At 46.2% G+C, this 60,948-nt stretch overlaps 6 long non-coding RNA genes across 7 annotated transcripts; all 6 read right to left on the bottom strand.

Annotated features, from left to right (window-relative positions):
- Nucleotides 1–927: 927 nt before the first annotated feature.
- On the bottom strand, nucleotides 928–14,560 carry LOC135825966 (uncharacterized). 2 transcript variants are annotated; one of them, XR_010555178.1, is made up of 21 exons: nucleotides 14,519–14,560; nucleotides 14,151–14,208; nucleotides 13,784–13,841; nucleotides 13,051–13,108; nucleotides 12,683–12,740; nucleotides 12,316–12,373; nucleotides 11,949–12,006; nucleotides 11,582–11,639; nucleotides 9,382–9,439; nucleotides 9,015–9,072; nucleotides 8,648–8,705; nucleotides 6,447–6,504; nucleotides 6,080–6,137; nucleotides 5,713–5,770; nucleotides 5,346–5,403; nucleotides 4,979–5,036; nucleotides 4,612–4,669; nucleotides 4,245–4,302; nucleotides 3,879–3,936; nucleotides 3,090–3,544; nucleotides 928–2,388 (listed from the first exon to the last, which is right to left on the bottom strand). It is a non-coding gene; the product is annotated as an uncharacterized LOC135825966 (long non-coding RNA). The 2 variants fall into 2 exon arrangements; XR_010555179.1 differs by lacking the exons at nucleotides 8,648–8,705; nucleotides 9,015–9,072; nucleotides 9,382–9,439; ... (6 more) ...; nucleotides 14,151–14,208; nucleotides 14,519–14,560 and adding exons at nucleotides 6,814–6,871; nucleotides 7,181–7,238; nucleotides 7,548–7,607 and having other exon boundaries at nucleotides 3,090–3,222.
- A 324-nt stretch (nucleotides 14,561–14,884) lies between these two features.
- On the bottom strand, nucleotides 14,885–16,025 carry LOC135825713 (uncharacterized). The gene is made up of 4 exons (XR_010555117.1): nucleotides 15,986–16,025; nucleotides 15,619–15,676; nucleotides 15,252–15,309; nucleotides 14,885–14,942 (listed from the first exon to the last, which is right to left on the bottom strand). It is a non-coding gene; the product is annotated as an uncharacterized LOC135825713 (long non-coding RNA).
- A 6,005-nt stretch (nucleotides 16,026–22,030) lies between these two features.
- On the bottom strand, nucleotides 22,031–25,393 carry LOC135825968 (uncharacterized). The gene is made up of 10 exons (XR_010555180.1): nucleotides 25,334–25,393; nucleotides 24,967–25,024; nucleotides 24,601–24,658; nucleotides 24,234–24,291; nucleotides 23,867–23,924; nucleotides 23,500–23,557; nucleotides 23,133–23,190; nucleotides 22,765–22,822; nucleotides 22,398–22,455; nucleotides 22,031–22,088 (listed from the first exon to the last, which is right to left on the bottom strand). It is a non-coding gene; the product is annotated as an uncharacterized LOC135825968 (long non-coding RNA).
- Nucleotides 25,394–26,801: 1,408 nt separating this feature from the next.
- Nucleotides 26,802–28,076, bottom strand: LOC135826092 (uncharacterized). Its single transcript, XR_010555210.1, has 4 exons — nucleotides 28,017–28,076; nucleotides 27,536–27,593; nucleotides 27,169–27,226; nucleotides 26,802–26,859 (listed from the first exon to the last, which is right to left on the bottom strand). It is a non-coding gene; the product is annotated as an uncharacterized LOC135826092 (long non-coding RNA).
- Nucleotides 28,077–35,861: 7,785 nt separating this feature from the next.
- LOC135825969 (uncharacterized) lies at nucleotides 35,862–37,021 on the bottom strand. The gene is made up of 4 exons (XR_010555181.1): nucleotides 36,962–37,021; nucleotides 36,596–36,653; nucleotides 36,229–36,286; nucleotides 35,862–35,938 (listed from the first exon to the last, which is right to left on the bottom strand). It is a non-coding gene; the product is annotated as an uncharacterized LOC135825969 (long non-coding RNA).
- Nucleotides 37,022–41,375: 4,354 nt separating this feature from the next.
- On the bottom strand, nucleotides 41,376–42,163 carry LOC135826285 (uncharacterized). Its single transcript, XR_010555240.1, has 3 exons — nucleotides 42,106–42,163; nucleotides 41,739–41,784; nucleotides 41,376–41,429 (listed from the first exon to the last, which is right to left on the bottom strand). It is a non-coding gene; the product is annotated as an uncharacterized LOC135826285 (long non-coding RNA).
- Nucleotides 42,164–60,948: the final 18,785 nt, after the last annotated feature.

The raw sequence follows: 60,948 nt of genomic DNA, 5'->3' as shown, positions 1-60,948 counted from the left end.
TCTAACCACTGAGCTATGGTGTAGTCGTCATGCCAGCAAAGATCGTTCAACATTTTCTTCAGACTTCGTAACTCACACTTCCTGTGAATCCACACAGGCGGGTGGGACGCAGCCCTCACTGTAACCCACACACTTCACGTACAAACTAGCACGCGGAGAGCCCAAGTCATAAAATATTAACTGATTTGAGGGAAAAAACACAAACGGGAAAAGTCTGAAGAAAAAATAATTATTATCATTATGTATACACACCATGTAGTCTACCATGTACCATGTATACGCACGTCGCAAGAGAAGCACGCAAATCTGCAAATGCACTGGATGTGCACCCACAGGTTTTCTCTTATAGCAACGATAGCGGACAAGATCTGAATGAGACAGATCAAGACTAGCACCAGATAACTGATCAATCCACACAACCTGCAAAGCCATGTGAATCGACCACCAATGCACACCTGGTCTCTACCCCACGGAGTACATTGACATACAACAGCCAAGACAGTTACCTATGCACACCCTACACTTGCTGGGGTAACCAATAGACATCAAGCTGCTTTGATAGAAGCAGACACTAGATGCACTGGTACCTTGAAGTGAAATTGGAGTTACTTTACCAGCCAGCCTCGGCTACTGAGTACTAGGAACCAAGAGCCAACGGACATACCAACAACCTCAGCCACACGCAGACAGACAGTACAATGAATTATGTAGTTTTGACGTGACTGGCCGTCTTGAGCCGAGCTGGACCCTGGTATTGCACTACTGCCTGTACTGTAAATGTTTGCCCGGGTTTTGTGCAAACCAGTGCTCACACAAGGGACTGGCTGCAGTGACTGCCTGCAGCGCATCACCTGGCGGCTCACGGCTTTCCTAAAGCACGACACAATTATTACAAACGCAATTCTCCGAACTTCCAGGCTCCATACGTACAATTACAACACACTGAATAAATATACCCGCATCCCAAAGCTTTCAAAGGATCCGTTACAAAGCATAAAAAATAACGCTCGCAAAATCAAATTTTATAATATAAAGAGTTTGCGAGCATAGTGCCAGCATCCATGGGAGCATGATTCCACAATTTTGCGATCATAATTCGCCGTAGTCTACAGGTTGAACGAAGTGTCAAAATGCTGAGAAGGAAAAACCACCCAAACATGTATGAATCCATATGAAAACTGGACGCAAAAAGTCAGCGCTGTCATTATTATGGGCTAGCTGCAACGTAGCACTCTTGAGTCCAATAATATGGAAATAATTTAAGGTAAAGAAAAGGACCAAGGAACTACAAGTTACGTTATAGTGTGCACTACCACCAGTTACCTGACAATCAGCTCATGCGATAACATTGCACGACGGTACTGACGTTCTACAAATAACTGGCTATCAGCTATAGCCCGTCTTGGATGTGCACTCCAACAGACGGAATCTAGGTCTGAGAGTGGAAACTAAAATTAAGCTTTCGCCAAAGTATGACAGAAAGGCAGAGATGTCAAAAGGTTTTCAGTGATTTAATGGATAGCATGGGCTCACATCCTTCGACCAGTCCATTGGCATATGCAAACAGTGATTTAACACTTCCACTGCTGCTCGGTGCGTGGAAAAAAGGAAGAAAAACAACATCTTTCTTGCTAAGGTGCTCACTTTGTGAAGTGTACTGCATGCCATTTACTGCTGCTTACTGCTGCTTACTGCTGCTGAAGACTGAGCCGTTCTGACTGATGCTTGGCATTGCTGCTGTGAGCCGTCTGCCCACTAGTTTTCAAACGAATACAGTCACTGTCTGGTGCAGCAGATGCTGTGTTTGTTGCCACTATGGCCACTGTTGTTGCTGCTGTGTCTGTTGTAGTGGTTGTTGCCATGGCAACTGCTCTTGCCGCTGTATTCTGCTGCAGTGTTAGCTGCAATGGCAACTGCTCCTACTGCTGGGTCTGTTGCAGTGGTAGCTATGGCTGGCTCAGCTGCTGCATCTGCTAGTTCTGATACATCTGCTGGGCTAGCTACTAGGCGGCCATCACCATGATCACGGGCAATATTGCAGGAGCAGAATCCATATCCATGATACCCTCAAAGGTCTATAGTCACAATGCAGGATAGCTGCTGCATCCATCAACACAGGTCTAACGGCTGCACGGACTGGTTTACGTGACATATGGCAGGTAAGTAAAGCTGTTCTCTGCAATGGACAATTCCAACAGCAACCTTTGCTCACATACGCCAGCAGAATGCTGGCTGCTCTCTGGCTTGAGCTGCAACTGGATGTGTACAACTGTAGCATTCTTTCACACCACAGTAAGTGCAATCGTGACTTGCAAAGACGGTGGAAAACACGCTATGAAGCCATGTTCATCGCTTGGAATGGTAGACGAGACGATTTGCACAGGCAAGCTGTACAGGAACGAGCAGAATTAATCACGCACACACATATACAAGAAACACACACACACACACACACACACACACACACATGCACGCATGCACACACACGCATGTACACACACACACACACACACACACACACACATGCACACATACATACACACATACACACGTACACAGGCATGCACACATACACACGCACACACATAAACACACGCACAGCAACCATGTGACATTACGCACACACCTAAAGGAGGCCTATCGGTATTTGTTGGCCTTGGAAATCATCCCACTTATGGGCTCACCACATATCAGTAAGTGGATGAGGGCAAGGTGCAAAAAAAGGATTGATGGCATCAGAGTATATGTCCCGGGATCCAACTGCAATTACCCCTGCCCTCAGTGAAGGTAAAATGTGCTACTAGTGTGCATGGGTGGCTAAATCAGAGTGGTTCTGGTATAAGCTTCACTAGCACGATTCACTACACGAGAGTTAATCTAGCCAGAAGCAGTCCGTGCTCACTAGCGCGCAGACACACACACACACACACACGCATGCGCGCGCGCACACACACCCGGCGCCAAATGCGCACTCTGGGTCGGATTTCACCGAGCTCAACTTTGTATATGCATGCATGCATATGCACGCACGCATACACACACACACACACACATGCACCTGCAGACACAAACTTTGCATTGTGGCTCACCTCTGGTCCAGGAGGACTCTAGCTGCGAGAGGAGATGTTCTCTTTTAAATCATTGATTGAAACATGTCTGCTAGACTATGAGATGAGCGAACTGCACACCAAGTCTAAAGAACACAAGCATATACATACCACACTAATACACACACACACACACACACACACACACACACACACACACACACACACACACACACACACACATATGCACATGTATGCGCGCACACATACACACACACACACACACCTGTCCTGTCCTGTACTGTAGAGTCACTGCCACAGGGATCACGTGGGCCCAGGAGGGGCATCAGAGAGAAAGATGGAGCACGCAGCCTGATGTCGCCGGAGATGGTGGAGCAAACGGAACCGGCGAGAACACAGGCATACATGACTGAACGAAATACGCTTCTGGGCAGTCGGGCGGAGGCCAGCCCTCAAGCATCGGTGACGGCCGCCGACTTGCGCAGTTTGAAAGCAGCGGGCACAGAGAGCACAGTGCGCACCAAGTATTAATGCCACATATCAATAAACACCTCGCCCAAGGCTACTGAAAGCTGAAAAGAACCTATCTCCCAGTTTTGGGCCTTTTTGCCCGTGATTCTTCACTTTGGGACTAAATTATTCACTGTAGTGCCGACATTTTGGCGTCACTGAATACGGGTGCCAGCGGTCTACAAGCAAACCAAAAATCAAATCAATGCGACCACTCACGTCACAGTTGGGTCATTTTATAGAGAGGTACGTTGAAAGTGACACGTGGGCACAAATGGTCAAAAAGCGACAATTTCTCACCTTTCTGCCCGTTCCAAGCTCAAGCACTGACCATCGCCACCCTGATCTTGTTGTTTAGCTGGACAAAGGGAAGTGCACGTAGAAAAAATGCCACATTTCAATACACAACTTGCCCAGGGCTGCTCAAAGCTGAAATCAAGCTATCTCGAAGTTGTGGGCCTTTTCCCCGTGATTCTTCACTTTGCGGCTAAACTATTCACAGCAGTGCCAAAATATTGGTGTCACTGAATACGGGTGCCAGCGGCCTACAAGCGAACCAAAAATCAAATCAATTCGACTACTCACGTCACAGCTGGGTCATATTATAGAGAGGTACGTTGAAAGTGACACGTGGGCACAAATGGTCAAAAAGCGACAATTTCTCACCTTTCTGCCCGTTTGAAGCTCAAGAACTGACCATCGCCACCCTGATCTTGTTGTTTAGCTGGACATAGGGAAGTGCACGAAGAAAAAATGCCACATTTCAATAAACAACTTGCCCAGGGCTGCTCAAAGCTGAAATCAAGCTATCTCGAAGTTTTGGGCCTTTTTGCCCGTGATTCTTCACTTTGCGGCTAAACTATTCACAGCAGTGCCAAAATTTTGGCGTCACTGAATACGGGTGCCAGCGGCCTACAAGCAAACCAAAAATCAAATTAATGCGACCACTCGCGTCACAGTTGGGTCATTTTATAGAGAGGTACGTTGAAAGTGACACGTGGGCACAAATGGTCAAAAAGCGACAATTTCTCACCTTTCTGCCCGTTCCAAGCTCAAGAACTGACCATCGCCACCCTGATCTTGTTGTTTAGCTGTACATAGGGAAGTGCACGAAGAAAAAGTGCCACATTTCAATAAACAACTTGCCCAGGGCTGCTCAAAGCTCAAATCAAGCTATCTCGAAGTTTTGGGCCTTTTTGCCCGTGATTCTTAACTTTACGACTAAACGATTCACAGCAGTGCCAACATTTTGGCGTCACTGAATACGGGTGCCAGCGGCCTACAAGCAAACCAAAAATGAAATTAATGCGATCACTTACATCACAGCTGGGTCATGTTATAGAGAGGTACGTTGAAAGTGACACGTGGGCACAAATGGTCAAAAAGCGACAATTTTTCACCTTTCTGCCCGTTCGAAGCTCAAGCACTGACCATCGCCACCCTGATCTTGTTGTTTAGCTTGACATAGGGAAGTGCACGTAGAAAAAATGCCACATTTCAATAAACAACTTGCCCAGGGCTGCTCAAAGCTGAAATCAAACTATCTCGAAGTTTCGGGCCTTTTTGCCCGTGATTCATCACTTTGCGACTAAACGATTCACAGCAGTGCCAAAATTTTGGCGTCACTGAATACGGGTGCCAGCGGCCTACAAGCAAACCAAAAATGAAATCAATGCGACCACTCACGTCACAGCTGGGTCATGTTATAGAGAGGTACGTTGAAAGTGACACGTGGGCACAAATGGTCAAAAAGAGACAATTTCTCACCTTTCTGCCCGTTTGAAGCTCAAGAACTGACCATCGCCAGCCTGATCTTGTTGTTTAGCTGGACATAGGGAAGTGCACGAAGAAAAAATGCCACATTTCAATAAACAACTTGCCCAGGGCTGCTCAAAGCTGAAATCAAGCTATCTCGAAGTTTTGGGCCTTTTTGCCCGTGATTCTTCACTTTGCGGCTAAACTATTCCCAGCAGTGCCAAAATTTTGACGTCACTGAATACGGGTGCCAATGGCCTACAAGCAAACCAAAAATCAAATCAATGCGACCACTCACGTTACAACTGGGTCATGTTATAGAGAGGTACGTTGAAAGTGACACGTGGGCACAAATGGTCAAAAAGCGACAATTTCTCACCTTTCTGCCCGTTCGAAGCTCAAGAACTGACCATCGCCGCCCTGATCTTGTTGTTTAGCTGGATATAGGGAAGTGCACGAAGAAAAAATGCCACATTTCAATAAACAACTTGCCCAGGGCTGCTCAAAGCTCAAATCAAGCTATCTCGAAGTGTTAGGCCTTTTTGCCCGTGATTCTTCACTTTGCGACGAAACTATTCACAGCAGTGCCAACATTTTGACGTCACTGAATACGGGTGCCAATGGCCTACAAGCAAACCAAAAATGAAATCAATGCGACCACTCACGTCACAACTGGGTCATGTTATAGAGAGGTACGTAGAAAGTGACACGTGGGCACAAATGGTCAAAAAGCGACAATTTCTCACCTTTCTGCCCGTTCCAAGCTCAAGAACTGACCATCGCCACCCTGATCTTGTTGTTTAGCTGTACATAGGGAAGTGCACGAAGAAAAAGTGCCACATTTCAATAAACAACTTGCCCAGGGCTGCTCAAAGCTCAAATCAAGCTACCTCGAAGTTTTGGGCCTTTTTGCCCGTGATTCTTAACTTTACGACTAAACGATTCACAGCAGTGCCAACATTTTGGCGTCACTGAATACGGGTGCCAGCGGCCTACAAGCAAACCAAAAATGAAATTAATGCGATCACTTACATCACAGCTGGGTCATGTTATAGAGAGGTACGTTGAAAGTGACACGTGGGCACAAATGGTCAAAAAGCGACAATTTTTCACCTTTCTGCCCGTTCGAAGCTCAAGCACTGACCATCGCCACCCTGATCTTGTTGTTTAGCTTGACATAGGGAAGTGCACGTAGAAAAAATGCCACATTTCAATAAACAACTTGCCCAGGGCTGCTCAAAGCTGAAATCAAACTATCTCGAAGTTTCGGGCCTTTTTGCCCGTGATTCATCACTTTGCGACTAAACGATTCACAGCAGTGCCAAAATTTTGGCGTCACTGAATACGGGTGCCAGCGGCCTACAAGCAAACCAAAAATGAAATCAATGCGACCACTCACGTCACAGCTGGGTCATGTTATAGAGAGGTACGTTGAAAGTGACACGTGGGCACAAATGGTCAAAAAGAGACAATTTCTCACCTTTCTGCCCGTTTGAAGCTCAAGAACTGACCATCGCCAGCCTGATCTTGTTGTTTAGCTGGACATAGGGAAGTGCACGAAGAAAAAATGCCACATTTCAATAAACAACTTGCCCAGGGCTGCTCAAAGCTCAAATCAAGCTATCTCGAAGTTTTGGGCCTTTTTGCCCGTGATTCTTCACTTTGCGGCTAAACTATTCACAGCAGTGCCAAAATTTTGGCGTCACTGAATACGGGTGCCAGCGGCCTACAAGCAAACCAAAGATCAAATCAATGCGACCACTCACGTCACAGCTGGGTCATGTTATAGAGAGGTACATTGAATGTGACACGTGGGCACAAATGGTCAAAAAGCGACAATTTCTCACCCTTCTGCCCGTTCGAAGCTCAAGAACTGAGCATCGCTGCCCTGATCTTGTTGTTTAGCTGGACATAGGGAAGTGCACGAAGAAAAAATGCCACATTTCAATAAACAACTTGCCCAGGGCTGCTCAAAGCTCAAATCAAGCTATCTCGAAGTTTTGGGCCTTTTTGCCCGTGATTCTTCACTTTGCGGCTAAACTATTCACAGCAGTGCCAAAATTTTGGCGTCACTGAATACGGGTGGCAGCGGCCTACAAGCAAACCAAAAATGAAATCAATGCGACCACTCACGTCACAGCTGGGTCATGTTATTGAGAGGTACGTTGAAAGTGACACGTGGGCACAAATGGCTAAAAAGCGACAATTTCTCACCTTTCTGCCCGTTCGAAGCTCAAGAACTGACCATCGCCACCCTAATCTTGTTGTTTAGCTGGACATAGGGAAGTGCACGAAGAAAAAATGCCACATTTCAATAAACAACTTGCCCAGGGCTGCTCAAAGCTCAAATCAAGCTATCTCGAAGTTTTGGGCCTTTTGCCCGTGATTTTTAACTTTGCGACTAAACGATTCACAGCAGTGCCAACATTTTGACGTCACTGAATACGGGTGCCAATGGCCTACAAGCATACCAAAAATCAAATCAATGCGACCACTCACGTCACAACTGGGTCATGTTATAGAGAGGTACGTTGAAAGTGACACGTGGGCACAAATGGTCAAAAAGAGACAATTTCTCACCTTTCTGCCCGTTCGAAGCTCAAGAACTGACCATCGCCACCCTGATCTTGTTGTTTAGCTGGACATAGGGAAGTGCACGAAGAAAAAATGCCACATTTCAATAAACAACTTGCCCAGGGCTGCTCAAAGCTCAAATCAAGCTATCTCGAAGTTTTGGGCCTTTTTGCCCGTGATTCTTCACTTTACGACTAAACGATTCACAGCAGTGCCAAAATTTTGGCGTCACTGAATACGGGTGCCAGCGGCCTACAAGCAAACCAAAAATCAAATCAATGCGACCACTCACGTCACAGCTGGGTCATGTTATAGAGAGGTACGTTGAAAGTGACACGTGGGCACAAATGGTCAAAAAGCGACAATTTCTCACCTTTCTGCCCGTTCGAAGCTCAATAACTGACCATCGCCACCCTGATCTTGTTGTTCAGCTGGACATAGGGAAGTGCACGAAGAAAAAATGCCACATTTCAATAAACAACTTGCCCAGGGCTGCTCAAAGCTCAAATCAAGCTATCTCGAAGTGATGGGCCTTTTTGCCCGTGATTCTTCACTTTGCGACGAAACTATTCACAGCAGTGCCAAAATTTTGACGTCACTGAATACGGGTGCCAATGGCCTACAAGCAAACCAAAAATCAAATCAATGCGACCACTCACGTCACAACTCGGTCATGTTATAGAGAGGTACGTGGAAAGTGACACGTGGGCACAAATGGTCAAAAAGAGACAATTTCTCACCTTTCTGCCCGTTCGAAGCTCAAGAACTGACCATCGCCGCCCTGATCTTGTTGTTTAGCTGGACATAGGGAAGTGCACGAAGAAAAAATGCCACATTTCAATAAACAACTTGCCTAGGGCTGCTCAAAGCTCAAATTAAGATATCTCGACGTGTTGGGCCTTTTTGCCGGTGATTCTTCACTTTGCGACGAAACTATTCACAGCAGTGCCAACATTTTGACGTCACTGAAGACGGGTGCCAATGGCCTACAAGCAAACCAAGAATCAAATCAATGCGACCACTCACGTCACAACTCGGTCATGTTATAGAGAGGTACGTGGAAAGTGACACGTGGGCACAAATGGTCAAAAAGAGACAATCTCTCACCTTTCTGCCCGCTCGAAGCTCAAGAACTGACCATCGCCACCCTGATATTGTTGTTTAGCTGGACATAGGGAAGTGCACGAAGAAAAAATGCCACATTTCAATAAACAACTTGCCCAGGGCTGCTCAAAGCTCAAATCAAGCTATCTCGAAGTTTTGGGCCTTTTTGCCCGTGATTCTTCACTTTGCGACTAAACGATTCACAGCAGTGCCAACATTTTGGCGTCACTGAATACGGGTGCCAGCGGCCTACAAGCAAACCAAAAATCAAATCAATGCGACCACTCACGTCACAACTGGGTGATGTTATAGAGAGGTACGTGGAAAGTGACACGTGGGCACAAATGGTCAAAAAGCGACAATTTCTCACCTTTCTGCCCGTTCGAAGCTCAAGAACTGACCATCGCCGCCCTGATCTTGTTGTTTAGCTGGACATAGGGAAGTGCACGAAGAAAAAATGCCACATTTCAATAAACAACTTGCCCAGGGCTGCTCAAAGCTCAAATCAAGCTAACTCGAAGTGTTGGGCCTTTTTGCCCGTGATTCTTCACTTTGCGACGAAACTATTCACAGAAGTGCCAAAATTTTGACGTCACTGAATACGGGTGCCAATGGCCTACAAGCAAACCAAAAATCAAATCAATGCGACCACTCACGTCACAACTGCGTTATGTTATAGAGAGGTACGTTGAATTTGACGCGTGGGCACAAATGGTCAAAAAGAGACAATTTCTCACCTTTCTGCCCGTTCGAAGCTGAAAAACTGACCATCGCCACCCTGATCTTGTTGTTTAGCTGGACATAGGGAAGTGCACGAAGAAAAAATGCCACATTTCAATAAACAACCCGCCCAGGGCTGCTCAAAGCTCAAATCAAGCTATCTCGAAGTTTTGGGCCTTTTTGCCCGTGATTCTTCACTTTACGACTAAACGATTCAAAGCAGGGCCAAAATTTTGGCGCCACTGTATATGGGTGCCAGCGGCCTACAAGCAAACCAAAAATCAAATCAATGCGACCACTCACGTCACAGCTGGGTCATGTTATAGAGAGGTACGTTGAAAGTGACACGTGGGCACAAATGGCCACAAAGCGACAATTTCTCACCTTTCTGCCCGTTCCAAGCTCAAGAACTGACCATCGCCACACTGATCTTGTTTTTTAGCTGGACATAGGGAAGTGCACGAAGAAAAAATGCCACATTTCAATAAACAACTTGCCCAGGGCTGCTCAAAGCTGAAATCAAGCTATCTCGAAGTTTTGGGCCTTTTGCCCGTGATTCTTCACTTTGCGGCTAAACTATTCACAGCAGTGCCAAATTTTTAGCGTCACTGAATACTGGTGCCAGCGGTCTACAAGCAAACCAAAAATCAAATCAATGCGACCACTCACGTCACAACTGGGTTATGTTATAGAGAGGTACGTTGAAAGTGACACGTGGGCACAAATGGTCAAAAAGAGACAATTTCTCACCTTTCTGCCCGTTCAAAGCTCAAGAACTGACCATCGCCACCCTGATCTTGTTGTTTAGCTGGACATAGGGAAATGCACGAAGAAAAAATGCCACATTTCAATAAACAACTTGCCCAGGGCTGCTCAAAGCTCAAATCAACCTATCTCGAAGTGATGGGCCTTTTTGCCCGTGATTCTTCACTTTGCGACGAAACTATTCACAGCAGTGCCAAATTTTGACGTCACTGAATACGGGTGCCAATGGCCTACAAGAAAACCAAAAATCAAATCAATGCGACCACTCACGTCACAACTCGGTCATGTTATAGAGAGGTACGTGGAAAGTGACACGTGGGCACAAATGGTCAAAAAGAGACAATTTCTCACCTTTCTGCCCGTTCGAAGCTCAAGAACTGACCATCGCCACCCTGATATTGTTGTTTAGCTGGACATAGGGAAGTGCACGAAGAAAAAATGCCACATTTCAATAAACAACTTGCCCAGGGCTGCTCAAAGCTCAAATCAAGCTATCTCGAAGTTTTGGGCCTTTTTGCCCGTGATTCTTCACTTTGCGACTAAACGATTCACAGCAGTGCCAACATTTTGGCGTCACTGAATACGGGTGCCAGCGGCCTACAAGCAAACCAAAAATCAAATCAATGCGACCACTCACATCACAGCTGGGTCATGTTATAGAGAGGTACGTTGAAAGTGACACGTGGGCACAAATGGTCAAAAAGCGACAATTTCTCACCTCTCTGCCCGTTCGAAGCTGAAAAACTGACCATCGCCACCCTGATCTTGTTGTTTAGCTGGACATGGGGAAGTGCACGAAGAAAAAATGCCACATTTCAATAAACAACTCGCCCAGGGCTGCTCAAAGCTCAAATCAAGCTATCTCGAAGTTTTGGGCCTTTTTGCCCGTGATTCTTCACTTTACGACTAAACGATTCAAAGCAGTGCCAAAATTTTGGCGCCACTGAATATGGGTGCCAGCGGCCTACAAGCAAACCAAAAATCAAATCAATGCGACCACTCACGTCACAGCTGGGTCATGTTATAGAGAGGTACGTTGAAAGTGACACGTGGGCACAAATGGTCAAAAAGCGACAATTTCTCACCTTTCTGCCCGTTCGAAGCTCAAGAACTGACCATCGCCACGCTGATCTTGTTGTTTAGCTGAACATAGGGAAGTGCACGAAGAAAAAATGCCACATTTCAATAAACAACTTGCCCAGGGCTGCTCAAAGCTGAAATCAAGCTATCTCGAAGTTTTGGGCCTTTTTGCCCGTGATTCTTCACTTTGCGGCTAAACTATTCACAGCAGTGCCAAAATTTTAGCGTCACTGAATACGGGTGCCAGCGGCCTACAAGCAAACCAAAAATCAAATCAATGCGACCACTCACATCACAGCTGGGTCATGTTATAGAGAGGTACGTTGAAAGTGACACGTGGGCACAAATGGTCAAAAAGCGACAATTTCTCACCTCTCTGCCCGTTCGAAGCTGAAAAACTGACCATCGCCACCCTGATCTTGTTGTTTAGCTGGACATAGGGAAGTGCACGAAGAAAAAATGCCACATTTCAATAAACACATTGCCCAGGGCTGCTCAAAGCTCAAATCAAGCTATCTCGAAGTTTTGGGCCTTTTTGCCCGTGATTCTTCACTTTGCGACGAAACTATTCACAGAAGTGCCAAAATTTTGACGTCACTGAATACGGGTGCCAATGGCCTACAAGCAAACCAAAAATCAAATCAATGCGACCACTCACATCACAGCTGGGTCATGTTATAGAGAGGTACGTTGAAAGTGACACGTGGGCACAAATGGTCAAAAAGCGACAATTTCTCACCTCTCTGCCAGTTCGAAGCTGAAAAACTGACCATCGCGACCCTGATCTTGTTGTTTAGCTGGACATAGGGAAGTGCACGAAGAAAAAATGCCACATTTCAATAAACAACTCGCCCAGGGCTGCTCAAAGCTCAAATCAAGCTATCTCGAAGTTTTGGGCCTTTTTGCCCGTGATTCTTCACTTTACGACTAAACGATTCAAAGCAGTGCCAAAATTTTGGCGCCACTGAATATGGGTGCCAGCGGCCTACAAGCAAACCAAAAATCAAATCAATGCGACCACTCACATCACAGCTGGGTCATGTTATAGAGAGGTACGTTGAAAGTGACACGTGGGCACAAATGGTCAAAAAGCGACAATTTCTCACCTCTCTGCCCGTTCGAAGCTGAAAAACTGACCATCGCCACCCTGATCTTGTTGTTTAGCTGGACATGGGGAAGTGCACGAAGAAAAAATGCCACATTTCAATAAACAACTCGCCCAGGGCTGCTCAAAGCTCAAATCAAGCTATCTCGAAGTTTTGGGCCTTTTTGCCCGTGATTCTTCACTTTACGACTAAACGATTCAAAGCAGTGCCAAAATTTTGGCGCCACTGAATATGGGTGCCAGCGGCCTACAAGCAAACCAAAAATCAAATCAATGCGACCACTCACGTCACAGCTGGGTCATGTTATAGAGAGGTACGTTGAAAGTGACACGTGGGCACAAATGGTCAAAAAGCGACAATTTCTCAACCTTTCTGCCCGTTCGAAGATCGAGAACTGACCATCGCCACACTAATCTTGTTTTTTAGCTGGACATAGGGAAGTGCACGAAAAAAAATGCCACATTTCAATAAACAACTTGCCCAGGGCTGCTCAAAGCTGAAATCAAGCTATCTCGAAGTTTTGGGCCTTTTTGCCCGTGATTCTTCACTTTGCGGCTAAACTATTCACAGCAGTGCCAAAATTTTAGCGTCACTGAATACGGGTGCCAGCGGCCTACAAGGAAACCAAAAATCAAATCAATGCGACCACTCACGTCACAGCTGGGTCATGTTATAGAGAGGTACGTTGAAAGTGACACGTGGGCACAAATGGTCAAAAAGCGACAATTTCTCACCTCTCTGCCCGTTCGAAGCTGAAAAACTGACCATCGCCACCCTGATCTTGTTGTTTAGCTGGACATAGGGAAGTGCACGAAGAAAAAATGCCACATTTCAATAAACAACTTGCCCAGGGCTGCTCAAAGCTCAAATCAAGCTATCTCGAAGTTTTGGGCCTTTTTGCCCGTGATTCTTCACTTTACGACTAAACGATTCAAAGCAGTGCCAAAATTTTAGCGTCACTGAATACGGGTGCCAGCGGCCTACAAGGAAACCAAAAATCAAATCAATGCGACCACTCACGTCACAGCTGGGTCATGTTATAGAGAGGTACGTTGAAAGTGACACGTGGGCACAAATGGTCAAAAAGCGACAATTTCTCACCTTTCTGCCCGTTCGAAGCTCAAGAACTGACCATCGCCACGCTGATCTTGTTGTTTAGCTGAACATAGGGAAGTGCACGAAGAAAAAATGCCACATTTCAATAAACAACTTGCCCAGGGCTGCTCAAAGCTGAAATCAAGCTATCTCGAAGTTTTGGGCCTTTTTGCCCGTGATTCTTCACTTTGCGGCTAAACTATTCACAGCAGTGCCAAAATTTTAGCGTCACTGAATACGGGTGCCAGCGGCCTACAAGCAAACCAAAAATCAAATCAATGCGACCACTCACATCACAGCTGGGTCATGTTATAGAGAGGTACGTTGAAAGTGACACGTGGGCACAAATGGTCAAAAAGCGACAATTTCTCACCTCTCTGCCCGTTCGAAGCTGAAAAACTGACCATCGCCACCCTGATCTTGTTGTTTAGCTGGACATGGGGAAGTGCACGAAGAAAAAATGCCACATTTCAATAAACAACTCGCCCAGGGCTGCTCAAAGCTCAAATCAAGCTATCTCGAAGTTTTGGGCCTTTTTGCCCGTGATTCTTCACTTTACGACTAAACGATTCAAAGCAGTGCCAAAATTTTGGCGCCACTGAATATGGGTGCCAGCGGCCTACAAGCAAACCAAAAATCAAATCAATGCGACCACTCACGTCACAGCTGGGTCATGTTATAGAGAGGTACGTTGAAAGTGACACGTGGGCACAAATGGTCAAAAAGCGACAATTTCTCAACCTTTCTGCCCGTTCGAAGATCGAGAACTGACCATCGCCACACTTATCTTGTTTTTTAGCTGGACATAGGGAAGTGCACGAAAAAAAATGCCACATTTCAATAAACAACTTGCCCAGGGCTGCTCAAAGCTGAAATCAAGCTATCTCGAAGTTTTGGGCCTTTTTGCCCGTGATTCTTCACTTTGCGGCTAAACTATTCACAGCAGTGCCAAAATTTTAGCGTCACTGAATACGGGTGCCAGCGGCCTACAAGGAAACCAAAAATCAAATCAATGCGACCACTCACGTCACAGCTGGGTCATGTTATAGAGAGGTACGTTGAAAGTGACACGTGGGCACAAATGGTCAAAAAGCGACAATTTCTCACCTCTCTGCCCGTTCGAAGCTGAAAAACTGACCATCGCCACCCTGATCTTGTTGTTTAGCTGGACATAGGGAAGTGCACGAAGAAAAAATGCCACATTTCAATAAACAACTTGCCCAGGGCTGCTCAAAGCTCAAATCAAGCTATCTCGAAGTTTTGGGCCTTTTTGCCCGTGATTCTTCACTTTACGACTAAACGATTCAAAGCAGTGCCAAAATTTTAGCGTCACTGAATACGGGTGCCAGCGGCCTACAAGGAAACCAAAAATCAAATCAATGCGACCACTCACGTCACAGCTGGGTCATGTTATAGAGAGGTACGTTGAAAGTGACACGTGGGCACAAATGGTCAAAAAGCGACAATTTCTCACCTTTCTGCCCGTTCGAAGCTCAAGAACTGACCATCGCCACGCTGATCTTGTTGTTTAGCTGAACATAGGGAAGTGCACGAAGAAAAAATGCCACATTTCAATAAACAACTTGCCCAGGGCTGCTCAAAGCTGAAATCAAGCTATCTCGAAGTTTTGGGCCTTTTTGCCCGTGATTCTTCACTTTGCGGCTAAACTATTCACAGCAGTGCCAAAATTTTAGCGTCACTGAATACGGGTGCCAGCGGCCTACAAGCAAACCAAAAATCAAATCAATGCGACCACTCACATCACAGCTGGGTCATGTTATAGAGAGGTACGTTGAAAGTGACACGTGGGCACAAATGGTCAAAAAGCGACAATTTCTCACCTCTCTGCCCGTTCGAAGCTGAAAAACTGACCATCGCCACCCTGATCTTGTTGTTTAGCTGGACATAGGGAAGTGCACGAAGAAAAAATGCCACATTTCAATAAACACATTGCCCAGGGCTGCTCAAAGCTCAAATCAAGCTATCTCGAAGTTTTGGGCCTTTTTGCCCGTGATTCTTCACTTTGCGACGAAACTATTCACAGAAGTGCCAAAATTTTGACGTCACTGAATACGGGTGCCAATGGCCTACAAGCAAACCAAAAATCAAATCAATGCGACCACTCACATCACAGCTGGGTCATGTTATAGAGAGGTACGTTGAAAGTGACACGTGGGCACAAATGGTCAAAAAGCGACAATTTCTCACCTCTCTGCCAGTTCGAAGCTGAAAAACTGACCATCGCGACTGTTATGAACCCTCTAAGATTCTCTAAATTGTCAGGATCGTACGACCACACGGCACGAGGACAACTCTTTTCCTTTACACAGTATATTTCACTTCATCTGATAATTAACAATGAACACTAATAACACCAGCTATTTATAGCATGCAGAAACAGCGTACATGCAAAACATAAGCATATAAAACTGGACATAACAGCGTATACAGCAAAACGCACACAACGCATATAGCGTATGCCATGCAGCAACATCAGCGGTACAGCGGAGTCGAAATACAACATTTCACCGAATACAATGCCATAAGCGCGAAGGCCTTTCCCAATTGAGAACTGGTGGTTCACAACATTCTCCCCACCAAAGGGCTTCTCACCGCCGTACAACAATGCACACAAGTCAAAAACGATCCGGGGCTCTGACTACGCGCCCAGCACGCGTCATCTCCTGCTGCCGTGGTGGTGGTAACGATGCTGGCGGTTCATACGCTGGCTGCTGAGGGACGATAGCAGGTTGAGCGGTATCGGCAAGCCCAGGAGCCACGTCCTGTGACGATACTTCTAATGGCACTAACCTTTGGATCGGCCTCAACAGGGTACTGGTACTTAACTTAACCTTGGCAACACGACGCTTGCCATCTCGACCAGGGAATAACTCGATGATCCGTCCCAAACGCCAGAACTGTTTGCGCTTGGTATCATCGAGAACAAAGACAACATCACCCACAGCTAAAGGGCGCGACATGGTCTGTTGGTGCTTGTTCAGCTGACTTAGGTACTCCACCTCCCAACGATTCTTGACATGCTTCAGTGTCTGACTGAGGTAACGCAATCTCGCTGACATATGCGTAGCGTCCGGGGTACCTGCTGGCTTCGCTGACGACATCCAAATGTTACCCATCATCATTGCAGGGGTTACTGGTGGCTCATCCAGGCTATCAGACACATAAGTTAACGGACGACTATTCACCACTGCTTCAACCTCATACAAGATGGTCTCAAGCTCCTGAACCTTCAGAAACGCTGTTCCCATTACCTTTTTCAAGGCACTCTTCACTGTACCAACCATTCGCTCATAGAAGCCTCCATGCCATGGTGCAGCTGGAGGATTGAACATCCATGGCACACTCAGTTTGTCAGATGCCGCCTTGAACGTTGTAGCGTTGTCAGACCTGATCCGAGACGGCAAACTACGTCTCGCGACAAACTTCCGAAATGCCATCAAGAATGACTCGGTACTTAAACTATCGACCACCTCCAAGTGAACTGCTCTGGTGGTGGCACACACAAACAATGCTATCCATACCTTCGGAGATGACTCACCACGGCGCACGTACAACGGACCAGCATAGTCGATGCCGGTAGTTGCGAACGGCCTCTCGTGAACAACTCGGTCTTCTGGCAGCGGCGGGCAGACTTCTGAGGCAGCCTTAGCCTTGTAGCGGCGGCATGTAACACATCGCTGAGTAATGTTGCGTAGCGCTCGTCGACCACCGATAATCCAGAATTTCTGACGGATAAACGACAAGACTCCTTCTACACCTTGGTGCATCCTTTCAACATGCATTTTCTCCAACAGCAAATCGGTCAGATGATGTTTGCCTAACAGGACTGGGTGCTTGGCTCCATACGCCAACTCGCTGTGCTGAAGTCGTCCCCCGGCTCTGAGCACTCCATGCTCATCCAGAAACGGTGCAAGCTGATACACCTTCGACCCGGGCTTCACTGGTTGACCTTGCTTGATCAGCTCAAGATCCTCAGCGAAACATGCGGCTTGAACGATGCGGTACAATACGTTGTCTGCTGCAAAATAGAGTTCAGCACGAGGCTCAGTGTGCTTCCACTGCAACATCCGAGTCACCATGCCCTGTGCCCTCGACCATTTACTGAATCGGAGCCACCATTCCTTATCAGATTCTCGACTACAGGTGGTGGCTGACACTCGTACTTCTACACTGGACTCATCTGTAGCTGCGGTTGAGGATGCGGTGGGCCAGCCATTGGGCTCCGTGATCCAGGTTGGTCCGCCCCTCCAGAACGGACTACGGATCTGCTGTGCACTACTCCCACGCGACGGTAAATCTGCTGGGTTGTGAAGGCCCGGGCAATGGTTCCACACAATGCCGACCTTCTTCGATATCTCTTGGACTTGACTGACGCGGTTAGCCACAAATGTTTTCCATTTGTACGATGGATTACTGATCCAATGAACGGTAGTGAGACTGTCAGTCCAGCCATAGACTTGCGTGACGGTAACACGCAGCTCCTTCACCACAAACTCAGCGTAGCGAGCCGCTAAACATACTGCTTGTAACTCAAGGCGGGCTAACGTGGGCGGAGACACAGGTGACACTTTGGCCTTGGCAAATACCAAGTGCGACTGTCCATTGACGACTGCATACAAACAACATCCAAACGCTTTCTCACTGGCATCGGCGAAGGCATGAAGCGCAATCGGCGTGTCAAGATTGCAGCAAATCCAACGTGGTATGTCAATGCTCACCACTTCGGCCAACTCTCCCCACCATTGCGCACATGCGGCTGCGATGCCATCAGGCAACATATCATCCCAGTCGCCTCCGACTTTCCAGGCTTGCTGTAGCAGTATCTTTCCCGGCACAACTGCCGGTGCTGCTAGACCTAGCGGATCAAACACTGATGCAACACACTTGAGGAGGGATCGCCGGGTCCAAACAGACGGCCTATTGGACTCGCCTAGCGCTGCTATGCTGAGCAAGTCATCACTGGTTTTCCATTTCAGACCGAGGACTTTATCTCCGGCCTCTGGATCGCACGGGATTTCGTTGCCTCGCCACTTGCGTAACTCCATGCCAGCATCCGTAAGCACACGCACGCTGAACTCTTGCATCTCCTTGGCTTCCGAGGCATTTGACACACTAGAGACCAAATCGTCAACGTAGAAACTCGTGAGCAAGAGATCAATACGATCTCGCTCTTTGGGTGCAGACAACGCCCGTAGCTCCTTCAAGTGATGCTGAATCACCGCAGTAAGCATGTACGGCGAGCAGTTTACGCCAAATGGCAGTTTCGTTAGCCTCCAGGTTAACAGTTCATCGCTGTCGCTTCGACCGGGCCACAAGAAACGCAGGTACGGACGGTCTTCGGGATTAACCGCGACCATGAAGAAAGCCTTGCGGATGTCCGCTTGCAGCGCGCTCTTATATTCACGGAACCGTAATAGCATACCTGCGAGACTCGGTAATAGCGACGGTCCAGGGTCAACCATGTCGTTCAACGACTTGCCATCTGGAGCCGTCGCCGAGGCATTGAACACCACTCTTAACTTCGTGGTTGCAGCGTGCTCGCGGAATACACCATGATGCGGTACATAGTACCCGGCATCGCTCTCACATGGCTCCAGCTCAATTGCTCCAAGCTCGCGGTACTCCCTGATCAGCACATCATCATAGAGCGCACGCTTCCCATTCCTCTTCAGCTTTTCAAGAAGCCGCGTTGCGATGACTCTAGCTTGAGCAAAGTTATCCGTTGGGCGACGCTCATTTCGCCACAAAAGACCCACTTGGTACCCGCTGCCCTGGCGACATAGCGGGAAAGATGGCAGGTGCTGATGTTGTCCTGGAGGTTCATCCAACTGCCATAGTTGTTCAATGTGGGCTGTGACACATGACACGGTCACCGGCTGACTGTTTTGACTTGGTGCAGACGCTGGACCAGATAATACATTACCTATCTCTGTGTTCCACACCGTCTCACCATTAACTTCCTTCTTGCTGTGCAGTACCGCGTTGATATAGTCTGCACCAATCAGCATATGTATTTCGTCTGATGTCCCTTGTTGAGGCTTGTCACTCAGCTCTACTCCCCAACTGTGCCACTGGGCAATGGTCTGCGGACTTGCGCACTTCAGGTCCATCTCAAGCGTTGGTTTCACGAACGCGCGTACCCGAATGCTAGTGGAGCTACCCTGGATCGTGATGGCGTACTTATCCATGCGCTGTTGGGTTGGTTCCGCGCCGAACGGCTTCACCTCTACATTTTCAACCCCAACGTGTTCTGCATCGATTGCTGACACCAACGCTGCAGTCACGAATGACGCCTCAGCACCCGAGTCCAGGAACACGCGAACCTTCGCGTTTCGAGTTCTTCCCTCAACTCGTGCCACTCCGGTCATCAGCCGCACACTTGGCGAGTGTAGACAGCACGACCCAACATTCTTCTCCGTAACTATCTCAGTCGGTTTCTCCCGGCTGTAACCTGCTCTATCCAACACCTCATGTATTAGCAGGTGGTGTTTCCTCTGGCATTTCGTACATCTCGAGCCTGACCGACATTCTCTGGCCATATGGCCATACTTAAGGCAGTTCCAGCAGAGTCTCTCTCGCTGCAGAAAACCCTTTCTCCCTTCCAGTGGCAGCGACTTTAGCTGCTTCTCTGCATCTGCGACCGATATCGCCATGCACTGTGCCGACGCCGTGGGCCTTGGCACGGATCGTTCTACTGGCTTCCTGGCAGTATCACCCTGTCGTCCGTGCGCGACCTGGTAAGACGCGCCGTGCTCCTGTACCTGGCGCAGTGACATCCCGTAGCACTGCCGTTCGACCAGGTACGTCTTCATCTCAGGTCCGCATTGCTCCAAGATTACCTGCTTTGCCATTGCTTGCAGCACCGGGGACATTTTACCTATATCGGCGCTATACTTGGTGTCCACCTCGCCATCTTCTGTCATAGCGAGTGTGGCCCACACTTCTACTTCTCGGCAAACACGGACAACGTATTGGTGAAACGACTCATCTGACCGCTGCTTGCCTGTCAGCAATGTCTTCCACGCTTTATCCGGAGTCTTTCCGAGCGAGGCGAGCAACTCTCGCTTCGCTTCCTCGTAATTATTGCATCCAATACATATCCTCTCCGCTTTGCTACCCGCTAGCGCGATGCGCAGTCGCAGCAGCCATTCGCTTTCTTCGAACTCGTTCTTGGAGCAGATGTCCTCGAACAGGTCAAGATAACGCTCCAGTGGCTGCGTTCCATCATATGAGGGGATTTTCATCAACGGTTGACGCCCCCCGCTGTTACTGGGAGCTTCCTCTGTACCTCCCATCGCGGCTTTACCATCACCCTCATACGCATTGGCGATGCGCTCGTTAATCTCCTTTAGTGTTTTGTCAAACTCGGTGCGGAGCGCCTCCTCTCGCCGTCTGGCACTGCGCTCCTCACGCTCCTCGTACTGTTGGAGCCTCTGCTCCACATGTTCCATCAACAACTCGCCTTCTAATCCTAACCGAACTCCATTGGCGATAAAGCTGGCTTCCAAATTGTGTAGTTGCTCTGCCATGCTCGCTCCTATCCTGGCGTGGTCGCCAAATGTTATGAACCCTCTGAGATTCTCTAAATTGTCAGGATCGTACGACCACACGGCACGAGGACAACTCTTTTCCTTTACACAGTATATTTCACTTCATCTGATAATTAACAATGAACACTAATAACACCAGCTATTTATAGCATGCAGAAACAGCGTACATGCAAAACATAAGCATATAAAACTGGACATAACAGCGTATACAGCAAAACGCACACAACGCATATAGCGTATGCCATGCAGCAACATCAGCGGTACGGCGGAGTCGAAATACAACATTTCACCGAATACAATGCCATAAGCGCGAAGGCCTTTCCCAATTGAGAACTGGTGGTTCACAACAGCGACCCTGATCTTGTTGTTTAGCTGGACATAGGGAAGTGCACGAAGAAAAAATGCCACATTTCAATAAACAACTCGCCCAGGGCTGCTCAAAGCTCAAATCAAGCTATCTCGAAGTTTTGGGCCTTTTTGCCCGTGATTCTTCACTTTACGACTAAACGATTCAAAGCAGTGCCAAAATTTTGGCGCCATTGAATATGGGTGCCAGCGGCCTACAAGCAAACCAAAAATCAAATCAATGCGACCACTCACGTCACAGCTGGGTCATGTTATAGAGAGGTACGTTGAAAGTGACACGTGGGCACAAATGGTCAAAAAGCGACAATTTCTCAACCTTTCTGCCCGTTCGAAGATCGAGAACTGACCATCGCCACACTAATCTTGTTTTTTAGCTGGACATAGGGAAGTGCACGAAGAAAAAATGCCACATTTCAATAAACAACTTGCCCAGGGCTGCTCAAAGCTGAAATCAAGCTATCTCGAAGTTTTGGGCCTTTTTGCCCGTGATTCTTCACTTTGCGGCTAAACTATTCACAGCAGTGCCAAAATTTTAGCGTCACTGAATACGGGTGCCAGCGGCCTACAAGGAAACCAAAAATCAAATCAATGCGACCACTCACGTCACAGCTGGGTCATGTTATAGAGAGGTACGTTGAAAGTGACACGTGGGCACAAATGGTCAAAAAGCGACAATTTCTCACCGTTCTGCCCGTTCGAAGCTCAAGAACTGACCATCGCCACGCTGATCTTGTTGTTTAGCTGGACATAGGGAAGTGCACGAAGAAAAAATGCCACATTTCAATAAACAACTTGCCCAGGGCTGCTCAAAGCTGAAATCAAGCTATCTCGAAGTTTTGGGCCTTTTTGCCCGTGATTCTTCACTTTGCGGCTAAACTATTCACAGCAGTGCCAAAATTTTAGCGTCACTGAATACGGGTGCCAGCGGCCTACAAGCAAACCAAAAATCAAATCAATGCGACCACTCACATCACAGCTGGGTCATGTTATAGAGAGGTACGTTGAAAGTGACACGTGGGCACAAATGGTCAAAAAGCGACAATTTCTCACCTCTCTGCCCGTTCGAAGCTGAAAAACTGACCATCGCCACCCTGATCTTGTTGTTTAGCTGGACATAGGGAAGTGCACGAAGAAAAAATGCCACATTTCAATAAACAACTCGCCCAGGGCTGCTCAAAGCTCAAATCAAGCTATCTCGAAGTTTTGGGCCTTTTTGCCCGTGATTCTTCACTTTACGACTAAACGATTCAAAGCAGTGCCAAAATTTTGGCGCCATTGAATATGGGTGCCAGCGGCCTACAAGCAAACCAAAAATCAAATCAATGCGACCACTCACGTCACAGCTGGGTCATGTTATAGAGAGGTACGTTGAAAGTGACACGTGGGCACAAATGGTCAAAAAGCGACAATTTCTCAACCTTTCTGCCCGTTCGAAGATCGAGAACTGACCATCGCCACACTAATCTTGTTTTTTAGCTGGACATAGGGAAGTGCACGAAGAAAAAATGCCACATTTCAATAAACAACTTGCCCAGGGCTGCTCAAAGCTGAAATCAAGCTATCTCGAAGTTTTGGGCCTTTTTGCCCGTGATTCTTCACTTTGCGGCTAAACTATTCACAGCAGTGCCAAAATTTTAGCGTCACTGAATACGGGTGCCAGCGGCCTACAAGGAAACCAAAAATCAAATCAATGCGACCACTCACGTCACAGCTGGGTCATGTTATAGAGAGGTACGTTGAAAGTGACACGTGGGCACAAATGGTCAAAAAGCGACAATTTCTCACCGTTCTGCCCGTTCGAAGCTCAAGAACTGACCATCGCCACGCTGATCTTGTTGTTTAGCTGGACATAGGGAAGTGCACGAAGAAAAAATGCCACATTTCAATAAACAACTTGCCCAGGGCTGCTCAAAGCTGAAATCAAGCTATCTCGAAGTTTTGGGCCTTTTTGCCCGTGATTCTTCACTTTGCGGCTAAACTATTCACAGCAGTGCCAAAATTTTAGCGTCACTGAATACGGGTGCCAGCGGCCTACAAGCAAACCAAAAATCAAATCAATGCGACCACTCACATCACAGCTGGGTCATGTTATAGAGAGGTACGTTGAAAGTGACACGTGGGCACAAATGGTCAAAAAGCGACAATTTCTCACCTCTCTGCCCGTTCGAAGCTGAAAAACTGACCATCGCCACCCTGATCTTGTTGTTTAGCTGGACATAGGGAAGTGCACGAAGAAAAAATGCCACATTTCAATAAACAACTCGCCCAGGGCTGCTCAAAGCTCAAATCAAGCTATCTCGAAGTTTTGGGCCTTTTTGCCCGTGATTCTTCACTTTACGACTAAACGATTCAAAGCAGTGCCAAAATTTTAGCGTCACTGAATACGGGTGCCAGCGGCCTACAAGGAAACCAAAAATCAAATCAATGCGACCACTCACGTCACAGCTGGGTCATGTTATAGAGAGGTACGTTGAAAGTGACACGTGGGCACAAATGGTCAAAAAGCGACAATTTCTCACCTTTCTGCCCGTTCGAAGCTCAAGAACTGACCATCGCCACGCTGATCTTGTTGTTTAGCTGAACATAGGGAAGTGCACGAAGAAAAAATGCCACATTTCAATAAACAACTTGCCCAGGGCTGCTCAAAGCTGAAATCAAGCTATCTCGAAGTTTTGGGCCTTTTTGCCCGTGATTCTTCACTTTGCGGCTAAACTATTCACAGCAGTGCCAAAATTTTAGCGTCACTGAATACGGGTGCCAGCGGCCTACAAGCAAACCAAAAATCAAATCAATGCGACCACTCACATCACAGCTGGGTCATGTTATAGAGAGGTACGTTGAAAGTGACACGTGGGCACAAATGGTCAAAAAGCGACAATTTCTCACCTCTCTGCCCGTTCGAAGCTGAAAAACTGACCATCGCCACCCTGATCTTGTTGTTTAGCTGGACATAGGGAAGTGCACGAAGAAAAAATGCCACATTTCAATAAACACATTGCCCAGGGCTGCTCAAAGCTCAAATCAAGCTATCTCGAAGTTTTGGGCCTTTTTGCCCGTGATTCTTCACTTTGCGGCTAAATTATTCATAGCAGTGCCAAAATTTTGGCGTCACTGAATACGGGTGCCAGCGGCCTACAAGCAAACCAAAATCAAATCAATGCGACCACTCACGTCACAACTGGGTCATGTTATAGAGAGATACGTTGAAAGTGACACGTGGGCACAAATGGTCAAAAAGAGACAATTTCTCACCTTTCTGCCCGTTCTAAGCTCAAGAACTGACCATCACCACCCTGATCTTGTTGTTTAGCTGGACATAGGGAAGTGCACGAAGAAAAAATGCCACATTTCAATAAACAACTTGCCCAGGGCTGCTCAAAGCTCAAATCAAGCTATTTCGAAGTTTTGGGCCTTTTTGCCCGTGATTCTTCACTTTACGACTAAACGATTCACAGCAGTGCCAAAATTTTGGCGTCACTGAATACGGGTGCCAGCGGCCTACAAGCAAACCACAAATCAAATCAATGCGACCAATTAAATCACAGCGGGGCCATGTTATAGAGAGGTACGTTGAAAGTGACACGTGGGCACAAATGGTCAAAAAGCGACAATTTCTCACCTTTCTGCCCGTTCGAAGCTCAAGAACTGAGCATCGCCGCCCTGATCTTGTTGTTTAGCTGGACATAGGGAAGTGCACGAAGAAAAAATGCCACATTTCAATAAACACATTGCCCAGGGCTGCTCAAAGCTCAAATCAAGCTATCTCGAAGTTTTGGGCCTTTTTGCCCGTGATTCTTCACTTTGCGGCTAAATTATTCATAGCAGTGCCCAAATTTTGGCGTCACTGAATACGGGTGCCAGCGGCCTAAAAGCAAACCAAAAATCAAATCAATGCGACCACTCACGTCACAGCTGGGTCATGTTATAGAGAGGTACGTTGAAAGTGACACGTGGGCACAAATGGTCAAAAAGAGACAATTTCTCACCTTTCTGCCCGTTCGAAGCTCAAGAACTGACCATCGCCACCCTGATCTTGTTGTTTAGCTGGACATAGGGAAAAGCACGAAGAAAAAATGCCACATTTCAATAAACAACTTGCCCAGGGCTGCTCAAAGCTCAAATCAACCTATCTCGAAGTGATGGGCCTTTTTGCCCGTGATTCTTCACTTTGCGACGAAACTATTCACAGCAGTGCCAAAATTTTAGCGTCACTGAATACGGGTGCCAGCGGCCTACAAGCAAACCAAAAATCAAATCAATGCGACCACTCATGTCACAACTGGGTCATGTTATAGAGAGGTACGTCGAATGTGACACGTGGGCACAAATGGTCAAAAAGCGACAATTTCTCACCTTTCTGCCCGTTCGAAGCTCAAGAACTGAGCATCGCCGCCCTGATCTTGTTGTTTAGCTGGACATAGGGAAGTGCACGAAGAAAAAATGCCACATTTCAATAAACAACTTGCCCAGGGCTGCTCAAAGCTCAAATCAAGCTATCTCGAAGTGTTGGGCCTTTTTGCCCGTGATTCTTCACTTTACGACTAAACGATTCACAGCAGTGCCAAAATTTTGGCGTCACTGAATACGGGTGCCAGCGGCCTACAAGCAAACCAAAAATCAAATCAATGCGACCAATTAAATCACAGCGGGGCCATGTTATAGAGAGGTACGTTGAAAGTGACACGTGGGCACAAATGGTCAAAAAGCGACAATTTCTCACCTTTCTGCCCGTTCGAAGCTCAAGAACTGAGCATCGCCGCCCTGATCTTGTTGTTTAGCTGGACATAGGGAAGTGCACGAAGAAAAAATGCCACATTTCAATCAACAGCTTGCCCAGGGCTGCTCAAAGCTCAAATCAAGCTATCTCGAAGTTTTGGGCCTTTTGGCCCGTGATTCTTCACTTTACGACTAAACGATTCAAAGCAGTGCCAAAATTTTGGCGCCACTGAATACGGGTGCCAGCGGCCTACAAGCAAACCAAAAATCAAATCAATGCGACCACTCACGTCACAGCTGGTTCATGTTATAGAGAGGTACGTTGAAAGTGACACGTGGGCACAAATGGTCAAAAAGAGACAATTTCTCACCTTTCTGCCCGTTCTAAGCTCAAGAACTGACCATCGCCACCCTGATCTTGTTGTTTAGCTGGACATAGGGAAGTGCACGAAGAAAAAATGCCACAGTTCAATAAACAACTTGCCCAGGGCTGCTCAAAGCTCAAATCAAGCTATTTCGAAGTTTTGGGCCTTTTTGCCCGTGATTCTTCACTTTACGACTAAACGATTCACAGCAGTGCCAAAATTTTGGCGTCACTGAATACGGGTGCCAGCGGCCTACAAGCAAACCAAAAATCAAATCAATGCGACCAATTAAATCACAGCGGGGCCATGTTATAGAGAGGTACGTTGAAAGTGACACGTGGGCACAAATGGTCAAAAAGCGACAATTTCTCACCTTTCTGCCCGTTCGAAGCTCAAGAACTGAGCATCGCCGCCCTGATCTTGTTGTTTAGCTGGACATAGGGAAGTGCACGAAGAAAAAATGCCACATTTCAATCAACAGCTTGCCCAGGGCTGCTCAAAGCTCAAATCAAGCTATCTCGAAGTTTTGGGCCTTTTTGCCCGTGATTCTTCACTTTACGACTAAACGATTCAAAGCAGTGCCAAAATTTTGGCGCCACTGAATACGGGTGCCAGCGGCCTACAAACAAACCAAAAATCAAATCAATGCGATCACTCACGCCACAGCTGGTTCATGTTATAGAGACGTACGTTGAAAGTGACACGTGGGCACAAATGGTCAAAAAGAGACAATTTCTCACCTTTCTGCCCGTTCGAAGCTCGAGAACTGACCATCGCCACACTAATCTTGTTTTTTAGCTGGACATAGGGAAGTGCACGAAGAAAAAATGCCACATTTCAATAAACAACTTGCCCAGGGCTGCTCAAAGCTCAAATCAAGCTATCTCGAAGTTTTGGGCCTTTTTGCCCGTGATTCTTCACTTTGCGGCTAAACTATTCACAGCAGTGCCAAAATTTTAGCGTCACTGAATACGGGTGCCAGCGGCCTACAAGGAAGTGCACGAAGAATAAAATGCCACATTTCAATAAACAACTTGCCCAGGGCTGCTCAAAGCTGAAATCAAGCTATCTCGAAGTTTTGGGCCTTTTTGCCCGTGATTCTTCACTTTGCGACTAAACGATTCACAGCAGTGCCAAAATTTTGGCGTCACTGAATACGGGTGCCAGCGGCCTACAAAGCTGACCATCGCCGCCAGTGGTCAAAAAGCGACAATTTCTCACCTTACTGCCCGTTCGAAGCTCAAGAACTGACCATCGCCACCCTGATCTTGTTGTTTAGCTGGACATAGGGAAGTGCACGAAGAAAAAATGCCACATTTCAATAAACAACTTGCCCAGGGCTGCTCAAAGCTCAAATCAAGCTATCTCGAAGTGTTGGGCCTTTTTGCCCGTGATTCTTCACTTTGCGACGAAACTATTCACAGAAGTGCCAAAATTTTGACGTCACTGAATACGGGTGCCAATGGCCTACAAGCAAACCAAAAATCAAATCAATGCGACCACTACCGTCACAACTGGGTTATGTTATAGAGAGGTACATTGAAAGTGACACGTGGGCACAAATGGTCAAAAAGAGACAATTTCTCACCTTTCTGCCCGTTCGAAGCTCAAGAACTGACCATCGCCACCCTGATCTTGTTGTTTAGCTGGACATAGGGAAGTGCACGAAGAAAAAATGCCACATTTCAATAAACAACTTGCCCAGGGCTGCTCAAAGCTCAAATCAAGCTATCTTGAAGTTTTGGGCCTTTTTGCCCGTGATTCTTCACTTTGCGACTAAACGATTCACAGCAGTGCCAAAATTTTGGCGTCACTGAATACGAGTGCCAGCGGCCTACAAGCAAACCAAAAATCAAATCAATGCGACCACTCATGTCACAACTTGGTCATGTTATAGAGAGGTACGTTGAAAGTGACACGTGGGCACAAATGGTCAAAAAGAGACAATTTCTCACCTTTCTGCCCGTTCGAAGCTCAAGAACTGACCATCGCCGCCCTGATCTTCTTGTTTAGCTGGACATAGGGAAGTGCACGAAGAAAAAATGCCACATTTCAATAAACAACTTGCCCAGGGCTGCTCAAAGCTGAAATCAAGCTATCTCGAAGTTTTGGGCCTTTTGCCCGTGATTATTCACTTTACGACTAAACGATTCAAAGCAGTGCCAAAATTTTGGCGCCACGGAATACGGGTGCCAGCGGCCTACAAGCAAACCAAAAATCAAATCAATGCGACCACTCACGTCACAGCTGGGTCATGTTATAGAGAGGTACGTTGAAAGTGACACGTGGGCACAAATGGCCAAAAAGCGACAATTTCTCACCTTTCTGCCCGTTCGAAGCTCAAGAACTGACCATCGCCACACTAATCTTGTTTTTTAGCTGGACATAGGGAAGTGCACGAAGAATAAAATGCCACATTTCAATAAACAACTTGCCCAGGGCTGCTCAAAGCTGAAATCAAGCTATCTCGAAGTTTTGGGCCTTTTTGCCCGTGATTCTTCACTTTGCGACTAAACGATTCACAGCAGTGCCAAAATTTTGGCGTCACTGAATACGGGTGCCAGCGGCCTACAAGCAAACCAAAAATCAAATCAATGCGACCATTCATGTCACAACTGGGTCATGTTATAGAGAGGTACGTTGAAAGTGATACGTGGGCACAAATGGTCAAAAAGCGACAATTTCTCACCTTACTGCCCGTTCGAAGCTCAAGAACTGACCATCGCCACCCTGATCTTGTTGTTTAGCTGGACATAGGGAAGTGCACGAAGAAAAAATGCCACATTTCAATAAACAACTTGCCCAGGGCTGCTCAAAGCTCAAATCAAGCTATCTCGAAGTGTTGGGCCTTTTTGCCCGTGATTCTTCACTTTGTGACGATACTATTCACAGAAGTGCCAAAATTTTGACGTCACTGAATACGGGTGCCAATGGCCTACAAGCAAACCAAAAATCAAATCAATGCGACCACTACCGTCACAACTGGGTTATGTTATAGAGAGGTACATTGAAAGTGACACGTGGGCACAAATGGTCAAAAAGAGACAATTTCTCACCTTTCTGCCCGTTCGAAGCTCAATAACTGACCATCGCCACCCTGATCTTGTTGTTTAGCTGGACATAGGGAAGTGCACGAAGAAAAAATGCCACATTTCAATAAACAACTTGCCCAGGGCTGCTCAAAGCTCAAATCAAGCTATCTTGAAGTTTTGGGCCTTTTTGCCCGTGATTCTTCACTTTGCGACTAAACGATTCACAGCAGTGCCAAAATTTTGGCGTCACTGAATACGAGTGCCAGCGGCCTACAAGCAAACCAAAAATCAAATCAATGCGACCACTCATGTCACAACTTGGTCATGTTATAGAGAGGTACATTGAAAGTGACACGTGGGCACAAATGGTCAAAAAGAGACAATTTCTCACCTTTCTGCCCGTTCGAAGCTCAAGAACTGACCATCGCCACCCTGATCTTGTTGTTTAGCTGGACATAGGGAAGTGCACGAAGAAAAAATGCCACATTTCAATAAACAACTTGCCCAGGGCTGCTCAAAGCTTAAATCAAGCTATCTCGAAGTTTTGGGCCTTTTTGCCCGTGATTCTTCACTTTGCGACTAAACGATTCACAGCAGTGCTAAAATTTTGGAGTCCTTGAATACGAGTGCCAGCGGCCTACAAGCAAACCAAAAATCAAATCAATGCGACCACTCATGTCACAACTTGGTCATGTTATAGAGAGGTACGTTGAAAGTGACACGTGGGCACAAATGGTCAAAAAGAGACAATTTCTCACCTTTCTGCCCGTTCGAAGCTCAAGAACTGACCATCGCCGCCCTGATCTTGTTGTTTAGCTGGACATAGGGAAGTGCACGAAGAAAAAATGCCACATTTCAATAAACAACTTGCCCAGGGCTGCTCAAAGCTGAAATCAAGCTATCTCGAAGTTTTGGGCCTTTTGCCCGTGATTCTTCACTTTACGACTAAACGATTCAAAGCAGTGCCAAAATTTTGGCGCCACAGAATACGGGTGCCAGCGGCCTACAAGCAAACCAAAAATCAAATCAATGCGACCACTCACGTCACAGCTGGGTCATGTTATAGAGAGGTACGTTGAAAGTGACACGTGGGCACAAATGGCCAAAAAGCGACAATTTCTCACCTTTCTGCCGGTCCGAAGCTCGAGAACTGATCATCGCCACGCTAATCTTGTTTTTCAGCTGGACATAGGGAAGTGCGCGAAGAAAAAATGCCACATTTCAATAAACAACTTGCCCAGGGCTGCTCAAAGCTGAAATCAAGCTATCTCGAAGTTTTGGGCCTTTTTGCCCGTGATTCTTCACTTTGCGGCTAAACTATTCACAGCAGTGCCAAAATTTTAGCGTCACTGAATACGGGTGCCAGCGGCCTACAAGCAAACCAAAAATCAAATCAATGCGACCACTCACGTCACAGCTGGGTCATGTTATAGAGAGGTACGTTGAAAGTGACACGTGGGCACAAATGGTCAAATAACGACAATTTCTCACCTTTCTGCCCGTTCGAAGCTCAAGAACTGACCATCGCCACCCTGATCTTGTTGTTTAGCTGGACATAGGGAAGTGCACGAAGAAAAAATGCCACATTTCAATAAACAACTTGCCCAGGGCTGCTCAAAGCTCAAATCAACCTATCTCGAAGTGATGGGCCTTTTTGCCCGTGATTCTTCACTTTGCGACGAAACTATTCACAGCAGTGCCAAAATTTTAGCGTCACTGAATACGGGTGCCAGCGGCCTACAAGCAAACCGAAAATCAAATCAATGCGACCACTCACGTCACAGCTGGGTCATGTTATAGAGGTACGTTGAAAGTGACACGTGGGCACAAATGGTCAAAAAACGACAATTTCTCACCTTTCTGCCCGTTCGAAGCTCAAGAACTGACCATCGCCACCCTGATCTTGTTGTTTAGCTGGACATAGGGAAGTGCACGAAGAAAAATGCCACATGTCCATAAACAACTTGCCCAGGGCTGCTCAAAGCTCAAATCAACCTATCTCGAAGTGATGGGCCTTTTTGCCCGTGATTCTTCACTTTGCGACGAAACTATTCACAGCAGTGCCAACATTTTGACGTCACTGAATACGGGTGCCAATGGCCTACAAGCAAACCAAAAATCAAATCAATGCGACCACTCACGTCACAACTGGGTTATGTTATAGAGAGGTACGTTGAAAGTGACACGTGGGCACAAATGGTCAAAAAGAGACAATTTCTCACCTTTCTGCCCGTTCGAAGCTCAAGAACTGACCATCGCCACCCTGATCTTGTTGTTTAGCTGGACATAGGGAAGTGCACGAAGAAAAAATGCCACATTTCAATAAACAACTTGCCCAGGGCTGCTCAAAGCTCAAATCAAGCTATCTCGAAGTTTTGGGCCTTTTTGCCCGTGATTCTTCACTTTATGACTAAACTATTCACAGCAGTGCCAAAATTTTGGCGTCACTGAATACGGGTGCCAGCGGCCTACAAGCAAACCAAAAATCAAATCAATGCGACCACTCACATCACAGCTGGGTCATGTTATAGAGAGGTACGTTGAAAGTGACACATGGGCACAAATGGTCAAAAAGAGACAATTTCTCACCTTTCTGCCCGTTCCAAGCTCAAGAACTGACCATCGCCACCCTGATCTTGTTGTTTAGCTGGACATAGGGAAGTGCACTAAGAAAAAATGCCACATTTCAATAAACAACTTGCCCAGGGCTGCTCAAAGCTCAAATCAACCTATCTCGAAGTGATGGGCCTTTTTGCCCGTGATTCTTCACTTTGCGACGAAAGCATTCACAGCAGTGCCAAAATTTTGACGTCACTGAATACGGGTGCCAATGGCCTACAAGCAAACCAAAAATCAAATCAATGCGACCACTCACGTCACAACTCGGTCATGTTATAGAGAGGTACGTGGAAAGTGACACGTGGGCACAAATGGTCAAAAAGAGACAATTTCTCACCTTTCTGCCCGTTCGAAGCTCAAGAACTGACCATCGCCACCCTGATCTTGTTGTTTAGCTGGACATAGGGAAGTGCACGAAGAAAAAATGCCACATTTCAATAAACAACTTGCCCAGGGCTGCTCAAAGCTCAAATCAACCTATCTCGAAGTTTTGGGCCTTTTTGCCCGTGGTTCTTCACTTTGCGACTAAACTATTCACAGCAGTGCCAACATTTTGACGTCACTGAATACGGGTGCCAATGGCCTACAAGCAAACCAAAAATCAAATCAATGCGACCACTCATGTCACAGCTGGGTCATGTTATAGAGAGGTACGTTGAAAGTGACACGTGGGCACAAATGGTCAAAAAGAGACAATTTCTCACCTTTCTGCCCGTTCGAAGCTCAAGAACTGACCATCGCCACCCTGATCTTGTTGTTTAGCTGGACATAGGGAAGTGCACGAAGAAAAAATGCCACATTTCAATAAACAACTTGCCCAGGGCTGCTCAAAGCTGAAACCAAGCTATCTCGAAGTTTTGGGCCTTTTTGCCCGTGATTCTTCACTTTGCGGCTAAACTTTTCACAGCAGTGCCAAAATTTTGGCGTCACTGAATACGGGTGCCAGCGGCCTACAAGCAAACCAAAAATCAAATCAATGCGACCACTCATGTCACAACTGGGTCATGTTATAGAGAGGTACAGTCTGTATCGGCTATAGAGTGACCGGATATAAGAATATATCGGCTACAGTGATATTGGTACGAAATATCAAAAGCAAAACGTATTTTGTCCAGTACAAATATCACTATAACCAATATTATCGGATGTTATGATATATCGGATATTATGATGGCAACAAAGAATCAAAACATGCATAACACACTATATTATTATCGGCTATAGTGATAACTTTAAAATACATGTAGCAATAATATCAAAGGCCCTTTTTTTTACTTTCTTCACGTTGCTTATTTTTATAGTGATACATGTACATGTACATAACAGAATTCTTTTATGGAAATGCGGGCACTGTCAACTATGCAGCATGCTCATTTGTCAAAACGCCATGCTAGCTGGAAGTATTTCCTTGCCTTTCATGTGTCGATCGAAAAAAGGAAAAAATCGATCGTATCGCATATAGTGATGCATCGGTTATAGTGATAAAATCACGGAAATCAAAAGGGTACGCTATAGCCGATACAGACTGTACGTTGAAAGTGACACGTGGGCACAAATGGTCAAAAAGCGACAATTTCTCACCTTACTGCCCGTTCGAAGCTCAAGAACTGACCATCGCCACCCTGATCTTGTTGTTTAGCTGGACATAGGGAAGTGCACGAAGAAAAAATGCCACATTTCAATAAACAACTTGCCCAGGGCTGCTCAAAGCTCAAATCAAGCTATCTCGAAGTGTTGGGCCTTTTTGCCCGTGATTCTTCACTTTGCGACGAAACTATTCACAGAAGTGCCAAAATTTTGGCGTCACTGAATACGGGTGCCAATGGCCTACAAGCAAACCAAAAATTAAATCAATGCGACCACTACCGTCACAACTGGGTTATGTTATAGAGAGGTACATTGAAAGTGACACGTGGGCACAAATGGTCAAAAAGAGACAATTTCTCACCTTTCTACCCGTTCGAAGCTCAAGAACTGACCATCGCCACCCTGATCTTGTTGTTTAGCTGGACATAGGGAAGTGCACGAAGAAAAAATGCCACATTTCAATAAACAACTTGCCCAGGGCTGCTCAAAGCTCAAATCAAGCTATCTTGAAGTTTTGGGCCTTTTGCCCGTGATTCTTCACTTTACGACTAAACGATTCAAAGCAGTGCCAAAATTTTGGCGCCACAGAATACGGGTGCCAGCGGCCTACAAGCAAACCAAAAATCAAATCAATGCGACCACTCACGTCACAGCTGGGTCATGTTATAGAGAGGTACGTTGAAAGTGACACGTGGGCACAAATGGCCAAAAAGCGACAATTTCTCACCTTTCTGCCCGTTCGAAGCTCGAGAACTGATCATCGCCACGCTAATCTTGTTTTTCAGCTGGACATAGGGAAGTGCACGAAGAAAAAATGCCACATTTCAATAAACAACTTGCCCAGGGCTGCTCAAAGCTCAAATCAAGCTATCTCGAAGTTTTGGGCCTTTTTGCCCGTGATTCTTCACTTTGCGGCTAAACTATTCACAGCAGTGCCAAAATTTTAGCGTCACTGAATACGGGTGCCAGCGGCCTACAAGCAAACCAAAAATCAAATCAATGCGACCACTCACGTCACAGCTGGGTCATGTTATAGAGAGGTACGTTGAAAGTGACACGTGGGCACAAATGGTCAAATAACGACAATTTCTCACCTTTCTGCCCGTTCGAAGCTCAAGAACTGACCATCGCCACCCTGATCTTGTTGTTTAGCTGGACATAGGGAAGTGCACGAAGAAAAAATGCCACATTTCAATAAACAACTTGCCCAGGGCTGCTCAAAGCTCAAATCAACCTATCTCGAAGTGATGGGCCTTTTTGCCCGTGATTCTTCACTTTGCGACGAAACTATTCACAACAGTGCCAAAATTTTAGCGTCACTGAATACGGGTGCCAGCGGCCTACAAGCAAACCGAAAATCAAATCAATGCGACCACTCACGTCACAGCTGGGTCATGTAATAGAGAGGTACGTTGAAAGTGACACGTGGGCACAAATGGTCAAAAAACGACAATTTCTCACCTTTCTGCCCGTTCGAAGCTCAAGAACTGACCATCGCCACCCTGATCTTGTTGTTTAGCTGGACATAGGGAAGTGCACGAAGAAAAAATGCCACATTTCAATAAACAACTTGCCCAGGGCTGCTCAAAGCTGAAACCAAGCTATCTCGAAGTTTTGGGCCTTTTTGCCCGTGATTCTTCACTTTACGACTAAACGATTCACAGCAGTGCCAAAATTTTGGCGTCACTGAATACGGGTGCCAGCGGCCTACAAGCAAACCAAAAATCAAATCAATGCGACCACTCATGTCACAACTGGGTCATGTTATAGAGAGGTACGTTGAAAGTGACACGTGGGCACAAATGGTCAAAAAGAGACAATTTCTCACCTTTCTGCCCGTTCCAAGCTCAAGAACTGACCATCGCCACCCTGATCTTGTTGTTTAGCTGGACATAGGGAAGTGCACTAAGAAAAAATGCCACATTTCAATAAACAACTTGCCCAGGGCTGCTCAAAGCTCAAATCAACCTATCTCGAAGTGATGGGCCTTTTTGCCCGTGATTCTTCACTTTGCGACGAAAGCATTCACAGAAGTGCCAAAATTTTGGCGTCACTGAATACGGGTGCCAATGGCCTACAAGCAAACCAAAAATTAAATCAATGCGACCACTCACGTCACAACTCGGTCATGTTATAGAGAGGTACGTGGAAAGTGACACGTGGGCACAAATGGTCAAAAAGAGACAATTTCTCACCTTTCTACCCGTTCGAAGCTCAATAACTGACCATCGCCACCCTGATCTTGTTGTTTAGCTGGACATAGGGAAGTGCACGAAGAAAAAATGCCACATTTCAATAAACAACTTGCCCAGGGCTGCTCAAAGCTCAAATCAAGCTATCTTGAAGTTTTGGGCCTTTTTGCCCGTGATTCTTCACTTTGCGACGAAACGATTCACAGCAGTGCCAAAATTTTGGCGTCACTGAATACAAGTGCCAGCGGCCTACAAGCAAACCAAAAATCAAATCAATGCGACCACTCATGTCACAACTTGGTCATGTTATAGAGAGGTACGTTGAAAGTGACACGTGGGCACAAATGGTCAAAAAGAGACAATTTCTCACCTTTCTGCCCGTTCGAAGCTCAAGAACTGACCATCGCCGCCCTGATCTTCTTGTTTAGCTGGACATAGGGAAGTTCACGAAGAAAAAATGCCACATTTCAATAAACAACTTGCCCAGGGCTGCTCAAAGCTCAAATCAAGCTATCTCGAAGTTTTGGGCCTTTTGCCCGTGATTCTTCACTTTACGACTAAACGATTCAAAGCAGTGCCAAAATTTTGGCGCCACAGAATACGGGTGCCAGCGGCCTACAAGCAAACCAAAAATCAAATCAATGCGACCACTCACGTCACAGCTGGGTCATGTTATAGAGAGGTACGTTGAAAGTGACACGTGGGCACAAATGGCCACAAAGCGACAATTTCTCACCTTTCTGCCCGTTCGAAGCTCGAGAACTGACCATCGCCACCTTGATTTTGTTTTACAGCTGGACATAGGGAAGTGCACGAAGAAAAAATGCCACATTTCAATAAACAACTTGCCCAGGGCTGCTCAAAGCTCAAATCAAGCTATCTCGAAGTTTTGGGCCTTTATGCCCGTGATTCTTCACTTTGCGGCTAAACTATTCACAGCAGTGCCAAAATTTTAGCGTCACTGAATACGGGTGCCAGCGGCCTACAAGCAAACCAAAAATCAAATCAATGCGACCACTCACGTCACAGCTGGGTCATGTTATAGAGAGGTACGTTGAAAGTGACACGTGGGCACAAATGGTCAAATAACGACAATTTCTCACCTTTCTGCCCGTTCGAAGCTCAAGAACTGACCATCGCCACCCTGATCTTGTTGTTTAGCTGGACATAGGGAAAAGCACGAAGAAAAAATGCCACATTTCAATAAACAACTTGCCCAGGGCTGCTCAAAGCTCAAATCAACCTATCTCGAAGTGATGGGCCTTTTTGCCCGTGATTCTTCACTTTGCGACGAAACTATTCACAGCAGTGCCAAAATTTTAGCGTCAATGAATACGGGTGCCAGCGGCCTACAAGCAAACCAAAAATCAAATCAATGCGACCACTCACGTCACAGCTGGGTCATGTTATAGAGAGGTACGTTGAAAGTGACACGTGGGCACAAATGGTCAAAAAGAGACAATTTCTCACCTTTCTGCCCGTTCGAAGCTCAAGAACTGACCATCGCCACCCTGATCTTGTTGTTTAGCTGGACATAGGGAAGTGCACGAAGAAAAAATGCCACATTTCAATAAACAACTTGCCCAGGGCTGCTCAAAGCTCAAATCAAGCTATCTCGAAGTGTTGGGCCTTTTTGCCCGTGATTCTTCACTTTGCGACGAAACTATTCACAGCAGTGCAAAAACATTTTGACGTCACTGAATACGGGTGCCAATGGCCTACAAGCAAACCAAAAATCAAATCAATGCGACCACTCACGTCACAACTGGGTTATGTTATAGAGAGGTACGTTGAAAGTGACACGTGGGCACAAATGGTCAAAAAGAGACAATTTCTCACCTTTCTGCCCGTTCGAAGCTCAAGAACCGACCATCGCCACCCTGATCTTGTTGTTTAGCTGGACATAGGGAAGTGCACGAAGAAAAAATGCCACATTTCAATAAACAACTTGCCCAGGGCTGCTCAAAGCTCAAATCAAGCTATCTCGAAGTGTTGGGCCTTTTTGCCCGTGATTCTTCACTTTGCGACGAAACTATTCACAGAAGTGCCAAAATTTTGGCGTCACTGAATACGGGTGCCAATGGCCTACAAGCAAACCAAAAATTAAATCAATGCGACCACTACCGTCACAACTGGGTTATGTTATAGAGAGGTACATTGAAAGTGACACGTGGGCACAAATGGTCAAAAAGAGACAATTTCTCACCTTTCTACCCGTTCGAAGCTCAATAACTGACCATCGCCACCCTGATCTTGTTGTTTAGCTGGACATAGGGAAGTGCACGAAGAAAAAATGCCACATTTCAATAAACAACTTGCCCAGGGCTGCTCAAAGCTCAAATCAAGCTATCTTGAAGTTTTGGGCCTTTTTGCCCGTGATTCTTCACTTTGCGACTAAACGATTCACAGCAGTGCCAAAATTTTGGCGTCACTGAATACAAGTGCCAGCGGCCTACAAGCAAACCAAAAATCAAATCAATGCGACCACTCATGTCACAACTTGGTCATGTTATAGAGAGGTACGTTGAAAGTGACACGTGGGCACAAATGGTCAAAAAGAGACAATTTCTCACCTTTCTGCCCGTTCCAAGCTCAAGAACTGACCATCGCCGCCCTGATCTTGTTGTTTAGCTGGACATAGGGAAGTGCACGAAGAAAAAATGCCACATTTCAATAAACAACTTGCCCAGGGCTGCTCAAAGCTCAAATCAAGCTATCTCGAAGTTTTGGGCCTTTTTGCCCGTGATTCTTCACTTTACGACTAAACGATTCACAGCAGTGCAAAAACATTTTGACGTCTCTGAATACGGGTGCCAATGGCCTACAAGCAAACCAAAAATCAAATCAATGCGACCACTACCGTCACAACTGGGTTATGTTATAGAGAGGTACATTGAAAGTGTCACGTGGGCACAAATGGTCAAAAAGAGACAATTTCTCACCTTTCTGCCCGTTCGAAGCTCAAGAACTGATCATCGCCACCCTGATTTTGTTTTTTAGCTGGACATAGGGAAGTGCACGAAGAAAAAATGCCACATTTCAATAAACAACTTGCCCAGGGCTGCTCAAAGCTCAAATCAACCTATCTCGAAGTGATAGGCCTTTTTGCCCGTGATTCTTCACTTTGCGACGAAACTATTCACAGCAGTGCCAACATTTTGACGTCACTGAATACGGGTGCCAATGGCCTACAAGCAAACCAAAAATCAAATCAATGCGACCACTCACGTCACAACTGGGTTATGTTATAGAGAGGTACGTTGAAAGTGACACGTGGGCACAAATGGTCAAAAAGAGACAATTTCTCACCTTTCTGCCCGTTCGAAGCTCAAGAACTGACCATCGCCACTCTGATCTTGTTGTTTAGCTGGACATAGGGAAGTGCACGAAGAAAAAATGCCACATTTCAATAAACAACTTGCCCAGGGCTGCTCAAAGCTCAAATCAAGCTATCTCGAAGTTTTGGGCCTTTTTGCCCGTGATTCTTCACTTTACGACTAAACGATTCACAGCAGTGCCGAAATTTTGGCGTCACTGAATACGGGTGCCAGCGGCCTACAAGCAAACCAAAAATCAAATCAATGCGACCACTCACGTCACAGCTGGGTCATGTTATAGAGAGGTACGTTGAAAGTGACACGTGGGCACAAATGGTCAAAAAGAGACAATTTCTCACCTTTCTGCCCGTTCGAAGCTCAAGAACTGACCATCGCCACCCTGATCTTGTTGTTTAGCTGGACATAGGGAAGTGCACGAAGAAAAAATGCCACATTTCAATAAACAACTTGCCCAGGGCTGCTCAAAGCTCAAATCAAGCTATCTCGAAGTGTTGGGCCTTTTTGCCCGTGATTCTTCACTTTGCGACGAAACTATTCACAGCAGTGCAAAAACATTTTGACGTCTCTGAATACGGGTGCCAATGGCCTACAAGCAAACCAAAAATCAAATCAATGCGACCACTACCGTCACAACTGGGTTATGTTATAGAGAGGTACATTGAAAGTGACACGTGGGCACAAATGGTCAAAAAGAGACAATTTCTCACCTTTCTGCCCGTTCGAAGCTCAAGAACTGATCATCGCCACCCTGATGTTGTTTTTTAGCTGGACATAGGGAAGTGCACGAAGAAAAAATGCCACATTTCAATAAACAACTTGCCCAGGGCTGCTCAAAGCTGAAACCAAGCTATCTCGAAGTTTTGGGCCTTTTTGCCCGTGATTCTTCACTTTGCGACGAAACTATTCACAGCAGTGCCAAAATTTTGACGTCACTGAATACGGGTGCCAATGGCCTACAAGCAAACCAAAAATCAAATCAATGCGACCACTCACGTCACAACTCGGTCATGTTATAGAGAGGTACGTGGAAAGTGACACGTGGGCACAAATGGTCAAAAAGAGACAATTTCTCACCTTTCTGCCCGTTCGAAGCTCAAGAACTGACCATCGCCACCCTGATCTTGTTGTTTAGCTGGACATAGGGAAGTGCACGAAGAAAAAATGCCACATTTCAATAAACAACTTGCCCAGGGCTGCTCAAAGCTCAAATCAAGCTATCTCGAAGTGTTGGGCCTTTTTGCCCGTGATTCTTCACTTTGCGACGAAACTATTCACAGCAGTGCCAACATTTTGACGTCACTGAATACGGGTGCCAATGGCCTACAAGCAAACCAAAAATCAAATCAATGCGACCACTCACGTCACAACTGGGTCATGTTATAGAGAGGTACGTTGAAAGTGACACGTGGGCACAAATGGTCAAAAAGAGACAATTTCTCACCTTTCTGCCCGTTCGAAGCTCAAGAACTGACCATCGCCACCCTGATCTTGTTGTTTAGCTGGACATAGGGAAGTGCACGAAGAAAAAATGCCACATTTCAATAAACAACTTGCCCAGGGCTGCTCAAAGCTCAAATCAAGCTATCTCGAAGTTTTGGGCCTTTTTGCCCGTGATTCTTCACTTTACGACTAAACGATTCACAGCAGTGCCAAAATTTTGGCGTCACTGAATACGGGTGCCAGCGGCCTAAAAGCAAACCAAAAATCAAATCAATGCGACCACTCACGTCACAGCTGGGTCATGTTATAGAGAGGTACGTTGAAAGTGACACGTAGGCACAAATGGCCAAAAAGCGACAATTTCTCACCTTTCTGCCCGTTCGAAGCTCAAGAACTGATCATCGCCACCCTGATTTTGTTTTTTAGCTGGACATAGGGAAGTGCACGAAGAAAAAATGCCACATTTCAATAAACAACTTGCCCAGGGCTGCTCAAAGCTGAAACCAAGCTATCTCGAAGTTTTGGGCCTTTTTGCCCGTGATTCTTCACTTTGCGGCTAAACTATTCACAGCAGTGCCAAAATTTTGGCGTTACTGAATAAGGGTGCCAGCGGCCTACAAGCAAACTAAAAATCAAATCAATGCGACCACTCACGTCACAGCTGGGTCATGTTATAGAGAGGTACGTTGAAAGTGACACGTGGGCACAAATGGTCAAAAAGCGACAATTTCTCACCTTTCTGCCCGTTCGAAGCTCAAGAACTGAGCATCGCCGCCCTGATCTTGTTGTTTAGCAGGACATAGGGAAGTGCACGAAGAAAAAATGCCACATTTAAATAAACAACTTGCCCAGGGCTGCTCAAAGCTCAAATCAAGCTATCTCGAAGTTTTGGGCCTTTTTGCCCGTGATTCTTCACTTTACGACTAAACGATTCAAAGCAGTGCCAAAATTTTGGCGCCACTGAATACGGGTGCCAGCGGCCTACAAGCAAACCAAAAATCAAATCAATGCGACCACTCACGTCACAGCTGGATCATGTTATAGAGAGGTACGTTGAAAGTGACACGTGGGCACAAATGGCCAAAAAGCGACAATTTCTCACCTTTCTGCCCGTTCGAAGCTCGAGAACTGACCATCGCCACCCTAATCTTGTTGTTTAGGTGGACATAGGGAAGTGCACGAAGAAAAAATGCCACATTTCAATAAACAACTTGCCCAGGGCTGCTCAAAGCTGAAATCAAGCTATCTCGAAGTGTTGGGCCTTTTTGCCCGTGATTCTTCACTTTGCGGCTAAACTATTCACAGCAGTGCCAAAATTTTAGCGTCACTGAATACGGGTGCCAGCGGCCTACAAGCAAACCTAAAATCAAATTAATGCGACCACTCACGTCACAGCTGGGTCATGTTATAGAGAGGTACGTTGAAAGTGACACGTGGGCACAAATGGTCAAAAAGCGACAATTTCTCACCTTTCTGCCCGTTCCAAGCTCAAGAACTGACCATCGCCACCCTGATCTTGTTGTTTAGCTGGACATAGGGAAGTGCACGAAGAAAAAATGCCACATTTCAATAAATAACTTGCCCAGGGCTGCTCAAAGCTCAAATCAAGCTATCTCGAAGTGATGGGCCTTTTTGCCCGTGATTCTTCACTTCGCGACGAAACTATTCACAGCAGTGCCAAAATTTTGACGTCACTGAATGCGGGTGCCAACTGGGTCATGTTATAGAGAGGTACGTTGAAAGTGACACGTGGGCACAAATGGTCAAAAAGAGACAATTTCTCACCTTTCTGCCCGTTCGAAGCTCAAGAACTGACCATCGCCACCCTGATCTTGTTGTTTAGCTGGACATAGGGAAGTGCACGAAGAAAAAATGCCACATTTCAATAAACAACTTGCCCAGGGCTGCTCAAAGCTCAAATCAAGCTATCTCGAAGTTTTGGGCCTTTTTGCCCGTGATTCTTCACTTTGCGGCTAAACTATTCACAGCAGTGCCAAAATTTTAGCGTCACTGAATGCGGGTGCCAGCGGCCTACAAGCAAACCAAAAATCAAATCAATGCGACCACTCACGTCACAGCTGGGTCATGTTATAGAGAGGTACGTTGAAAGTGACATGTGGGCACAAATGGTCAAAAACAGACAATTTCTCACCTTTCTGCCCGTTCGAAGCTCAAGAACTGACCATCGCCACCCTGATCTTGTTGTTTAGCTGGACATAGGGAAGTGCACGAAGAAAAAATGTCACATTTCAATAAACAACTTGCCCAGGGCTGCTCAAAGCTCAAATCAAGCTATCTCGAAGTTTTGGGCCTTTTTGCCCGTGATTCTTCACTTTACGACTAAACGATTCACAGCAGTGCCAAAATTTTGGCGTCACTGAGTACGGGTGCCAGCGGCCTACAAGCAAACCAAAAATCAAATCAATGCGACCACTCACGTCACAGCTGGGTCATGTTATAGAGAGGTACGTTGAAAGTGACACGTGGGCACAAATGGTCAAAAACAGACAATTTCTCACCTTTCTGCCCGTTCGAAGCTCAAGAACTGACCATCGCCACCCTGATCTTGTTGTTCAGCTGGACATAGGGAAGTGCACGAAGAAAATATGCCACATTTCAATAAACAACTTGCCCAGGGCTGCTCAAAGCTCAAATCAAGCTATCTCGAAGTGTTGGGCCTTTTTGCCCGTGATTCTCCACTTTGCGACGAAACTATTCACAGCATCGCCAACATTTTGACGTCACTGAATACGGGTGCCAATGGCCTACAAGCAAACCAAAAATCAAATCAATGCGACCACTCACGTCACAACTGGGTCATGTTATAGAGAGGTACGTTGAAAGTGACACGTGGGCACAAATGGTCAAAAAGAGACAATTTCTCACCTTTCTGCCCGTTCGAAGCTCAAGAACTGACCATCGCCACCCTGATCTTGTTGTTTAGCTGGACATAGGGAAGTGCACGAAGAAAAAATGCCACATTTCAATAAACAACTTGCCCAGGGCTGCTCAAAGCTCAAATCAAGCTATCTCGAAGTTTTGGGCCTTTTTGCCCGTGATTCTTCACTTTGCGGCTAAACTATTCACAGCAGTGCCAAAATTTTAGCGTCACTGAATGCGGGTGCCAGCGGCCTACAAGCAAACCAAAAATCAAATCAATGCGACCACTCATGTCACAGCTGGGTCATGTTATAGAGAGGTACGTTGAAAGTGACATGTGGGCACAAATGGTCAAAAAGAGACAATTTCTCACCTTTCTGCCCGTTCGAAGCTCAAGAACTGACCATCGCCACCCTGATCTTGTTGTTTAGCTGGACATAGGGAAGTGCACGAAGAAAAAATGCCACATTTCAATAAACAACTTGCCCAGGGCTGCTCAAAGCTCAAATCAAGCTATCTCGAAGTTTTGGGCCTTTTTGCCCGTGAATCTTCACTTTGCGACTAAACGATTCACAGCAGTGCCAAAATTTTGGCGTCACTGAATACGGGTGCCACGGCCTACAAGCAAACCAAAAATCAAATCAATGCGACCACTCACGTCACAGCTGGGTCATGTTATAGAGAGGTACGTTGAAAGTGACACGTGGGCACAAATGGTCAAAAAGAGACAATTTCTCACCTTTCTGCCCGTTCGAAGCTCAAGAACTGACCATCGCCACCCTGATCTTGTTGTTAAGCTGGACATAGGGAAGTGCACGAAGAAAAAATGCCACATTTCAATAAACAACTTGCCCAGGGCTGCTCAAAGCTCAAATCAAGCTATCTCGAAGTGTTGGGCCTTTTTGCCCGTGATTCTTCACTTTGCGACGAAACTATTCACAGCAGTGCCAACATTTTGACGTCACTGAATACGGGTGCCAATGGCCTACAAGCAAACCAAAAATCAAATCAATGCGACCACTCACGTCACAACTGGGTCATGTTATAGAGAGGTACGTTGAAAGTGACACGTGGGCACAAATGGTCAAAAAGAGACAATTTCTCACCTTTCTGCCCGTTCGAAGCTCAAGAACTGACCATCGCCGCCCTGATCTTGTTGTTTAGCTGGACATAGGGAAGTGCACGAAGAAAAAATGCCACATTTCAATAAACAACTTGCCCAGGGCTGCTCAAGGCTCAAATCAAGCTATCTCGAAGTGTTGGGCCTTTTTGCCCGTGATTCTTCACTTTGCGACGAAACTATTCACAGCAGTGCCAACATTTTGACGTCACTGAATACGGGTGCCAATGGCCTACAAGCAAACTAAAAATCAAATCAATGCGACCACTCACGTCACAACTGGGTCATGTTATAGAGAGGTACGTTGAAAGTGACACGTGGGCACAAATGGTCAAAAAGAGACAATTTCTCACCTTTCTGCCCGTTCGAAGCTCAAGAACTGACCATCGCCACACTGATCTTGTTGTTTAGCTGGACATAGGGAAGTGCACGAAGAAAAAATGCCACATTTCAATAAACAACTTGCCCAAGGCTGCTCAAAGCTCAAATCAAGCTATCTCGAAGTTTTGGGCCTTTTTGCCCGTGATTCTTCACTTTGCGGCTAAACTATTCACAGCAGTGCCAAAATTTTAGCGTCACTGAATGCGGGTGCCAGCGGCCTACAAGCAAACCAAAAATCAAATCAATGCGACCACTCACGTCACAGCTGGGTCATGTTATAGAGGGGTACGTTGAAAGTGACATGTGGGCACAAATGGTCAAAAAGAGACAATTTCTCACCTTTCTGCCCGTTCGAAGCTCAAGAACTGACCATCGCCACCCTGATCTTGTTGTTTAGCTGGACATAGGGAAGTGCACGAAGAAAAAATGCCACATTTCAATAAACAACTTGCCCAGGGCTGCTCAAAGCTCAAATCAAGCTATCTCGAAGTTTTGGGCCTTTTTGCCCGTGATTCTTCACTTTACGACTAAACGATTCACAGCAGTGCCAAAATTTTGGCGTCACTGAGTACGGGTGCCAGCGGCCTACAAGCAAACCAAAAATCAAATCAATGCGACCACTCACGTCACAGCTGGGTCATGTTATAGAGAGGTACGTTGAAAGTGACACGTGGGCACAAATGGTCAAAAACAGACAATTTCTCACCTTTCTGCCCGTTCGAAGCTCAAGAACTGACCATCGCCACCCTGATCTTGTTGTTCAGCTGGACATAGGGAAGTGCACGAAGAAAATATGCCACATTTCAATAAACAACTTGCCCAGGGCTGCTCAAAGCTCAAATCAAGCTATCTCGAAGTGTTGGGCCTTTTTGCCCGTGATTCTTCACTTTGCGACGAAGCTATTCACAGCAGTGCCAACATTTTGACGTCACTGAATACGGGTGCCAATGGCCTACAAGCAAACCAAAAATCAAATCAATGCGACCACTCACGTCACAACTGGGTCATGTTATAGAGAGGTACGTTGAAAGTGACACGTGGGCACAAATGGTCAAAAAGAGACAATTTCTCACCTTTCTGCCCGTTCGAAGCTCAAGAACTGACCATCGCCGCCCTGATCTTGTTGTTTAGCTGGACATAGGGAAGTGCACGAAGAAAAAATGCCACATTTCAATAAACAACTTGCCCAGGGCTGCTCAAGGCTCAAATCAAGCTATCTCGAAGTGTTGGGCCTTTTTGCCCGTGATTCTTCACTTTGCGACGAAACTATTCACAGCAGTGCCAACATTTTGACGTCACTGAATACGGGTGCCAATGGCCTACAAGCAAACTAAAAATCAAATCAATGCGACCACTCACGTCACAACTGGGTCATGTTATAGAGAGTTACGTTGAAAGTGACACGTGGGCACAAATGGTCAAAAAGAGACAATTTCTCACCTTTCTGCCCGTTCGAAGCTCAAGAACTGACCATCGCCACCCTGATCTTGTTGTTTAGCTGGACATAGGGAAGTGCACGAAGAAAAAATGCCACATTTCAATAAACAACTTGCCCAGGGCTGCTCAAAGCTCAAATCAAGCTATCTCGAAGTTTTGGGCCTTTTTGCCCGTGATTCTTCACTTTGCGGCTAAACTATTCACAGCAGTGCCAAAATTTTAGCGTCACTGAATGCGGGTGCCAGCGGCCTACAAGCAAACCAAAAATCAAATCAATGCGACCACTCACGTCACAGCTGGGTCATGTTATAGAGAGGTACGTGGAAAGTGACACGTGGGCACAAATGGTCAAAAACAGACAAGTTCTCACCTTTCTGCCCGTTCGAAGCTCAAGAACTGACCATCGCCACCCTGATCTTGTTGTTCAGCTGGACATAGGGAAGTGCACGAAGAAAATATGCCACATTTCAATAAACAACTTGCCCAGGGCTGCTCAAAGCTCAAATCAAGCTATCTCGAAGTGTTGGGCCTTTTTGCCCGTGATTCTCCACTTTGCGACGAAACTATTCACAGCATCGCCAACATTTTGACGTCACTGAATACGGGTGCCAATGGCCTACAAGCAAACCAAAAATCAAATCAATGCGACCACTCACGTCACAACTGGGTCATGTTATAGAGAGGTACGTTGAAAGTGACACGTGGGCACAAATGGTCAAAAAGAGACAATTTCTCACCTTTCTGCCCGTTCGAAGCTCAAGAACTGACCATCGCCACCCTGATCTTGTTGTTTAGCTGGACATAGGGAAGTGCACGAAGAAAAAATGCCACATTTCAATAAACAACTTGCCCAGGGCTGCTCAAAGCTCAAATCAAGCTATCTCGAAGTGTTGGGCCTTTTTGCCCGTGATTCTTCACTTTGCGGCTAAACTATTCACAGCAGTGCCAAAATTTTAGCGTCACTGAATGCGGGTGCCAGCGGCCTACAAGCAAACCAAAAATCAAATCAATGCGACCACTCACGTCACAGCTGGGTCATGTTATAGAGGGGTACGTTGAAAGTGACATGTGGGCACAAATGGTCAAAAAGAGACAATTTCTCACCTTTCTGCCCGTTCGAAGCTCAAGAACTGACCATCGCCACCCTGATCTTGTTGTTTAGCTGGACATAGGGAAGTGCACGAAGAAAAAATGCCACATTTCAATAAACAACTTGCCCAGGGCTGCTCAAAGCTCAAATCAAGCTATCTCGAAGTTTTGGGCCTTTTTGCCCGTGATTCTTCACTTTACGACTAAACGATTCACAGCAGTGCCAAAATTTTGGCGTCACTGAGTACGGGTGCCAGCGGCCTACAAGCAAACCAAAAATCAAATCAATGCGACCACTCACGTCACAGCTGGGTCATGTTATAGAGAGGTACGTTGAAAGTGACACGTGGGCACAAATGGTCAAAAACAGACAATTTCTCACCTTTCTGCCCGTTCGAAGCTCAAGAACTGACCATCGCCACCCTGATCTTGTTGTTCAGCTGGACATAGGGAAGTGCACGAAGAAAATATGCCACATTTCAATAAACAACTTGCCCAGGGCTGCTCAAAGCTCAAATCAAGCTATCTCGAAGTGTTGGGCCTTTTTGCCCGTGATTCTTCACTTTGCGACGAAGCTATTCACAGCAGTGCCAACATTTTGACGTCACTGAATACGGGTGCCAATGGCCTACAAGCAAACCAAAAATCAAATCAATGCGACCACTCACGTCACAACTGGGTCATGTTATAGAGAGGTACGTTGAAAGTGACACGTGGGCACAAATGGTCAAAAAGAGACAATTTCCCACCTTTCTGCCCGTTCGAAGCTCAAGAACTGACCATCGCCGCCCTGATCTTCTTGTTTAGCTGGACATAGGGAAGTGCACGAAGAAAAAATGCCACATTTCAATAAACAACTTGCCCAGGGCTGCTCAAGGCTCAAATCAAGCTATCTCGAAGTGTTGGGCCTTTTTGCCCGTGATTCTTCACTTTGCGACGAAACTATTCACAGCAGTGCCAACATTTTGACGTCACTGAATACGGGTGCCAATGGCCTACAAGCAAACTAAAAATCAAATCAATGCGACCACTCACGTCACAACTGGGTCATGTTATAGAGAGTTACGTTGAAAGTGACACGTGGGCACAAATGGTCAAAAAGAGACAATTTCTCACCTTTCTGCCCGTTCGAAGCTCAAGAACTGACCATCGCCACCCTGATCTTGTTGTTTAGCTGGACATAGGGAAGTGCACGAAGAAAAAATGCCACATTTCAATAAACAACTTGCCCAGGGCTGCTCAAAGCTCAAATCAAGCTATCTCGAAGTTTTGGGCCTTTTTGCCCGTGATTCTTCACTTTGCGGCTAAACTATTCACAGCAGTGCCAAAATTTTAGCGTCACTGAATGCGGGTGCCAGCGGCCTACAAGCAAACCAAAAATCAAATCAATGCGACCACTCACGTCACAGCTGGGTCATGTTATAGAGAGGTACGTGGAAAGTGACACGTGGGCACAAATGGTCAAAAACAGACAAGTTCTCACCTTTCTGCCCGTTCGAAGCTCAAGAACTGACCATCGCCACCCTGATCTTGTTGTTCAGCTGGACATAGGGAAGTGCACGAAGAAAATATGCCACATTTCAATAAACAACTTGCCCAGGGCTGCTCAAAGCTCAAATCAAGCTATCTCGAAGTGTTGGGCCTTTTTGCCCGTGATTCTCCACTTTGCGACGAAACTATTCACAGCATCGCCAACATTTTGACGTCACTGAATACGGGTGCCAATGGCCTACAAGCAAACCAAAAATCAAATCAATGCGACCACTCACGTCACAACTGGGTCATGTTATAGAGAGGTACGTTGAAAGTGACACGTGGGCACAAATGGTCAAAAAGAGACAATTTCTCACCTTTCTGCCCGTTCGAAGCTCAAGAACTGACCATCGCCACCCTGATCTTGTTGTTTAGCTGGACATAGGGAAGTGCACGAAGAAAAAATGCCACATTTCAATAAACAACTTGCCCAGGGCTGCTCAAAGCTCAAATCAAGCTATCTCGAAGTGTTGGGCCTTTTTGCCCGTGATTCTTCACTTTGCGGCTAAACTATTCACAGCAGTGCCAAAATTTTAGCGTCACTGAATGCGGGTGCCAGCGGCCTACAAGCAAACCAAAAATCAAATCAATGCGACCACTCACGTCACAGCTGGGTCATGTTATAGAGAGGTACGTTGAAAGTGACATGTGGGCACAAATGGTCAAAAAGAGACAATTTCTCACCTTTCTGCCCGTTCGAAGCTCAAGAACTGACCATCGCCACCCTGATCTTGTTGTTTAGCTGGACATAGGGAAGTGCACGAAGAACAAATGCCACATTTCAATAAACAACTTGCCCAGGGCTGCTCAAAGCTCAAATCAAGCTATCTCGAAGTTTTGGGCCTTTTTGCCCGTGAATCTTCACTTTGCGACTAAACGATTCACAGCAGTGCCAAAATTTTGGCGTCACTGAATACGGGTGCCACGGCCTACAAGCAAACCAAAAATCAAATCAATGCGACCACTCACGTCACAGCTGGGTCATGTTATAGAGAGGTACGTTGAAAGTGACACGTGGGCACAAATGGTCAAAAAGAGACAATTTCTCACCTTTCTGCCCGTTCGAAGCTCAAGAACTGACCATCGCCACCCTGATCTTGTTGTTAAGCTGGACATAGGGAAGTGCACGAAGAAAAAATGCCACATTTCAATAAACAACTTGCCCAGGGCTGCTCAAAGCTCAAATCAAGCTATCTCGAAGTGTTGGGCCTTTTTGCCCGTGATTCTTCACTTTGCGACGAAACTATTCACAGCAGTGCCAACATTTTGACGTCACTGAATACGGGTGCCAATGGCCTACAAGCAAACCAAAAATCAAATCAATGCGACCACTCACGTCACAACTGGGTCATGTTATAGAGAGGTACGTTGAAAGTGACACGTGGGCACAAATGGTCAAAAAGAGACAATTTCTCACCTTTCTGCCCGTTCGAAGCTCAAGAACTGACCATCGCCGCCCTGATCTTGTTGTTTAGCTGGACATAGGGAAGTGCACGAAGAAAAAATGCCACATTTCAATAAACAACTTGCCCAGGGCTGCTCAAAGCTCAAATCAAGCTATCTCGAAGTTTTGGGCCTTTTTGCCCGTGATTCTTCACTTTGCGACGAAACTATTCACAGCAGTGCCAAAATTTTAGCGTCACTGAATACGGGTGGCAGCGGCCTACAAGCAAACCAAAAATCAAATCAATGCGACCACTCACGTCACAGCTGGGTCATGTTATAGAGAGGTACGTTGAAAGTGACACGTGGGCACAAATGGTCAAAAAGAGACAATTTCTCACCTTTCTGCCCGTTCGAAGCTCAAGAACTGACCATCGCCACCCTGATCTTGTTGTTTACCTGGACATAGGGAAGTGCACGAAGAAAAAATGCCACATTTCAATAAACAACTTGCCCAGGGCTGCTCAAAGCTCAAATCAAGCTATCTCGAAGTTTTGGGCCTTTTTGCCCGTGATTCTTCACTTTACGACTAAACGATTCACAGCAGTGCCAAAATTTTGGCGTCACTGAATACGGGTGCCAGCGGCCTACAAGCAAACCAAAAATCAAATCAATGCGACCACTCACGTCACAGCTGGGTCATGTTATAGAGAGGTACGTTGAAAGTGACACGTGGGCACAAATGGTCAAAAAGAGACAATTTCTCACCTTTCTGCCCGTTCGAAGCTCAAGAACTGACCATCGCCACCCTGATCTTGTTGTTTAGCTGGACATAGGGAAGTGCACGAAGAAAAAATGCCACATTTCAATAAACAACTTGCCCAGGGCTGCTCAAAGCTCAAATCAAGCTATCTGGAAGTTTTGGGCCTTTTTGCCCGTGATTCTTCACTTTGCGGCTAAACTATTCACAGCAGTGCCAAAATTTTAGCGTCACTGAATGCGGGTGCCAGCGGCCTACAAGGAAACCGAAAATCAAATCAATGCGACCACTCACGTCACAACTGGGTCATGTTATAGAGAGGTACGTTGAAAGTGACACGTGGGCACAAATGGTCAAAAAGAGACAATTTCTCTCCTTTCTGCCCGATCGAAGCTCAAGAACTGACCATTGCCACCCTGATCTTGTTGTTTAGCTGGACATAGGGAAGTGCACGAAGAAAAAATGCCACATTTCAATAAACAACTTGCGCAGGGCTGCTCAAAGCTCAAATCAACCTATCTCGAAGTGATGGGCCTTTTTGCCCGTGATTCTTCACTTTGCGACGAAACTATTCACAGCAGTGCCAAAATTTTAGCGTCGCTGAATACGGGTGCCAGCGGCCTACAAGCAAACCAAAAATCAAATCAATGCGACCACTCACGTCACAGCTGGGTCATGTTATAGAGAGGTACGTTGAAAGTGACACGTGGGCACAAATGGTCAAAAAGAGACAATTTCTCACCTTTCTGCCCGTTCGAAGCTCAAGAACTGACCATCGCCATCCTGATCTTGTTGTTTAGCTGGACATAGGGAAGTGCACGAAGAAAAAATGCCACATTTCAATAAACAACTTGCCCAGGGCTGCTCAAAGCTCAAATCAAGCTATCTCGAAGTTTTGGGCCTTTTTGCCCGTGATTCTTCACTTTACGACTAAACGATTCACAGCAGTGCCAAAATTTTGGCGTCACTGAATACGGGTGCCAGCGGCCTACAAGCAAACCAAAAATCAAATCAATGCGACCACTCACGTCACAGCTGGGTCATGTTATAGAGAGGTACGTTGAAAGTGACATGTGGGCACAAATGGTCAAAAAGAGACAATTTCTCACCTTTCTGCCCGTTCGAAGCTCAAGAACTGACCATCGCCACCCTGATCTTGTTGTTTAGCTGGACATAGGGAAGTGCACGAAGAAAAAATGCCACATTTCAATAAACAACTTGCCCAGGGCTGCTCAAAGCTCAAATCAAGCTATCTCGAAGTTTTGGGCCTTTTTGCCCGTGATTCTTCACTTTACGACTAAACGATTCACAGCAGTGCCAAAATTTTGGCGTCACTGAATACGGGTGCCAGCGGCCTACAAGCAAACCAAAAATCAAATCAATGCGACCACTCACGTCACAGCTGGGTCATGTTATAGAGAGGTACGTTGAAAGTGACACGTGGGCACAAATGGTCAAAAAGACACAATTTCTCACCTTTCTGCCCGTTCAAAGCTCAAGAACTGACCATCGCAACCCTGATCTTGTTGTTTAGCTGGACATAGGGAAGTGCACGAAGAAAAAATGCCACATTTCAATAAACAACTTGCCCAGGGCTGCTCAAAGCTGAAATCAAGCTATTTTGAAGTTTTGGGCCTTTTTGCCCGTGATTCTTCACTTTACGACTAAACGATTCACAGCAGTGCCAAAATTTTGGCGTCACTGAATACGGGTGCCAGCGGCCTACAAGCAAACCAAAAATCAAATCAATGCGACCACTCACGTCACAGCTGGGTCATGTTATAGAGAGGTACGTTGAAAGTGACACGTGGGCACAAATGGTCAAAAAGAGACAATTTCTCACCTTTCTGCCCGTTCGAAGCTCAAGAACTGACCATCGCCACCCTGATCTTGTTGTTCAGCTGGACATAGGGAAGTGCACGAAGAAAAGATGCCACATTTCAATAAACAACTTGCCCAGGGCTGCTCAAAGCTCAAATCAAGCTATCTCGAAGTGTTGGGCCTTTTTGCCCGTGATTCTCCACTTTGCGACGAAACTATTCACAGCAGTGCCAACATTTTGACGTCACTGAATACGGGTGCCAATGGCCTACAAGCAAACCAAAAATCAAATCAATGCGACCACTCACGTCACAACTGGGTCATGTTATAGAGAGGTACGTTGAAAGTGACACGTGGGCACAAATGGTCAAAAAGAGACAATTTCTCACCTTTCTGCCCGTTCGAAGCTCAAGAACTGACCATCGCCACCCTGATCTTGTTGTTTAGCTGGACATAGGGAAGTGCACGTAGAAAAAAATGCCACTTTCAATAAACAACTTGCCCAGGGCTGCTCAAAGCTCAAATCAAGCTATCTCGAAGTTTTGGGCCTTTTTGCCCGTGATTCTTCACTTTACGACTAAACGATTCACAGCAGTGCCAAAATTTTGGCGTCACTGAATACGGGTGCCAGCGGCCTACAAGCAAACCAAAAATCAAATCAATGCGACCACTCACGTCACAGCTGGGTCATGTTATAGAGAGGTACGTTGAAAGTGACACGTGGGCACAAATGGTCAAAAAGAGACAATTTCTCACCTTTCTGCCCGTTCGAAGCTCAAGAACTGACCATCGCCACCCTGATCTTGTTGTTTAGCTGGACATAGGGAAGTGCACGAAGAAAAAATGCCACATTTCAATAAACAACTTGCCCAGGGCTGCTCAAAGCTGAAATCAAGCTATTTTGAAGTTTTGGGCCTTTTTGCCCGTGATTCTTCACTTTACGACTAAACGATTCACAGCAGTGCCAAAATTTTGGCGTCACTGAATACGGGTGCCAGCGGCCTACAAGCAAACCAAAAATCAAATCAATGCGACCACTCACGTCACAGCTGGGTCATGTTATAGAGAGGTACGTTGAAAGTGACACGTGGGCACAAATGGTCAAAAAGAGACAATTTCTCACCTTTCTGCCCGTTCGAAGCTCAAGAACTGACCATCGCCACCCTGATCTTGTTGTTTAGCTGGACATAAGGAAGTGCACGAAGAAAAAAATGCCACATTTCAATAAACAACTTGCCCAGGGCTGCTCAAAGCTCAAATCAAGCTATCTCGAAGTTTTGGGCCTTTTTGCCCGTGATTCTTCACTTTACGACTAAACGATTCACAGCAGTGCCAAAATTTTGGCGTCACTGAATACGGGTGCCAGCGGCCTACAAGCAAACCAAAAATCAAATCAATGCGACCACTCACGTCACAGCTGGGTCATGTTATAGAGAGGTACGTTGAAAGTGACACGTGGGCACAAATGGTCAAAAAGAGACAATTTCTCACCTTTCTGCCCGTTCGAAGCTCAAGAACTGACCATCGCCACCCTGATCTTGTTGTTTAGCTGGACATAGGGAAGTGCACGAAGAAAAAATGCCACATTTCAATAAACAACTTGCCCAGGGCTGCTCAAAGCTGAAATCAAGCTATTTTGAAGTTTTGGGCCTTTTTGCCCGTGATTCTTCACTTTACGACTAAACGATTCACAGCAGTGCCAAAATTTTGGCGTCACTGAATACGGGTGCCAGCGGCCTACAAGCAAACCAAAAATCAAATCAATGCGACCACTCACGTCACAGCTGGGTCATGTTATAGAGAGGTACGTTGAAAGTGACACGTGGGCACAAATGGTCAAAAAGAGACAATTTCTCACCTTTCTGCCCGTTCGAAGCTCAAGAACTGACCATCGCCACCCTGATCTTGTTGTTCAGCTGGACATAGGGAAGTGCACGAAGAAAAAATGCCACATTTCAATAAACAACTTGCCCAGGGCTGCTCAAAGCTCAAATCAAGCTATCTCGAAGTGATGGGCCTTTTTGCCCGTGATTCTTCACTTTGCGACGAAACTATTCACAGCAGTGCCAAAATTTTAGCGTCAGTGAATACGGGTGCCAGCGGCCTACAAGCAAACCAAAAATCAAATCAATGCGACCACTCACGTCACAGCTGGGTCATGTTATAGAGAGGTACGTTGAAAGTGACACGTGGGCACAAATGGTCAAAAAGAGACAATTTCTCACCTTTCTGCCCGTTCGAAGCTCAAGAACTGACCATCGCCACCCTGATCTTGTTGTTTAGCTGGACATAGGGAAGTGCACGAAGAAAAAATGCCACATTTCAATAAACAACTTGCCCAGGGCTGCTCAAAGCTCAAATCAAGCTATCTCGAAGTTTTGGGCCTTTTTGCAAGTGATTCTTCACTTTACGACTAAACGATTCACAGCAGTGCCAAAATTTTGGCGTCACTGAATACGGGTGCCAGCGGCCTACAAGCAAACCAAAAATCAAATCAATGCGACCACTCACGTCACAGCTGGGTCATGTTATAGAGAGGTACGTTGAAAGTGACACGTGGGCACAAATGGTCAAAAAGAGACAATTTCTCACCTTTCTGCCCGTTCGAAGCTCAAGAACTGACCATCGCCACCCTGATCTTGTTGTTTAGCTGGACATAGGGAAGTGCACGAAGAAAAAATGCCACATTTCAATAAACAACTTGCCCAGGGCTGCTCAAAGCTCAAATCAAGCTATCTCGAAGTGTTGGGCCTTTTTGCCCGTGATTCTTCACTTTGCGACGAAACTATTCACAGCAGTGCCAACATTTTGACGTCACTGAATACGGGTGCCAATGGCCTACAAGCAAACCAAAAATCAAATCAATGCGACGACTCACGTCACAACTGGGTCATGTTATAGAGAGGTACGTTGAAAGTGACACGTAGGCACAAATGGTCAAAAAGAGACAATTTCTCACCTTTCTGCCCGTTCGAAGCTCAAGAAATGACCATCGCCATCCTGATCTTGTTGTTTAGCTGGACATAGGGAAGTGCACGAAGAAAAAATGCCACATTTCAATAAACAACTTGCCCAGGGCTGCTCAAAGCTCAAATCAAGCTATCTCGAAGTTTTGGGCCTTTTTGCCCGTGATTCTTCACTTTACGACTAAACGATTCACAGCAGTGCCAAAATTTTGGCGTCACTGAATACGGGTGCCAGCGGCCTACAAGCAAACCAAAAATCAAATCAATGCGACCACTCACGTCACAGCTGGGTCATGTTATAGAGAGGTACGTTGAAAGTGACATGTGGGCACAAATGGTCAAAAAGAGACAATTTCTCACCTTTCTGCCCGTTCGAAGCTCAAGAACTGACCATCGCCACCCTGATCTTGTTGTTTAGCTGGACATAGGGAAGTGCACGAAGAAAAAATGCCACATTTCAATAAACAACTTGCCCAGGGCTGCTCAAAGCTCAAATCAAGCTATCTCGAAGTTTTGGGCCTTTTTGCCCGTGATTCTTCACTTTACGACTAAACGATTCACAGCAGTGCCAAAATTTTGGCGTCACTGAATACGGGTGCCAGCGGCCTACAAGCAAACCAAAAATCAAATCAATGCGACCACTCACGTCACAGCTGGGTCATGTTATAGAGAGGTACGTTGAAAGTGACACGTGGGCACAAATGGTCAAAAAGACACAATTTCTCACCTTTCTGCCCGTTCAAAGCTCAAGAACTGACCATCGCAACCCTGATCTTGTTGTTTAGCTGGACATAGGGAAGTGCACGAAGAAAAAATGCCACATTTCAATAAACAACTTGCCCAGGGCTGCTCAAAGCTCAAATCAAGCTATCTCGAAGTTTTGGGCCTTTTTGCCCGTGATTCTTCACTTTACGACTAAACGATTCACAGCAGTGCCAAAATTTTGGCGTCACTGAATACGGGTGCCAGCGGCCTACAAGCAAACCAAAAATCAAATCAATGCGACCACTCACGTCACAGCTGGGTCATGTTATAGAGAGGTACGTTGAAAGTGACACGTGGGCACAAATGGTCAAAAAGAGACAATTTCTCACCTTTCTGCCCGTTCGAAGCTCAAGAACTGACCATCGCCACCCTGATCTTGTTGTTTAGCTGGACATAGGGAAGTGCACGAAGAAAAAATGCCACATTTCAATAAACAACTTGCCCAGGGCTGCTCAAAGCTCAAATCAAGCTATCTCGAAGTGTTGGGCCTTTTTGCCCGTGATTCTTCACTTTGCGACGAAACTATTCACAGCAGTGCCAACATTTTGACGTCACTGAATACGGGTGCCAATGGCCTACAAGCAAACCAAAAATCAAATCAATGCGACGACTCACGTCACAACTGGGTCATGTTATAGAGAGGTACGTTGAAAGTGACACGTAGGCACAAATGGTCAAAAAGAGACAATTTCTCACCTTTCTGCCCGTTCGAAGCTCAAGAACTGACCATCGCCATCCTGATCTTGTTGTTTAGCTGGACATAGGGAAGTGCACGAAGAAAAAATGCCACATTTCAATAAACAACTTGCCCAGGGCTGCTCAAAGCTCAAATCAACCTATCTCGAAGTTTTGGGCCTTTTTGCCCGTGATTCTTCACTTTATGACTAAACGATTCACAGCAGTGCCAAAATTTTGGCGTCACTGAATACGGGTGCCAGCGGCCTACAAGCAAACCAAAAATCAAATCAATGCGACCACTCACGTCACAGCTGGGTCATGTTATAGAGAGGTACGTTGAAAGTGACATGTGGGCACAAATGGTCAAAAAGAGACAATTTCTCACCTTTCTGCCCGTTCGAAGCTCAAGAACTGACCATCGCCACCCTGATCTTGTTGTTTAGCTGGACATAGGGAAGTGCACGAAGAAAAAATGCCACATTTCAATAAACAACTTGCCCAGGGCTGCTCAAAGCTCAAATCAAGCTATCTCGAAGTTTTGGGCCTTTTTGCCCGTGATTCTTCACTTTACGACTAAACGATTCACAGCAGTGCCAAAATTTTGGCGTCACTGAATACGGGTGCCAGCGGCCTACAAGCAAACCAAAAATCAAATCAATGCGACCACTCACGTCACAGCTGGGTCATGCTATAGAGAGGTACGTTGAAAGTGACACGTGGGCACAAATGGTCAAAAAGACACAATTTCTCACCTTTCTGCCCGTTCAAAGCTCAAGAACTGACCATCGCAACCCTGATCTTGTTGTTTAGCTGGACATAGGGAAGTGCACGAAGAAAAAATGCCACATTTCAATAAACAACTTGCCCAGGGCTGCTCAAAGCTCAAATCAAGCTATCTCGAAGTTTTGGGCCTTTTTGCCCGTGATTCTTCACTTTACGACTAAACGATTCACAGCAGTGCCAAAATTTTGGCGTCACTGAATACGGGTGCCAGCGGCCTACAAGCAAACCAAAAATCAAATCAATGCGACCACTCACGTCACAGCTGGGTCATGTTATAGAGAGGTACGTTGAAAGTGACATGTGGGCACAAATGGTCAAAAAGAGACAATTTCTCACCTTTCTGCCCGTTCGAAGCTCAAGAACTGACCATCGCCACCCTGATCTTGTTGTTTAGCTGGACATAGGGAAGTGCACGAAGAAAAAATGCCACATTTCAATAAACAACTTGCCCAGGGCTGCTCAAAGCTGAAATCAAGCTATCTCGAAGTTTTGGGCCTTTTTGCCCGTGATTCTTCACTTTACGACTAAACGATTCACAGCAGTGCCAAAATTTTGGCGTCACTGAATACGGGTGCCAGCGGCCTACAAGCAAACCAAAAATCAAATCAATGCGACCACTCACGTCACAGCTGGGTCATGTTATAGAGAGGTACGTTGAAAGTGACACGTGGGCACAAATGGTCAAAAAGACACAATTTCTCACCTTTCTGCCCGTTCAAAGCTCAAGAACTGACCATCGCAACCCTGATCTTGTTGTTTAGCTGGACATAGGGAAGTGCACGAAGAAAAGATGCCACATTTCAATAAACAACTTGCCCAGGGCTGCTCAAAGCTGAAATCAAGCTATTTTGAAGTTTTGGGCCTTTTTGCCCGTGATTCTTCACTTTACGACTAAACGATTCACAGCAGTGCCAAAATTTTGGCGTCACTGAATACGGGTGCCAGCGGCCTACAAGCAAACCAAAAATCAAATCAATGCGACCACTCACGTCACAGCTGGGTCATGTTATAGAGAGGTACGTTGAAAGTGACACGTGGGCACAAATGGTCAAAAAGAGACAATTTCTCACCTTTCTGCCCGTTCGAAGCTCAAGAACTGACCATCGCCACCCTGATCTTGTTGTTCAGCTGGACATAGGGAAGTGCACGAAGAAAAAATGCCACATTTCAATAAACAACTTGCCCAGGGCTGCTCAAAGCTCAAATCAAGCTATCTCGAAGTGTTGGGCCTTTTTGCCCGTGATTCTCCACTTTGCGACGAAACTATTCACAGCAGTGCCAACATTTTGACGTCACTGAATACGGGTGCCAATGGCCTACAAGCAAACCAAAAATCAAATCAATGCGACCACTCACGTCACAACTGGGTCATGTTATAGAGAGGTACGTTGAAAGTGACACGTGGGCACAAATGGTCAAAAAGAGACAATTTCTCACCTTTCTGCCCGTTCGAAGCTCAAGAACTGACCATCGCGACCCTGATCTTGTTGTTTAGCTGGACATAGGGAAGTGCACGAAGAAAAAATGCCACATTTCAATAAACAACTTGCCCAGGGCTGCTCAAAGCTCAAATCAAGCTATCTCGAAGTTTTGGGCCTTTTTGCCCGTGATTCTTCACTTTACGACTAAACGATTCACAGCAGTGCCAAAATTTTGGCGTCACTGAATACGGGTGCCAGCGGCCTACAAGCAAACCAAAAATCAAATCAATGCGACCACTCACGTCACAGCTGGGTCATGTTATAGAGAGGTACGTTGAAAGTGACACGTGGGCACAAATGGTCAAAAAGAGACAATTTCTCACCTTTTTGCCCGTTCGAAGCTCAAGAACTGACCATCGCCACCCTGATCTTGTTGTTCAGCTGGACATAGGGAAGTGCACGAAGAAAAAATGCCACCTTTCAATAAACAACTTGCCCAGGGCTGCTCAAAGCTCAAATCAAGCTATCGCGAAGTGATGGGCCTTTTTGCCCGTGATTCTTCACTTTGCGACGAAATTATTCACAGCAGTGCCAAAATTTTAGCGTCACTGAATACGGGTGCCAGCGGCCTACAAGCAAACCAAAAATCAAATCAATGCGACCACTCACGTCACAGCTGGGTCATGTTATAGAGAGGTACGTTGAAAGTGACACGTGGGCACAAATGGTCAAAAAGAGACAATTTCTCACCTTTCTGCCCGTTCGAAGCTCAAGAACTGACCATTGCCACCCTGATCTTGTTGTTTAGCTGGACATAGGGAAGTGCACGAAGAAAAAATGCCACATTTCAATAAACAACTTGCCCAGGGCTGCTCAAAGCTCAAATCAAGCTATCTCGAAGTTTTGGGCCTTTTTGCCCGTGATTCTT

Source organism: Sycon ciliatum, chromosome 10, assembly GCF_964019385.1.
Source record: "Sycon ciliatum chromosome 10, ocSycCili1.1, whole genome shotgun sequence".
Taxonomy (NCBI): domain Eukaryota; kingdom Metazoa; phylum Porifera; class Calcarea; order Leucosolenida; family Sycettidae; genus Sycon; species Sycon ciliatum.
Note: the sequence above shows the minus strand (reverse complement) of the source record. Positions and strands in the feature narration are given on the sequence as shown.